A 70,399-nucleotide genomic window follows, 5' to 3' on the forward strand; every position below is an offset into this window, starting at 1 on the left:
TCCCATCCCATCCCATCCCATCCCATCCCATCCCATCCCATCCCATCCCATCCCATCCCATCCCATCCCATCCCAGGGATCCTGCAGCCAGCTGGAGCTCCTGGAGCTCACACCAGCAGGAAGTTTGGGTCATTAATCTGCACATTCACAGCCCAGTGTTTTGACCAAGAACTTTAACTCTGAACACAGGCTCTCTTCCATTCACACCTGCCTGCAGTAATTTCACACTCTGCTCTAGTAATCACTTTTCTTATAGTTACAAAGGATTTTCTCTGCTCCCTCAGCATGCAGACTGTTTTAGGCATCTCAGACCCTCAGGTTTTCCTTAATTTTTTCAGGCAGAAGTTGGCAGTGATTCCCATTCAGCCAAAGCCCCAGACACCCACCTGGTTCTGCTGGTGGAGGAGATGAGAATGAGCTCTCAGGGTTCCTCTCTGAGCCTTTTGTTCCACATTTCCTTTTCTTTCCTCAAGTGAAATCTTCTCCAAGAGCTCCCACAGCAGCAGGAAAACTGATTCAAGAGGCCATTTGTGTTTCCTGAGAGGTGCCACTGGATTTTGCTGTTCACCTTTGATAACAAACAGATCATGTCTGTCTAAGCAAAGCAAGGTCCAGTTTAACTGTAAAGCCAGTCTTTCAGAAGTTAAATCTGTCATGTGTGTTACAAATATATCAGCTTTTCCATTGTGTAGGGACACTGTTTTAAATCCTGAAAAATTTCCTCTGTTGCTGATAGACTTCAACTGTGCTGAATGCAGTTCTCTGTCAAAAATAAAAACCCTTTTCACCCTCTTAATTGCACCTGGGTTTTAATTTTTGCTTTGGTAGAAATGTAAATAAAATGAAGCACAACAACATTTCCCCAATGTGTCTACATATCTGGGATGAGTATTAGTTATGTCATTCCTCACAGATCCCTACTAGGTTCTCAAGGCCAGTCAAACCATTATTGAAGCTGATGGTTTCAGATATTTCAGGTGAGCTGGGAGGGTTAGGGATGAAAAACTGAGTTTGTTGAGCTGGAATGTGGGAACTCTTCCTCATCAGAGTCAGAGGATGGAGCCCCAGGGACCTGACTGTGACAGCTCAAAGCTCTGGGAAATGATCCTGTCCTGCCCAGCACGCTGTGGATCAGCCTCTGTATCCTTCTAAATGCAGTTTCCTCAGGAACTGAGGGGTTGTTTCCTTGATCCCTGAGAGGCAGAGGTGATTTGGTGGCTTGGTGGCCTCTGTCCCTGGCACACCTTGCTCCTGTGGCCATGGCTGATGTGTATCACCCCTATGGGGATGGGAAAAGCCAACCTCCCCTGGGCGAGCCCAGGCTGTGTGCTGGGAGGCTGCAGGTCACCATTGTGGGAAGTTGGAAAGGCAGCCAGGACAGGGCTTCCCATGCCGGGAGGAGCACCCAGGAGCATCCTAGAGACATGGCAGTGTAGGTACACAGTTTGTGGTAACTGGGAAAGGGGCTGCAGCTGAGCCTCATCCCAAGGGCTACAGCTGTGCTGGTCAGGTGAACAGCACTGAAGGTAACGAGCCATGGAGTGCCCAGGTGTACTGACCAACCACAAAGGGAAGGAATCTATGGGGCAGACAGGATCTATGGGGCAGAGGGAATCTGAGGCAGGATTTCAGGATCTATGAGGTACAGGGGATCTGCAGGGCAGGATCTATGGGGCAGAAGGAATCTATGAGGCAGGATTTCAAGACCTATGGGGAAGACAGGATCTATGGGGCACAGGGGATCTACAGGGCAGAATCTATGGGGCACACAGATGCAGTGCATGTATCATAAGGATTTAAAAGGTTGTGCTGAAGAACAAGAAAGGGCAGACTCTTGCAGCCTTCTGAGGTGACACGATGTCACTCTGTATGGGCTTGAAGCCTTCCGCTGTGGTACGGTGTTACTCTGTATGGGCGAATGCTTAAAGCCTTCTGAAACTGCACGGCGACACTCTGTGTATCGTGGGCATCTCAACTGTGCCGTATGCCGGGACACCGCAGGCAGCCCGGCGCCTCTGGCCGGAGCAGAGGAGCGCAGGGGCTGCTCCGGCTCGCTCGGGTCCCCGCGCGGTTCGGGTCCCGTGCTCGGGGCGGCCTCGGGCGCGGCGCAGGCGCTGCGGGCGGGGGCGGGCGGGCGCGGGGCTCCGCCCGGCGGGGCGGGCCGGGCGCGGGGCGCCTGCGCTGCCTTAGCGGTCCCTGCGCCGCCCGTCCCGGCCGGGTCGCTGTGGGTGCGGGGGGCGGCGGTGGCCCCGGTCCGAGCCCCCCACCCGCCGCTCCGCAGCCGGGACCGCGCCTCGCCTGCAGCTGCTGCCGCCCCTCCCGGGGGCTCCGGGTAAGCCGCTCCCGCCTTGTTCCTACGGGCGCCCCCCACCCAGCGCTCCGCATCCTCTCCCCGCCCTCCTCTTTCTCTCTTTCCCTTTTTCCCCGCGGGCCCTTCGCCTCTCCCGGGGAGCGGAGCCCGGAGCGCTCAGCGGGGCTGGGGGCGGCCGCGCTGTGGGCCCGGGGCCGGCGGGGCTCCCCTGCTCCTCCCGTGTTGGTGGCTCGGGCCCCCTTTGTCCGCTCCGGGGATGCTGCCGGGCCCCTCCGCCGCTCGGGCCACGCCGGTGTCACCTCCCCGCTGCGGGGGCGTCCAGCCCCGCTCCGTCCCGCTGCCCCCGGGAGGGTCGGCGGGCTCCGAGCGCCCATCCCCGTGGAAAGGGCCCCGAGCACCAACAGGTGGTTTGGCACCGATGCTTTCTCTTTTGTTCCCCTTCCCTTTTTATTTTCCCTGCACATCTTTCTGTCAGAGAATTTTCCTGGTTTGTTCTCTAGGAAGTGAAAACCGCCCGTGGGTTTTACAGCTCCCACTCAGTGCCACAGAGTGTCTGACCCCAATTCCGGGGGCAGCCCCCATTTCTGGGAGTGTAAGCACTCACCTCTTGGGGTGTAACCCCATATCCAAGGATACTCACAGAGCATGACCCCTTCCACTCGTGTCTGTCACTCTGAGCTGCTCTTGCATAAAGCCATGATTCCACCTCGCATAATTCCATAATTCCATCTCAAAAGCCACCCAGCTGGAGATGGTCACCAGCTCCTGTCCCTGAGGAACCTGTGAGGACAGCACACACGTAGCTGCTGTCTGGGAAGGAGGTGGTTTGCAGGGTCCTGCCTCGTAAAGATCTGCAAAAAGTGAACAGAAAGAGTCATTCGAGCGTGTTGGCAGCACCCAGGGTTATAAAAATGGGAAGTGTCTCACCTATTTTGTCTGCAATTTCTAGTAAAAGTAGCGAAACTCTGTTACCTTACTGCAGGTTACGTGGTATGCAGGAGAAGCAGGGTAAGGTGTAGTTGTACATGTGAAATCTTTGGGGTTTTTTAATGCATATCAGGAAATAGAGCTGGGGTGCCAGATACACTGAAGCTGCTACACACCAGTATTTATATATTGTATTCTCAGAAACAGAAAGGATATTAAAATACATATATCTTTCTTAGATATAAATATGTCAGATACACTGGGTTTGGGTTTTTGGCTATTTTTTAAACAACAACTTGCTCAAAGGCAGTTATCCTCTGGATTTGGCCAAATTTCTTAACTAGATGTTTTTCTAGTAAAATTGCTTAAGGACAACTAAATGTCCTCTTTGCTCATTCTTCAGTTGCTCTCTTATTGGGATAACTTTCAGGATTTAGATAAATTTCACAGCAGAAGAGCCAGTAAGCAACTGGTGGAGTTATTTCTGCAAGGGTTATGGGAAGAATAACTTCTGGATTAGATGTTTCAGTGTGATATTCCTGAATTTTGAGCATTCATTGAAGATAGAACGTGGTGGCAGCAATAAACATTTGCAGTGCTGGCTTAAATTGCGGTTTTTGAGGCTCAAAGTTTCTTAAGTTTCCTTCCCTTTAATTTCAGATCAAAAAATGTTCAAAACAGGAAGTTTGACTTGTACCTTTTATTTTGTAAGACTTTTCCCTGCTTAGCTTAAACTGGTGATCTTTGTTATTAAAATCTGAACTCTGTGATTAAGCACCACTTAATGGGTATGGATTCTTGTTTGAAGATTATTTGTCATTTATAATGTTTGATGTTCTTCCCTTCTCCTCTCCCACCAGCCATGGCCATGACAGGCCCTACACCGTGCTCATCCATGAGTAACCACACCAAGGAGAGAGTCACAATGACAAAGGTGACATTGGAGAACTTCTACAGCAACCTCATAGCTCAGCACGAGGAGCGAGAGATGAGGTAAAAATCCTTCTTGTTTCCCTTCCATGCTGGATAACAGCCAAAAGTTATATTGAATGGATTTTGTTTTCAAAGCAAAAATAATAAAATCTTCTGGTTTCTGTTGGAAGGGACCTTAAAGCTCATCCAGTTCCACTCCCTGCCATGGGCAGGGACACCTTCACTGTCCCAGGGTGCTCCAAGCCCCATCCAGCCTGGCCTTGAGCACAGCCAGGGATTCAGGGGCAGCCACAGCTGCTCTGGGCACCTGTGCCAGGGCCTCAGCACCCTCACAGCCAGGAATTCCTTTCAATATCTCATCCATCCCTGCCCTCTGGCAGTGGGAAGATATTTCCTCTTACCTGTTCTTCCAGGCTCTTGTCCCCAGTCCCTCTCCAGCTCTCCTGGATCCCATTTAGGCCCTGGCAGGGGCTCTGAGCTCTCCTTGGAGCCTTCTCTCCAGGCTGGGCATTCCCAGCTCTCCCAGCCTGGCTTCAGCCCTTGGAGCATCTCTGTGGCCTCCTCTGGACTCTCTCCAGCAGCTCCAGCTCCTTCCTGTGCTGGCCCCAGGGTTGGAGTTCCCTCTGCAGGTGGGGTCTCACCTGAGCAGGGCAGAGGGGCAGAGTCCCCCCTCAAATGCTGCCCACACTGGGGGATCAGCCCAGGGCTCAGTGGGGTCTGCCCTGGGGCATGTCCAGCTCTGCCTCACCAGCACCCCCAAATCCTCGTGCCAGGGCTGCTCCCAGTCCATTCTCTGGGTTTTGCTGGGATTGCCCTGAGCCATGTGCAGGAGGACAATGGTGGGAGCAAGGAGGGGCTGCTGTGAGGAGTCAGTGCTGGGACTGACCTGAACTTGGGCACCTCTTTAAGTCCAATCCAGCAATGCACTGCACTGAGCTGTGTGGCTTAACTTGGGCTGGAACCCTCTAATTTGCTGAATATCCTCAATTGTGGCACTTCTGCTGTTCTCCCAGCTTGCCATGGAGGCTGTAACCAGAATGTGGAAAATGGTTCAGGGTTGGTTTGGCTTTGCTGCTTAACAAACTCCCCAATGCCTGCTCACTGCAAGAGCTGCAGAAACGAGGAAGCAATTTAGAAATAAATACTAATGTGCAAAGATACTTGCTTCAAGGCTTCTGATGAGTAAAGAGAGACTGAGGTCCAGTTCAGGCAGAAAATATCACTGATTTAATTAGTTTCTTTGTCCTCACAAAGCTCTTGCCTTTAAAATTTATTTACTTACTATGAGCACTGTTATGTATTCCCAAAATCTCAGATTTTTTTCTGTTTAGTATTAAGACCTTGTCTGAACAAACAGACTGGACTTTATGAGTTAAATGTTTTTTGTAGCAATACATGTCTGTGGGTGTGTAATTTGGAGTTTAAATGGTGTTGACACTGTACCCTGAAGTGCAGATTGACCTATTAGGGATATTTGGGGGAATTTCAGCATGGCTTTGGCATCACCCAGTCCTGCTGAGCTGTTTAATTCTGTGTAATTCAGATTTTGCTACTGGAGTTGCCGGTTTGTGTGGGCTGGGGTCACTGGGCAGGGCTCACTGGTACCTGAGCATTTTCATTGTGCCTGATTGTGAAGTGATAACCCCAAATATTATCACATCACAGCAGCTGCAGAGAGCCCCAGGAGACAGGGGGAGGATCTTGCAAAGAATGACTTGCAGAAAGAAGGAATTTTTTAGTAATTTGTAATGTCCCAAACCATTCAGCCAGCTGTAAATATGACTGGCACTGGGAAAAAGCTCCAGAGGATAATCATTACAAATGTCCCCTGAAGTCATTCCCCTTCTAAAGTCTTCCTTCCTCCTTTCTTTTCTCCCAAATAATCCCTTTGTACTAAGACTGTAAATATTTCTGATTCTTTAAGGAGGAGAACATGTACAGACAAGTTTCCCCTTCCCAAATATTTTGAGTATTTCAGGGATTAGGAAATCCAAAATAACTTTTCTCATCTTGCATGTGAATAGTTTGAGATGCAGAGAAATTTTAAATGTGTTTGAATACCAGTTCTTCCTGGAATAAGTGAAATTTTGGTGTTTAAATGCTTCTTATGGCTCTGGCCTGAAGTGACTTGCCCAGGTGTCAGAGAGAGATAAGAACAGAACCCAGATCTCTCAATTTGTATTTGTGTACAGCAAAAATGTACACTTGAATAACCTGTGGAACTCAAGGCAGGTTTAGTTTAATAAAACCAGGGAGGACAGGATTGGAATTATAAAACTGCATAGTAGATTCTTCAAAATTAATTTCCTGTCTGAGTCTCTTGTACATCTTTACCCTCATAACTTGCTGGCACAAACCAGAGGTTGTGGATATGTGCACCTTGTTAAGAAACAAAGTTAATGATTCAACCTGGGGTTTTTTCTAATTTAATTTAAAAAGCAAGGTTAATGATTCAACCTTTATTTTTCTAATTTGTCTCTGCTCTAGACAAAAGAAACTGGAACAAATGATGGAAGAAGAAGGCCTAAAAGACGAAGAGGTAATGAATGTGGAAAAACTATCTTAATGGTTAAATACAAGAAATTTTCTTTTTCTAAATGGAGATCTGGGATCTTTCCTTGGAATTGTTGTGGTCCCTGTGGAAATCACCTGCAGAGCTCTCACTGGGGTCTCTTAAACTCTAGAAAAGGATCAGGAGGTCGGCACATGCACAGAAGGAGACGGAGTTCCTTCGCCTCAAGAGAACCAGGCTGGGACTGGAGGACTTTGAGTCTCTCAAAGTAATAGGCAGAGGAGCATTTGGAGAGGTGAGTCCAGAAAAAAATGACTGCTTGTGTTTTTAACTGGCTCTGGTGTTTGTTAAAGACTTGCTCAGTTTATACAAGCAAAAGGAACAACCACAGATTGACTTTAGCTGAACAGTCACGTGCAGCTGTTTTTTACCTAATAAATGCTGTTCAAGGCATCCTGTGCTTTAAAGGAAACAGGATGATGTTGAAAATGATCTGATGGACAGCTAAAAGCAGGTTTGCAGTGGGTTTTAAAGGGGAACTTCTGGGGCTGGACTTAGGGAGAGGTGGAGGGAGGGCCCTTGCAAAGTCTCTTGTGGTGGCCTTCAGAGAAGGGGCTTTGGACCACCTGCTTTAGGTGTATATTTTTTTCTGATTTAGAGATTGGGTAATTGAGAAGTGTTTTAAAGACTTTTCTATTTTTAGTCTCCTGTGAAGAGTGAGACAATACAAATGTTAGAATTTACACCATCACAATCAGAAGTTAACTATTTCTTAATTACAATATATTATAAGTGTTTCTTGGTCTATCAGTTTTTGCTGTCCTATGTTGTAAATGCTTTAAGGCTAGTTATCTAAAATTATTCTTGGTGGGCATTATATATATATATATATATATATATATATATATATATATATATAAAATATATACTATATATATTATATATAATATATATATTATATATATATATATATACTATATTATATATATGTAATATATACTATATATATTATGTATAATATAAAAATAATTAACATATATTTAATATATATTAAAATAAGATATTAACTAAATTAATATTTAATACATACTTAATATTATATATAAATATTTGTACAATAATATAAATACACTATACATATATATTATATAAATATACAAATATATAGTATATGTTATATTTATTTATATATATTTACAGTGTATTTCTTTTAAAACTTGTTTCTAATTCTATTTTTCTCTCAACAATGTTTATCCTATTCCATAATATTTCAGAGTTAATATTTCTTATCCTACTCCATAATATTTCTAAGTTAATATTTCTTACCTCAAAGTTTCCATACAAATATATACTATGTAACTTTCTATTAAACTTTAAGAATTCTCTACAAATCTATTTCCTACAGGTGTGAATCACTCATGGTCCTCTGTTAAAATAACTGCAGCTCTTAGCATTAACAGCACTTTCTGCCATTGCTGTGCACTGTCTAATGGTTCTGGTGTTTTACAACCTGAGATGATTTCATGAAATGGAAGCCAAGGGTTTGCTACCCAGCTTTGTGAAGAGCTGTGCTGGGTTTGATCAATGTGTGTGTGCCCCCAGGTGCGCCTGGTGCAGAAGAAGGACACAGGGCACGTTTATGCCATGAAGATCCTACGCAAAGCTGATATGCTTGAGAAGGAGCAGGTGAGGAACACCCCGAGCAGGAGCTGGGCCATGGATCACTCTGTGCTGTGTGCAGAGCAGGAATAGGCTTCTGTGCTTCAATAGTTAAAAATTCTGGGTTTTTTGTGTCTTTTCTTATAAAGGAAATAAGTCAGAAAAATCTCTGAATTCACAAGGACTTCTTTTCTAGTGGGCTCTTTCAACACAAAGTTCTGTGCGAATGATTCAGTGTTTTACTGCACTTCTGACTTGCAGGATCAGATATAAATATAAAGATATTTATATCAGAGATACAACTGCAAGAGCTTGGATCACTCTGTGGTGTGTGCAGAGCAGGAATAGGCTTCTGTGCTTCAGCAGCTGAAAATTCTGGGGGGTTTTGTGTCTTTTCTTATAAAGGAAATAAGTCAGAAAAATCTCTGAATTCACATGGACTTCTTTTCAACACTAAGTCCTGTGCAAATGATCCAATGCAGACTTCAAGGCCAGTGTTTTACTGCACTTCTGACTTACAGGATCTGATATAAATATAAAGATATTTATATCAGAGATACAACTGCAGGAACTGTACCATGGATCACTCTGTGTGCAGTGCAGGAATAGGCTTCTGTGCTTCAGTTTAAAAATTCTGGAGGGTTTTGTGTCTTTTCTTATAGAGGAAATAAGTAAAAAAAATCTCTGAATTCTCAAGGACTTCTTTTCAACACAAAGTCCTGTGCAAATGATCCAATGCAGACTTCAAGGCCAGTGTTTTACTGCACTTCTGAAGTGCAGGATCAGATATAAATATCAGATACAACTGCTGGAATTCAGACTCAGAGACATAAAGCAGCAGCATTTAATATATTTAAGGCTTTCCTTTGCTTTCCAGTACTTCTGGATATGTAATGATCTGGGACAGTCATGTCCCAGCATGACAGCACTGGGATGAAGCTCTTGTGTTTTCAAAAAGAGATCTAATGATTAGGTGTATTTGTAAAGAATTGAGATTTTTGTTTATAGGATTTATATAATGTACAGGTTTACTATATAGTTATATATAAAATATATATAGATGTATATATAATAGGTATAAAATATATGTATATAATTAACCACATGTTGAATATTCTGATAGTGTTTCTGCCTTTGTGCAGAAATTTGACTTTTGTCTTCTCAGAATTTGATGCTGTTCAGAATAATAATTGAATTGCCTGTGAAATATATGAATTTAATAAAACTTATCCAGTGCACTGTGTGTGTGCAGGTTGGCCACATCCGTGCAGAACGGGACATCCTGGTGGAGGCAGACAGCTTGTGGGTTGTGAAGATGTTCTACAGTTTCCAGGACAAGCTAAACCTCTACCTGATCATGGAGTTCCTGCCTGGAGGTAACTCTGGAATGCAAGGGCTGCTCTCCTTTTGTTTGGGGATTGGTAATTCCTTCATTAGAAATGCAGTCTGGGACTGGAGTGCACGTGGTGTTTGTACTGTACATCTGGAAGGGAACAAGATTTCTGCTTTTTAGGGTACTGAGGTGTTTGGGCAGGCTTGAGGTTTCCTGTTTGGGTCTTCAAGCTGCAGGTATTTAAACTTGGCTTTCATATACTTCTGTTTAAACCTGGCTTTAATATTCTCTAGTTCCTGCCCTTGCTTTGCCCTGGCTGTCTGTAGAGCAAGAGCATATCCAGGTTTGGCAATCTCTGCTGGTTTTAGCTGAAATAGCTTTTTTCTAGAAATGTCTTCAAACTCAGTGAGAGTGGAGCCTGTGTGTTCACCTCTGGGGGGTTTTCCAGGTGACATGATGACATTGTTGATGAAGAAGGACACTCTGACAGAGGAGGAGACACAGTTCTACATCGCTGAGACCGTGCTGGCCATTGACTCCATCCACCAGCTGGGATTCATCCATCGTGACATAAAACCAGACAATCTTCTCCTGGACAGCAAGGTATGGGCTGGCCATGAGCAAAGAGGCCTTGTGACTGCTCATATTGACCTGAAGGGGTGTGGACAGTTGTGGAAGAAGATGGTGCTTCTTTATTTAGCCCTGTTCCTTCCAGTTTTTGAGGGGCATATCTGCCAAATTGCCAGGGAGAATCCCCAAAAGCCAGGAAAGACCCCAGCTCCACTCAGACCTCGAGCTCTTCTGACAGCTGTTTAAACTATTTTTGGCTATTTCAGATGCAGTTTAAAGCACGTGGTTTCAGTTCCCTCTTAGGCAAAACTGTTTCCCTTTTCTCTCACATCTGTTCCACTCCCACTTGCCAGCTCTGGTGGTACCAAATGTGAAGGATGTGGCTGTTCCAGTAGCCAGGCTGAGAGTGGAGAACCTCCCTCAGGATCAGGGTGTACCCTGAGGGCTGCCCAGGCTACCTGGTTATTGTAGCATTTTGCAGAAAGCCCATTTGTTTCAGTTCCTCTTATTTCACACTCCAAGTGTGCCTAAAATGAAGATTTCTTGGAAAGAGTTTGCCAGCAGTAAATAATGAGTTTCCCACTACTGTGTGGAATTACTGCAGAATCCCAGGATGGTTTGGGTTGGAGGGGACCTTGAAACTCATCCTGTTCCACCCCCTGCCATGGCAGGGACATTTTCTGCTGTCCCAGGGTGCCCCAAGCCCATCCAACCCGGCCTTGGACACTTCCAGGGCTGGGGCAGCCACAGCTTCTCCAAGCAGTGTGCCAAATTCAGAATGTTCACCTCTAGACATGCCTACATTTAGGGCTTTGAAAAGGAGGTATATTTTATAGATACACCTCTAAAATTGCTTGTGGTCAGTGTGGTCACGTTATGCACCAGGACAGATTCAATCACTGAATTTAGGGTGATTTTTATCTCCTGGGGTCAATACACAGCCCAGGGACTGCAGCTGCCTCTGGAGATGTTTCCTTCCACCCTGAAGTGGTTGGGAACTTGCAGAGCAGAGGTTTCCTGAAGTAAATTGGCACTGGGCTTTCTCTGTGGAGTAGCAATGGGAGTATTGATGGTTTAATTCCCTGTACACATCCAGTGTTGGGTTTAAACAAGGAAAGCAAAGGACATTGAGGGGCTGGGGCATGTCCAGAGAAGGGAATGGAGCTGGGGAAGGGTCTGGAGCAGCTGAGAGACCTGAGGGGGCTCAGCCTGGAGAAAAGGAGGCTCAGGGGGGACCTTCTTGCTCTCCCTGACAGGAAGGTGCAGCCAGGTGGGGGTCAGGCTCTTTCTGTCTCAAAGAATGAGAGGAACTGGCCTTCAGTTGTGCTGGGGAGGTTCAGATTAGATACTGGATTTTTTTTTTTTTTCACTGCAGGAGTGGTCAGGCATTGGAATAAATTGCCCAGGGAGGTGATGGAGTCACAGTCTCTGGAAGTGTTCAAGAGGCATCTGGATGTGGCACTTGGGGACATCATTTAGAGATGTTGAGGGTGGTGTTGGGTTCTCTTCCAACCTTGCTGATGCTGTGATTTACTATGATAATGCCTTATATTGGGTGTTCTTGTTGTTTTGTTTTGTTTATTTGTAGGGCCACGTGAAACTCTCAGATTTTGGTCTGTGTACTGGACTGAAGAAAGCCCACAGGACAGAATTTTACAGGAACTTGAATCACAGTCTTCCCAGTGACTTCAGTAAGTTCTTTGGCTCCAGAGGGTACCTGGTTGGTTGCTCTTGGGTCCTGACCAAACTCATTTCAGTGTGAGGGTGTGGCTGCAGTGGGGATCTAATAATCAACTTCACATCTTGAGGTGGATTTTCATTTTCTGTAAAATCATTTCAGTTACTTTAAACCCATTTTCATTTCCAGAAGTTTGTCTCTGAATCAGACTCTGCTGTACCCTTTTGCATGTGTAATAGAATGAGAACTCAGTGAGTTGGTAGCTGCTGGATCTCATTACTGAAATGAATAAACCAGCACAGTCTCTGAGTATCCAGGATTATTCTGGAAGGGAAGACCTTGAATCATGGAGTTACATCAACCCTGAAAACATAGTTTGCTAATGAAAGGCTCAATTAGATATTGCCCATAGGTTTGGAAGTTGCAGAGAGGTTTAGGTTTGAGGTATTGACCCACATCTTAAATGAGATCTTTAGTGTAGTGGTAAAGATATTTTGGGGGTAAAAATATATTGGGTGAGCAGTAGGATTCAGTCACAGCTATTGAATCTCCTTCAGCTTTCCAGAACATGAATTCCAAGAGGAAAGCAGAGACTTGGAAGAGGAATCGCCGGCAGCTGGTGAGTAGGTTCCACCTGCTTGGAGATGTTCCTGCTGAGGTGTTGCACCCACATGGAACATGGATTTACCTGGAAGTTTTTAATGCATCTGAGGTCTGGACAATCCTGAAAGGAAAAGATTCAGGGATTTTTTTAAAAAGAGGAATGACTCTAGTTTGTCCTTCATCCATCTGCTGAACAGCTGGTGACATATGTGCAGAGATAGCACTGCCATAATTATTTACATGGATATCTGAAGTCTCCCAGCCAAAACTATCAGTTCTTGTCACTTCCAATCTCACAAAGGTCTCCAAGGTGACCCATTCCAGGACACTGATACCCCTCCCTGTTTTCCTGGTGCTATTTTAAGACTCTTTCACGTGAAAATGTTAATTTTGTCTCTACATATTTTGGAAGAAAGGCTTTAAACACCTTTGCTAAAGGATCTCAGAGATAATCTGGTGTCTTCTCAAAATAACCACTGTTGTATAAGTTCCCATGTCCATGTCAGGCAGTTCTCCCTGCAGAGGCATAACTGATGGTGTTTGTTCCAGGCTTTTTCTACAGTGGGAACTCCAGATTACATTGCTCCTGAGGTCTTCATGCAGACTGGGTACAACAAGCTGTGTGACTGGTGGTCCCTGGGGGTCATCATGTACGAGATGTTGATTGGTAAGGAACAGGCAGGGCAGGCTGGAGGTGGGAATGCTGGAGCAGCACATCAGCTGTATTCATATATTCATAGAATCCCAGACTGGTTTGGGTTGGAGGGGACCTTAAAGCTCATCCCTGTCACCATGGGCAGGGACACCTTCACTGTCCCAGGCTGCTCCAAGCCCTGTCCAACCTGGCCTTGGACAATTCCAGGGCTGGGGCAGCCACAGCTGCTCTGGGCAGCCAATTCCTGTGCTTGGGGTCAAATTCTCAGAGCATCCACTCCTTGCCTGGTCTCTGGTGTGTTCTGACTTCAGCAATTAATTTTGCTTGATCCAAGATGATATTTTTGTTTCTTTACAGGTTATCCACCATTCTGTTCTGAGACTCCTCAAGAGACATATAAGAAAGTGATGAACTGGAAGGAGACCTTGACATTTCCTCCAGAGGTTCCAATCTCTGATAAAGCCAAGGATCTTATTTTAAGGTGCCAACCCCATGGTTTGCCAGTTAATACAGCACTAATTTTCCTGTCTTGTCTTTGTATTCTGTGCCTCTCATGGCTTGTTTCACATGGGAAACCCTGATGCTACAAACTGATACACACATGCATCAAATGCTGAACTCCCTTGTCAAATACTTTTGTCTCTCAGGCCATTTAGTGGTTCCCTGACTCAACTGTGCTAAAAAGGAGTTCCCATGGAAGTGCTACTACTCTGGCAAAATGTTCCTGCTCCTTATTTTGCCTGCAGCCTTCTCATGGAAGGACACAAGTTCAGTCCTTTTGACAGAGTTGACTTCTTGCAACAGCAATGGTTTTGCCTTTGTATGCACTAGAGCATACAAATGTGTCCCAGTGCTTGCTGACTCATTTGTACTTCAGTATCTATTCTCAGGACAGAAATATAAATGTCTGGTTTTTTAGGCTTTATATGTTCTTCTCCTCTACTCTGGTCCTGAAATAGAAAGGTCACTTTATCCTGTTGTGAAGGAGTAGCACATCTTAACTGTGGCATTGGACATGACATTCCTGTACATAACTTTGTGTCTTGGTTTTGCTGTGGAAGTTCTTAGTCTGCTCCATTTAGATGTTAAGAAACTGCAGCAGTATCAGTTCAGAAAGCTGTTCCATTTCTGGATGGAATGCTTTCCTTTTCATTCTCCCTTCATTTTCATTCTTCCTTCCATCCCAGATTTTGCTGTGAATGGGAGCACAGAATTGGTGCATCTGGTGTGGAGGAAATAAAGAGTAACCCATTCTTTGAAGGGGTTGATTGGGAGCACATCAGGTAAGATGCTTTGCAGAAAAGCAACTGCTCTTCTCTAGGGGCTGCTCAGGCCAGCCCTGGTCTGCAGCAGGGAGCAGCTGACTGGCATTTATCACATCCAGCTGTGGTGAGAACATTTTGTTCTCTACCTGATGCTTGCTGAGGTTTAGGTACATTCAGTCATGATTCTGTTAAGAAATGAAAGGTGGCTGAACCCTGCTTTGCCTGCCTTTGAAATCTCAATGCTTCATCTGCTCTTCTTGGCAGAGAGAGACCTGCTGCGATTTCAATAGAAATTAAAAGCATTGATGATACCTCAAACTTTGATGAATTTCCAGAATCTGATATCCTTAAACCAACAGGTAAATGATTGTTTCATTCTCTGTGTAAACCTTCCTCTTCTGTAGAATAATCCTTCCTGTTAGTCAGATCTTACTAGATACTGATTAACTTTTAGCATGACCAAATCGCTTTGTGGTGCAGGGGTGCAAGCTGGATTTTGGAGGACATGCAAGCTTGTAAATGATGTGGGAGTTGCCTGAGAAAGGGCAGCTCTCAGAGGCAGCAGAGCTTCCAGAAAATTCAAATCTCAGCAGGGCCTGAGAGCCCAATGCTGCATGTTCCCCTCGGTGCTGATTGCTGCTGGCACTTGGAGCAGGGTGGGGAAGGGTGGGACTCAAGGGGATGCTTTGCTGTGAATCTCTGAAGGATCACAGCATAGCCACACATTTGTTCAGTGAGTTTAAAAACAGAATCCCAGGCTGGTTTGGGTTGGAAGGGACCTTAGAGCTCATCCCACTCCACCTCCCACCATGGGCAGGGACACCCTCACTGTCCCAGGCTGCTCCAAGCCTGTCCAACCTGGCCTGGAGCACTTCCAGGGATTGGGGCACCCACCACCTCTCTGGGCAACCTGTGCCAGTGTTTCACAGCTTACATTGTAAAAAATTTATTCTTTCTGTCATCTGAATCTGCCCTCTTCTAGCTTACAATGCTTGTGCCATGTCCTGTGTCCCAACAGTTCTTTCCTGGGGTTGAAGCACAAAGCTGCATCTGCATTTAGGAATTTTTTTTCCTTTAGAAACATTCATCCAGTGTTTTGTATGAAAAGAAACATTGCAACTCCAAAGGATAATTAATTCTATTTCTTCTGTGTCTTTCCAGTGGCAACAAGCAACCACCCAGAGACAGACTACAAGAACAAAGACTGGGTTTTTATCAATTACACCTACAAACGTTTTGAGGGCCTGACAGCCCGAGGAGCAATTCCATCCTATATGAAAGGAGGGAAGTAACACAGCTTTACCTGGGACTTCTGAGCCATGGAATTCTGTTGCTGTACTTTGGGTTTATACCCATAAAAGAACTTGTTGGTTTTTTTTAAAGAAAACTTGAGGGCTATCAACTCTTGGAGAAGAATTCAGGACCCTGTTTTGTTACACACCTGGTTGTTATTAAGGATTTTTTTTCCCTGCGCCATTGAAAAATTCCACATGTTTGCATCATCTCTGCTGCCAGCACCTTTTGCTGCTTCAGGAGCAAGAGTTTTTTTTATATTTTTTGCCAGACTGTCCAGTCCATTGGGAGATGAGAGCAAGCTTTCCCTTTGGCATTGCAAACCACGGGATTCTATAGGACTGCATCCAGTCCTGCATTAAGTGACAAACTCACTCTGCCAATTCTGCCAGCACTGTTTGCCCAGTCCAGTTGAGGACTCCAGGACAGAGGAAACAAAGCAATAATTGAAGCTTGAGACAGACAACTCTCCAGGAAACTGTCTAATAGAAGGACAAAACTCAGATTGCCTTAACCTTTCTTTGTAGTTTTTATAATGCTCCCTGGAAGCCTCTTCAATAGCATTTCTCAGCTCTGTCACTGTGGCCCCCAGTTCTGGTGCACTTTACTTTTGGTACTAAGTGACCCTCAAGCCATTTAATATTTTTTCTAAATTAAAAAATTTTGCAACACTTTTTCTTTCCTAAATAGAGGAGAAATGTGCCATTTCCTCCACTGAGCGCCGAGTTTTTCAGTATTTCAGGGTGGATCCATAAGCAATGCAGATAAACTACAGCTGGTCACATAAATGGGTCTGGAATTAGAGCAGAGGGAGGGAATTCCAGGAACCTGATCCTTGGTGGGCCAGTTGTGCACAGCTGGGCCAGCCCTGAGGCTCCCCGGGCTGGCTGCTGCTGTTTCTCAGCCTCCTGAGCTCTGCTGCATCTTCAGTGCTTTAAAGGCCAAAACCCAACTTCTGTGGCCTTTTTGCTGTTGGTTTGGAGCAGAACAGGATCAGGATGTTGCTGATGGAGCCTGCCTGGTGTTCCCTCACAGAGCTGCTCCTGGCTGTACCATCTGTACCCAGAATATTCCATGGATGGTGCTCATGGGGTCACTTTTGGGGCACTGGAACTCACCCTGTCCACTCATTGATTGCTGCCTACTCTGTTTATAGAAGTACACTCAGTTCTGATCAGGGTCTCTCCAGGAGAGCCCCAAAGTGCCTTTCCTTGCCTGGGCCTCTCTCAGAACAGGACAGCGTTTTGGGAGGGAGGATTCTGCCTCAGCTGAGCTTTTCCTGATTTGTTTTTCTAACCACCAGCTCCACGTTGTGCCCATTTGTAGTTAACTCTGCACTTGCAGGGGCAGGTGGCATTAACCCATGAGCCTGCATGGTTCCAGTCTGGAATTTACAATCAGATATTAAAAATACAATTCAGTGAGTTTTCTAAAAGTGTTTCTCAATTAAAATTGTCTTGGATTCCTGCAAACTTCTCTTGGTGCTGAACACTAACTCTGGAGTACAGACAAGACAAAGCTCCAGTGATGTCTCACAGGAAAAAAAAAAAAAAGGCTTCCAGGTTTGTTTATTCCTGATTTTTTTGATTAGAAAATGAAACAAAATGGATTTGTAGTGGAACTTTTTTTTTATATAGGTGCTTTTAGGGAATGTTTACCTAGATGTGTCTTGACTCGAGTGCCATCCCCAAGGCCTGGTGAGGGACTGCCAGTACTGTACAGAACTCATCAGGGTCCTCCCCTCACCACCCCTGTGCTTTTTGTACGTGTCCTACGAGTTCATGACTTGCCATAAGCAGTTGGATCCTGGCAAGCTGAAATGCAAAGCCAGCCTTAATGAGAAGTCCCAGGATCTCTGTGGTCAGAAGGGCTCCCTCGGATGGATAAGGGCTAATGGAAGGAATGACTTACAGGATCAGGCTTTCATCAACTCATCCCTGCATCACATTCTGCTCCCTTTTGACTTTGCATGAAGGACTGATACCAGCTTCTCAAACTGTTCCATGCTTATCCTGCAGTTTCTTCTAGCCATTTGAAAATGTTGCCTTATAAATCATTGGAATTAATGTAAGACCATTTTTTTTTTCAATTCTTAACAGCTTAGTTACTGCCTTAAAATAAAAACAAAAATCAAAATCCTTTGAAGCTGCTGTGGATTAGGAACAAATGATTTTGAGATAATAGCTGCATTCTTAGCCCTTTACTGAAAGGGACCAGCATTTTTATTTATAAATACCAAAGATGAAGAAGCTAAACAATTTTAAGTTGTGATAAGTTGCTGTGAAAAACCAACTCTCTAGTACTGTGTATTGTGCATTTTTAGTGCTGTGTTTGCAGTGGGACCCCTCAGGTGTGTCACTGGAGTCCCAGGTGAAGCTTTCAAAGGCACGAGGAGCAGTTGGGTACCTCATTCCTGTTGTCTTCCAGCAAAAGTTGGATGTGTTTGAATCCAGTCCTGCTGGACACACCTTTGCAGTGGGAGGTTCTGTATCCCAGGTGCACTGTAAGCCTGCATCCTGTTCCAGTTTTTTTACCAACATTAGGGAAAAAAGTGTCTCCTGCAGTATCTCCTTCCAGGATCCACATTTCACTGCTAACAGTAAGGATTTTGTATGCCTGTTACATCTCCCATGGTAGCCAAACGTTTTTACATTTTTTGTGTTTTGAGGTTCTTAATATCTTTTACCTCTTTTTTTTTTTTAAGCTACAGTTGCTGGATTTGTAGAAGTAATTCCAATCTGAATTTCCAATGGATGCTGCCAGTTCATCTCTGTATCATGCCTAGCACAAAGCTGCACTAAGTGTTTCTTATCACTGTGCCCTGACTCTGCCTTAACCTCGAAGTTGAAAAAGTGTTCTGTAAATATTTAAAAGCTGTTACAAAATTGCACTGTACAATTTGGCAGGTGTAGTCAACTTTTTATGGAGCGATCTCGTTGTGTTGTGTAAATAAAATCCTCTTAGTAAACGCACTCTTGTTGGTATGTTGTGTTTTACAAGCAGGAATCAGGGAATCCTGGAATGGTTTGGGTTGGAAGGGTTTAAAGCTCATCCATTCCAACACCCTGCCATGGGCAGGGACATCTTCACTATCCCAGGTTGCTCCAAGCCCCACCATGGCATTGGGCACTGCCAGGGATGGAGCAGCCCCAGCTGCTCTGGGCACCCTCCCAGGGAACAATTCCTTCCCAATATCCCATCCATCCCTGCACTCTGGCAGTGGGAAGCCATTCCCCTTGGCCAGGTCCTGATGAAAAGTCTCCACTTTTCCTGTAGCCTCTCCAGGTAGTGGAAGGTGCTGTGAGGTCTCCACCTTGCTCACACTGTTAGTGCCTTGCCAACCTTCATCAGGAGAAGCCTGAAGTACATCCAAGGCTGAAGATGGAAATCAAAGCCAGATCTGCTCCAAAGCTGTTTTCTTCTGAAGCCAAGTAGGTAAAAGTGAAGAACACTTTTCACAGCACTGAACAAAAGCACTGGGGGTTGTTAGAGATGCTGCACTTTGTGGGTCGAGGAGTGTTGTCTGTGCTGCCTTTAGAACATCACTGCAATGAGGTGTAGGGATGAAGTAAACTCAGCACAAATGGTGGGAACACCTCCCTGCAAACCAGGCTCTGATGCCAAACTACCCCTAAGCCTTTGGAATCACAACCCACACTTAATGAAGCAAAGAAACAAAACCTTATATCTCTCCATGCCCTGCCTATTCTACTTCACATTTAAACAATTTTTAAAGCAGCCAAACAAGTCACATATAATTTATACTTTAATACAGAAAAGAAACCATACATCTGGGGTCCATACACAGCACAGGAGCACTTCAGTACATCCAGAGTAAGACAAAAGTTGACCTTGTACTTGAAGTAGGTGACCGTGCAAGGAGGAAAAGCAAACACTTCTAAAATTTGATTCAGTGTTCCAATGGAACTCGCTCTACTAACAAAATTTAAAATCCAGAATGAATAATTACTTGGGAAAGCCAATAAACTACAGTGGGTAAGTGGTAAATCTGCATGGAAATCATGGGAGCTGGGCAATGTGCATCCCATGCTGAAGGTCCAGCTGATTGCACAGGGAACCACAAACTCCTGCAGGCACTGCCAGTCTGTAGCTCCCAAGAGGGCCTGGTGCAGTTTAATCAATGCTGAGCTGCCCCTGGGCTCAGGGACACACTGGGTGGGATTTGGTTTGCCTGGATATGATCCTGTACTGTCAGATCCCAAAGGTGCTGCTGAGGGGAATTCTCAGCACCTGATGCCTTGACACAGTCCTGAAACAACACCCACACTCAGTCCTTAGAGCAGAACGTGTGGAACCTCCAATCCAGCTCATCTGGGCAATACCAACACTCATTTACTTCAACCTGACACTGCTGGGGAAATAAATCCACACTGGAAAACAATCACAGAGCCTGGGGGCCATCACTGCTGGGCACTCAGGGCCTGGGGATGAGTTCCACCAGTGCTTCTGCTCTCCTGAGGAACAGCTCATCACCAAGGCAAGGACTGGGCTTGGCCTGGCCCCTGCTGGAGGTTCATAGTCCAGGTGTCTTCTTTTCTCTACCACTTAAATAACAATTCATCTGGAGCAACAATGGAGTGTCTGCACATCCCCCCAGCTCTGTGCAGGCACCAAAGGACACTTCTCACTACCAACCCAATGACACACAGGGAGGAGCTTTCAAAAGTAGTCAAGAGAAATTCAGGCATCTGAACACCTGGGACTCTTAGGAGGTCCTGAATTCTCCCCATAGGCACTTCTTTTTAGAAGAAATCTGTTTGCTGCACTTGGGAAAGAAGCTAAGAATGGAAATACTGAGAGAATGGAACTTCTGTCCATACTAATGGAAATTAAAATGTGCCTTGGCAGAGATTTGTTACTTGCAACTAAAAATTTCTGCTTGATCTCGTTATGTTACTTGCACTGAAAACCACAAACACCTTGGTAGCAACCAGCAGCAAATTTCACTGCTCAATTCACCATGCACGTGGCAGTCAGAAGGAGAACAATACAAATTTGCTTGATGTTGCAGCCTGGCAAAAAAGGATTAAACTTTCTAGGGCCGGATTGATACCTACATCTCAATTTTGCAAAGTCTGACCATGCAATGCAGGTTTCAACACCTTTGCCAGAGCAGCACTGACCTGCCCAGCTTTGTGAGGAGCTCTGTCCCTCTCCTTCTTGGATGGTTTCAGCTTTTCTTCGCACCAGCACCATGTTTTAAAACTCTGGTTTGGGTCCATAGAGCCTTTACACAGCCTCAGAAGGGATGGCTTTGGGAGGCAGCCCAGTTCTGAGTGCCCTCAGCTGAGCTGGGGCAGTGCAGAACTCACTGTGGGCTCATCAGGGGTTAAACCAGCACCCACAGGGAATTCCTACATGGAACTCCCACAGGGAACTCAGTGCTGCAGGAGCAGGATCAGTGAGACTCCAACCCACCTGAGCTAAACCAGCCTGGAGTGTGCCTGTTCTTAATTCCCAGAGCCTGACATAGATCAGGATAATAGAGCAGCAAAGGAGTTGTTCCCAGCTTATGTGCATTTTTCTCTTCTTAGGGCTGGTTTACTATTGGTATTTCTCACCTGTCTGACAGAAAAATGGCCCAGTCAGTTCCAAATGGGGAAGAAAAGCTGTTTTTTTAAAGCTGCTGCAGCAGCTCCTTGGACAGTCTACAGCAATTCTGACTAAGGTTGATGAGAACAAGGACTTTACTCAGGTAGTAAACTGGGAGCTCCTCCACTGGCTTTGTTTGTCTTAGCAGGGGGATGGAGGAGACAACACAAAGTCTTCAGTATGCACAGTCACCTCTAGAAAGCTTCTTACATCTATGTGGCTATTAACAGATTTATTTTATTGGTAAAATATCAGCTACAGTCTTTTTTGGGTTTTCCTTCAGCATGATCTACTCATTTTACTGAACTTAACAAAAAACATCTCTAAAAACAATGATTCCATCTCACAGAGAAGTACAGATGGGGAATTCCTGTGAATATGCTTCCTATGGAACTGCTTCCTCCTTCCTAGGGCAGCAGTACACCACGCTGGATCCAGGTGGCAGTGCAAACAGATTCCTCCATGCTCAGGCTTTGCTGTGCTACATTTCTGCTGGTTGATATAGAATATCATCTGTCCTGCTTTGATGTTCACTCCTCTGTAACTCCCAAAAACAAAGCTGTGCCTCATGGCAAAGGAAAGCTTTGTCTTGACAGGCCCAGAATTTTCTCTCTCATGTCCCACAAGACATTTCCACACTTGTGCTCTTCTTTCAGAAGTTTAGATAAAATATTCAGCACCCACAATCCGGAAGCCTTTGTAGTAGATACAACAGGTCATTTCCTTTTTGTCTGAGCAGATGTTGCTTTTGATTGCACAATTAAGACTATGGAGTGTGGCTCTTTATTAACATGCTTGAAATATGACAACGTAGTAAGAGCATGAACGAGGATAAAGCACCTGGCAGGAGTCTGTGTCCCATCAGCTGGGATGAAACTGTGGTGAGAACTTCCCACCTCCAGCAGGATTCTCCACCCTGAGCCACACTAATCTGGTAGATCATTAACAACCATTTGGGAGAAGGGGGCATTCAGCCTGTCCAGTTCATCCACCTGAGGGGGGTGATGCATGATAACCTCGTGGTCCTCTGAGACATCATCCCCCACCGTGACCAGGTTTGTCAGGGATTTGCTGCGAACGCACTGGAAATCCACGTGGCGGCTCTTGCCCTCCTCCTTCTCCCACGACATCTGGATGAAGGGACGCTGCACGTAGTTGTAGATCACCTCAGAGCGGCCACCAGGCCTCCTCTTCACCTTCTCCTTGCACGTGGGGTACCCTGGAAACACAGACAGCCACTCAGTTCCCTCTGTGATTCACAAAGGGACAGCAGGATTCCAGAACACCCAGGTAGGAGTGACTGTGGGGTCAGGGTGGGACACACGCACAACTCAGCTCAGATTCCACATTGAGCATCACTGGCTTGCAAAAGACTGTTCTCTTTTCCCCCTGAAAAGGAGCTCTGGAAGGCAGGGCATTCTTCAAGAAGGAAAACTTAAAGCTCCAGGAGCAGGTCATCCCCATGTGCCAAAAGATGAGGCAGTGAGGATGAGAAGGAAAAAGGGCCAGATAAATCAGGAGGACAATGAGGATGTACTGAGGTTATGTGGGGAGAAAATGAAGAGTCAAGGCTGAACAGGAGCCCAGGTGGGCAACAAGGCCATGGGCACCTGGGCTGTAGCAGCCATGGTCTGTCCAGCAGGCCCAGGGCAGTGACTGTCCCCCTATGCTGGCACTGCTGAGGCACCTTGAGTACTGTGCTCAGTTTTGGGCCCCTCACAAGACAGACTTTGAGGGGCTGGAGCATGTCCAGAGAAGGGAACAGAGCTGGGGAAGGTCTGGAGCATCAGGAGGGGCTCAGGGAGATGGAAAGGGGCTCAGCCTGGAGAAAAGAAGGCTCAGGGGGGACCTTGTGGCTCTGCACAGCTCCTGACAGGAGGGGACAGCTGGGGAGGTTGGGCTGTGCTCCCAGGGAACAGGGATAGAATGAGGGGAAACAGCCTCAAGCTGTGCTAGAAGGATTTAAATTGGGTATTACAGAAAATTTCTTCACCAGGGTTGTCCAGCCATGGCACAGGCTGTCCAGGGCAGTGGTGGAGTCACCATCCATTAAGGGATTTAAAGAACATCTGGATGTGGCTCTTAGGGATGTGGTGGGCTTAGCAGTGCTGGGTTAATGGTTGGACTCAATCATCTTAGAGGGTTTTCCCAACCTAAACAATTCCATGATGCCCTGACACGAGGGTGCAGCACTGTGTGTAGTCAGCCTGCAGGAGCTGCACAGCACCAGCCATTCTGTGAGCAAACACAGCTACTATAAAAACAAGTGTCCCAGGACAGAGCCCAGCATTCTCTGAGCTCCCTAAGGGAAAGCTTGGATCAGCAGGTGGAAACATTTGACTCCTGTTTCCTGTTTACTCATTCCTAAGGAGACAAGTCTTTCTCCTACATGTTATGTACCTTTCCTTTAACTTTTAAGCCCTTTGGCTAATTTCAGTGGAACATGGTAGAGGTAAAGGGAAAACATGCTGAGTTTTAACTGGATTTGTAAAAATCAATGTAAAACACAGAGTAAACAAAGAAATGCCTGGATTCCAGAAGAAATCAGGCTTTGCTGACTGTGGAGTCACCTGAACATGCATTTCCCCTGCTGAGCAGCATTTTACCTTCGATGCCAATGCGAATGTTCTTCAGGCCCCGTTCCTTCAACACAGCCTTTGCCACGTCCCTGTTCTCAATGTACTTGAAGAATCTGTACAGCTTGGAACTGTAAAGGACTTGAGAAATAAAAGGGGTGATTAGAATCAAAGAGGAACCTCCTCCCTGCTTCTGGCATGCCCTGCTGTGCCAAAAGCCAGGTGTGGATTCCAAGGATTATTTCAGGTGTCTGTTTTCCTCACTGGGATTAATTGCACTTCCTTTTGGGAGGGCAGAGATGCAAATCACAGTCTCAATAGACTGGGTGGTGATGGGAGTGTAAAGCAAAGAATATTCCCTCATTAAGGAGCCTGGAAAAGGCTAAGGGGAGGCAGAAACAGGAGGAAAAGTACAGTGAGTGCTGGGATCAGTTTTAACTAGCCAGGCATCCTGCCTCCAACAGCACCAGGGCTCCATGTGCCAGCATCTCCTTCTGGAGGAAGCCAGACTGGGAATGCGCCCTTTCCTTATGGCTGGGGGTGTGTGGAACAGAGTGCAGAGCCCTTACTTTGGGAATACTCCTCTCCCATGGGAGGTGGATGATCCTCATCCCAGTCCACGGTGTCGTCGTCGGTCAGCACGACGATGTGACACTCGCGCTCGCCCTTCCGCGCGCTGTCCACCATGATGGGCAGGATCAGCTCCTCCAGGTAGCTGTCAAACTGCTTGTGAGCCCCATCGTTGGACAGCTCGTGTAACAGAGCACCTGAGGAGACACAGAGCACAGCAGCTTTGCTGCAGCATGAAAATATCTCGGCTCTGCACTTCCCAGATTCATCCGAGAGCACAGCCAGATTCTTCTTCAGACAAAATGCTCAACATATGTTCAGACACATCAACAGCCTCCAGATCCAGAACTGGCGAAGTCAGAAGTGCAGACTGCATTTCAAATGGGATGCAAATTGCACTGCAGAACCATTCCATTCCCATTAAAAACCCACCAAGCTCCAATCAATACAGTGAAACAGTAATAGACTGAATAATTAATTCATTATGATACTTAACTTGAATTTCCAGCAACAACCTCTGCCCTTGAAAGTACATTTTGCTGCTTTCTCTGTGATCACTCACCAGAGAACAGGGCAGGAAATTCCACCCACAGCCTGTGTTATGATACCACACACCCCATTTCAGTAAAGTGCATTTCACAGACCTGCCTGTGTTAAAAGTACTTCTTTTTGCCAGCATGCCCACCAAAAAGCTGCTCCAAATCAAATCCCTTCATTACCAGGAATTCTACTGCTCTCCAGATTTGGTATCCTTGGTTCCTGCTCTGCCCATCAGCCTTTAGCTTAAATTATTCATGATTCTCTGGTACATTTTGGATAGGGGTTATAATCCTGCTTTTAGCCATCATTTTGTTGGCAGTAACAGCCTCTGTTAGAAAAAGAGACTAAAATGTTTATAATTTGCTTTTGGAGCAAAGTGCCTGTGTTCTGAAGGATTTGGTCACTTCACTTGGGATTGAAGCAGCCAAAAGGAAGCTGCTGAAATGCAACTTGAGCCCCAGTGAAATCCATGTGTTCATGCTTAAGCTCAAGATTAAGAAATACACTGAATCAGGATCAGAGTGCTCAACACCCTGCAGATGATCTCCTAAAAGCTGATTTCTCTCCATACTTACTTAAATCTTGACATTTGATTGTGTTGAAATCAAAGTTTATGCAGAGGTAATCACATGTGTCTCGAAGGTCTGGGATGGAAATCCCATCAGGGCAGTTGATGATTCCGGTTTTGTAATAATCCTGTGAATAAAAGGACAGATTTTGGAGAGAAAAACGATGAACATCTTGGACTATGATATTCCTAATTAGTTCTTTATTTTGCTTACTAATATTGGAGAGAGACTGAAACTATTTATAAAATAGCCCTGCTTGTCTGAGAATCTACATGTTTTTGGTCTGATAAATTATGAACTCCAGTTAAAAGTTTTCCATGGCACAGTTAAAAGTTCTCCATGGGTTTCATAACATCTCATATGCAATATGTATTTATATACAACCACAAAGTCAGGATACAGCTCAGGAATTACAACAGCAGGACACAGAAAAGGTAAAAGGCAACACAAGCAAATATCTGAAATGTGGACTTACACCAAAGCTATATTTTTTCTTTAGAAATCACAATGCAAAACATAAAACCAGAATGTTGCAGGGAGTGCCTGGAGATGGCTGAGCTGTGTGACAAGCAGACTGTTTGTTTCTTTTCTCCCCACCTGCAGAGCTGCCCTTACCAGCACGGTGCGGAACACGGCAGAGCTGATCCCTTCTGCGATCTCGTACTCGCCCTTCTCGTTTGGCCGGGTGAAATTGTATTCTCTGCCTGGCCCAAACATCCTGAAAGAGGTAAAGAACTGTGTGAGTGCACAGGGACACAGAAATGGATTTATTTCAGAGACAAACAGATGCACTGGGGTTAGAAAATTCTTTCCTGTGGGGGCAAGGAGGGCCTGGCAGAGGCTGCCCAGAGCAGCTGTGGCTGCCCCAGCCCTGGAAGTGTCCAAGGCCAGGCTGGATGGGGCTTGGGGTAACCTGGGCTAGTGGAAGGTGTCCCTGTCCATGGCAGGGGTGAAATGAACTCAGCTTCAAGGTCCCTTGCAGCTGAGGCCATGCCACGATTCTGTGATGAAGCCCAGCAGTGACACAGAGATACAGCAACTTAAATCTCCACTCCAATCTCTTCCTCAGTAAATAAGGACAAGACTTGGCTCAGAGAGGCCTCTGTTGCTATGGCTACTGCACTCTAAGGAACAAGCCAAAGGAACAGATCATTCAGTCCTGGGGCAGAAAATCCCCTGACAATAAAGCCCTTGCACTGACCTACACCAGATAAATCCACATGACTTTAAATGCCTTGTTTTACACAATAACCCATGCAAGGGTCAGTGACCCACCAGAACCCTTGGGCCAGAGAGGTGGAAGTGCTGGCAAAACATCACATGAGGATTTCTTGGTGCAGCAACAGGCTCCAACCTCTCAGAAGGAGCTGAGTAACTTCTCTATTGGGAGAGTATCAAGAGGTGGCAGCAGGAAGGGCAGGAGCATTATCACATTCCCCATTCAGGAGGGGGGTTATCAGCTGGGGACAGATGTACAGCTGACAGATGAGGCAAACACTTGGGGAGAAGGTAAAGGAAATCATCTTTGGTTAAAAGTGGGCATGTTTTGATGGACATGGACCAAAGGGAGACTTATCTAGAGAACCACCAACTCTCCATCTGGTCAGGTCTTCTGGGCCTCACTCACAGCCAAATTCTGACTGAGGTGTATATAGATGAGCTCACCAAACAAACATTACATGCTTATCCCATTAAAAAAAAATAAAATTATGTTGGAGATTTTTTCAGGGATGGCTTGGAAGGCAGCTGTGGGGGACAGGTTCTCACAGCCTGTTTCTGTAAACAGCAGAGGTTCTCAGGTTGTTTTTAATTACAAGTAAAGGTGACAAACATGAAGACCTTGAGAACCTTGCATATCAGAGTTCTCAGGCAGCTTTCTCATAACAAGTGGATGTTCTATCTTTGGCTGTTTTGGGAAAGCAAGAATAATTTTGAGAACCCAAATCTTGGTACTGGAAACATAAGGAGGGGTTGGTATGTTATCTCTGACCTATTGTGAGCTCAGATTTTGCAATATGCATGAACTTAATTAACACGGTTATAAAAAGTGATTGCTTGATGAATAAACCGGAGTTGATGCTGATCAATGCAAGGTGGGTCTTCTCCCTCCATTCTTCAATAAAATTAGATGGTCTTGAGGTACCCTGAAGGTAAGAGAAGTGACCCACCTTCCCAGCATGGTGTCAGGGTGAGCAGTGAAGATCTGGGGGTTCACTGCAAAGCGGGTGCCATCCACCACCAGGGTCACCTTCTCTGGAGCTACTGTCTGGGAACTGCTGCTTGAAGACAATGCACAGCATCCATGGCGTTCCTGGGCATTAAAATATTCCAGCTGTCTCTTATTTCCATCTGGGATATGGCAGTTGTGAGGCTCTTCAGGAGCAGACAGCATGCTACAGAGCTGGGGATTTACTGGGCAAGTGTTGTGTCGGCATTCAGAGTCCAAACCTGAGGGGCACAAACAAACATTGCAAGGGGAGGAGAATTTATTGAAAAACATCACTTCATAGTAACACTTCCTACTGAAATGAGAAAACTGAGTCATGCAATAATTAAGGATGCCATAAGTGTCAGGGTGATGTTCTATGACATAAAACTGGGCTGTTATTGAACTGCACCAGCAGCTGGATGCTTTGGTGAGCCTGGTGCTTAATGTTCCTTGTTAAAGCAAGATGGATTCAGCTGAAAAGGGCAGGAGCACAGGAATTAAACAAGGCAGAAAGGCAGACCCAGCCTGCTGGCAGGACTCCCACAGGAAGCTGAGCAGCAGCACACACCTCAGCAGGGTGGTGCAAGGCAGCAGTGCCCAGTGCCAGTCTGTGGTGGGCACACAGGACTGCCCAGATGCCTGCAGGGAATCTGCTCAGGGCCAGCTCCAGGCTGGCCAGGGCACTCCTGTGGGATGCTCTTGCCAAGATGCTGAACCCTGCTCTGAACCTCTGACCTTTGGAGCACCTGGCACAGGCAGGGCACATACTGCCCAGTGCAAACTGCCCTGTGATACTGGAACATTCTCCAAAACACAACACCCCTTAAAGCCCAAAAAATAATCTCCCTCAAAGACTCCAACGTTGGGGGCATTATCCTTACCCTCAGTCCTGGGAACTGCAGGGCTGTGACCTCCTAACACCACAGAGCTTTCTTCTGACTCATGGGCTGCTACAGTTCTGTTTTCCACAGGACAACTGGACTCCAGATTTCTCACCCAGTCTGTGCCCCCAGCACAGTTCCCATTCATGCTGGGCTTCCGTGCTGTGAGGAGCTGGTGGCGTTTCCTAAGAGAAGAGCTGAAGAGAGAACCCAGGTTGTTAGTTTTGGAAGAAACTCCCAAGCAACAAATTCAAATCTCTGTATCTGGTACCACAAACAAAGTCCCTCAGGCTCAAAAGGCATTTCTTCAGGTATTGAACTGTGTTTCAGAGGGTTATGGTGCTTGTTATGCCCCTACCCTCACATGGAAAGAGGGAAAAAAAGATTTTAACGTAACCAGGGGTCTATTAAATCTATTTATTTTATAGACCTTCACTTTTTTAAAGCTAAGTCTAAAGCCACTGATGTATTTAGATCACATGTGTGTTCCTGCAAATACCTTCCTGGCAACTCCTCCTTTAAAAATGTTTATATTCCTGACTCTCAGTCCTGGCCAAATGAGCTCTATAACATGTTTACAGCCTGAAATAGAACATTTTCCCAGTTAACAGCTCAGGCATTGCCTCTCAACCACTCTGAGGTTTGACCAGGAGGTTCCCTGCTCCCAATCATTGCTTGGTTTTGGTTCTTTCCTCCTGATTTATGCCATGCTGTCACACAGTGCTCCCCCCAGTATTTAACCCACCACGGTCCCACAACAAACACTGGGACAGTGCAGAGCAGCCATGGCTGGAGCAGCCCCACACAGGATGCTTTAACCACTGCCACATCTGGAATGCTCTTCCAGCACATGCAGAGACACAGCTGCCTTTTTTTTCAAAGTAAAATTCCTTCCTTGTACCTTTAACACCCACTTCACTCCTTTCTATCTCCCAACAGATCAGATCTCTTTGCTGTCTCTTTCCCTCACTCTCTCTGGCATTTGTTCTGCTCTGGACAAGAACCAGCTCTCCTTTCTTGCCTTCAAGTGTTTTCCTTTCACTCTCTCAAACATAAAGCACCAATTTCCTCATTAATGAATTTTTCCAATTTCCCCCCTGCAGAACAATTGTCCTGTGTGTTTCCTTTGGCTGAATGATGACTGCAGGGCCTGTGGGTGCCATCTCTGGCAGAGACAAAGCAGCTAAAACACAGCACTAATCAAACAGCAAAATGCCAAGTCAGAGTTGCTGAGTTTTCTGGCCAGCACCTGCTGAGGCTTTAATGAGCAGTTCAGTGGTGGGTTTCAAGTCCATTGCTACTGGCAGTCTGAATTAAGCATTTTATTCCTAATGAGAATTTTAAAAAGGAGTAACAATTCATTCCTTTTGTTCTGCAAACCTAATTCTAAGTCGCCAGCATTATTATATCTGTGTATTTTTAGAAAATCTGCTGCTTACACATCATGTGATGGTCATGCAAAGGAAGATTTTTGGCAACAACAATTCAATTTCTTTTTTTAAAGGCTCTGGCTGGGAGCACAGTGACACAAGGAGCCCCCAAGGGTCATCTCAGTTCCAGCAACCTGAACAGCCCCCAGAGCACTGCCAAAATACTCAGTGTGGGAAAACTCCCTCTTCCACAGCTTCCAGGCTGCTGTCCTGTCCTGGCTGCCTGGACCCTGGAGAAAACCCTCAGCAGAAACCCCTGGGAATGGACTCCTGGAATATCTTGAGTTGGAGGAGAACATCAGCATGAGAGTCCACCTCCCTGCTGCCTGCAGGGTCACCCACAACTGAACTGTGTGAGCAAGCACCCTCCAGGGAGAATCATGGAATATCCTGGGCTGGAAGGGACCCACAGGATCACTGAGTGCAGCTCCTGGCCCTGCACAGACAGCACAACCATCCCTGGAGCTCAGGCAGCTTTGGGGCTGTGCCCATTCCCTGGGGAGCCCGGTCAGTGCCCAGCACCCTCTGGGTGAAGAACCTTTACTCACATCTTAAGTGGGATGGACGTGGTCACACATGAACAAATCTTTTACCTGAACAAAAGTACACAAACTCCATGTGAACAACCTGAGCGACCCTGTGTTGTCACAGACATCTTTTTATGAAAATCCTTTCCTTAGGACTTTTTCTTCCTGAGAAGCTGAGAGGCCTCAGGGACAAAATGTAAACAATGGTTATCTGCTGCTGTGGAATGCAACAGGTGGATTTTTGATTGCTCCATCTTGGATGTTTATAATTAATCAATCACAGCCCAGCTAGCTTGGCTCTCTGCCCGAGACACAAACCTTTGTTATTCATTCCTTTCTATTCTATTCTTAGCTAGCCTTCTAAGAAAACCTTTTCTTCTATTCTCTTAGTATAGTTTTAATGTAATATATATCATAAAATAATAAATCAAGCCTTCTGAAACATGGGGTCAGATCTATGTCTCTTCCCACATCCAGAGTGTGAACCCTGTCACACTCTGCCCTCTTCTCTCGTGTGCCAGAGCAGCAAAGGGGGAGAGAACGTCCAGCAGTGGGACACAGGTGTGTGGAGGGAAATCTAAATATGAAAAGCCACATACTCTAAAACATCCTGGAGGGAAAAAAGCCCACCTCTATTATTGAAGTCGGAGGGAGAGACCCATCTTTCTTGATCAGCATCAACTCCGATTTATTAATCAATCAGGCACTTTTTATAACAGTGTTAATTAAGTTCATGCATATTGCAAAATCTGAGCTCACAATAGGTCAGAGATAACATACCAACCCCTCCTTATGTTTCCAATACCAAGATTTGGGTTCTCAAAATTATTCTTGCTTTCCCAAAACAGCCAAAGATAGAACATCCACTTGTTATGAGAAAGCTGCCTGAGAACTCTGGTATGCAAGGTTCTCAAGGCCTTCATGTTTGTCACTTTTACTTGTAATTAAAAACAACCTGAGAACCTCTGCTGTTTACAGAAACAGGCTGTGAGAACCTGTCCCCCACAGCTGCCTTCCAAGCCATCCCTGAAAAAATCTCCAACACTCTATCTCTTCCCCCCAAAAGCCTTTAAATCAATTCCAGAATTGGAACAAAAAGTCAACTATTCCCCTGTATCACAGCACTGTAATTATTGTGAGGAAATGGAATTTTTCAAGACTGTAAAGGTTAAAGTATTTATACCACTAATAATGTGATTTCAAACACATTCACTAAATTATGATATTGTATGTTTTGACCCTGAGATTAGCTCAGTTGGCTGGAGAATGATGCTGATAACACCAAGGTTGTACATTCAATCCCTGCATGGGCCATTCACTGAAGAGCTGGACTCAATGATCCTTGTGGCTCCCTTCCAACTCAAAACATCCTGCAATCTGTAATCTGAACTAAAATGCTTTAAAATTTGGTAACTGCACCGAAAGCCAAAACCTGTTTTTTAAAATGCAGTTTGATTTACTTGGGGAAAAGTATTTTGAGATGGGGAAAAGAATACCCTTGTTGAGCAGATATAAAATATATTACATATTATGTGTATATATATATATATATATATGATATATATACGATATATATATGCTATATATTATATATATTTTTATATATACATATTATATATATATGATATTATATATATATATACATATATATATATATATATATATATATATAGGATTTGTAATCATAACCCTAGCCCTAAGGGAAAGCCCTTAAAGGGAATAATTCTTGGGACCTGCTGGCTGCCAGGAGGAACCCCAGAATGTTCTGGGCTGGAGGGACCTTAAAGCATCTCAAGGGACACCTGTCACTGACCCAGGTGGCTCAGAGGAACAGACCCACACTGGGCTGTGCTCAGGAACTCTTTCCCCCCACAATTAACTTTCCTACACTGAAACAATATCCCTGACAAAGCTGATGCTGCCACACTCACCAGGGAACAGAATTTGCTCTGTGAGCTGACAAGAACTCCATTAAGAAAACAAGATAAGCATAAAATTTACTTCTTGGGCCTCTTTCTTCCAGGAGTGATGAATTGCTGCAGCTCTGCCAGAACCTCCCCTTGCGGTGCCTGAACAATCTCTTGACTATTTAATGCATCACTCAGCAGAGAGGAGAAATTAGGCAGGAAATCAGATCAATAACAGAGTATATGAAGGCAAAGAGCAGAGTTATTCAGGGACACTCAGACTCCATAACTCCCCCAGAGCTCTGCCTTACAAGCCCCATTTAAGTGATGTCAAACAGCACAAAACACCAACAGAGTGAATTTCACAACAACCAAACCGGGCTGGGTCAATGTTGAAACCTTTGTTCATCACCTCAAGCTCTGAATTAAATGCAGAGACCCTGCACACCCTTCAGCAGAGTCCTTAACTACAGCAGCTCAGAAATTATTTACAGAACCATCACCAGTTACTCAGGAACTACAATACACCAATTTTCCCTTGTCATTCCCCCTCTTCTGCTGCTTAAGCAGGATTGTCAGGGAAAAAATGTTCCAGCTGTTTGACATCTTTCTCCTCTTTCTTTTCTGTTCTCTTCAACAAAGTTGAGCACCAGCAAAACCTGCTGAAAACAGCTGCTCTTTGCAATGTGATGGCTCTCCCAAGCAGATCTGACTTTCTCCCCTTTCCTGGAAGTGGAACATCCAGTGCTGATCATCCAGCCCAGTCAGGCTGATGGCATTTCCCTGTCTCCTGGCAGGCCAAAATCCTGCACGTCGTGTGTCAGCAGAATTGAGGGAAATGAGTAAAGATCCTTTGGCACATCTGGCTGGTACAATAAATCCCCAAACTGGTCATTTAATGTGACAAATATATTACAAACACACCCAGAACCCAGTGGGGAAACAAGTACATAAAGACTTCAAGGCCAAACTCCTGCCTGACCAGCTTACAAATGTCCTGGTTTCCTTTCATGCCCAGGATCAAGGAGAACTACCCGTGGTGAGAATGAATGCCTATAAATAATAATTAACACCATTCAGCTTCAAAGCTTTTTACAAATACTAACTGCTCATTGCTCCTAAGAGCCCTGGGAAGCACTGCAGGGAAGTGTTTTATGAGAGAAAACAGGGCCACAGAGGCACAGGCCTAATCCTGAGGCTCAGAGCAGCAGGCCCTCTGCCTGCTCAGGTGTTTCTGACTTGGAGCACGTTCACTCCTTGTCCGATTTTCGGCTGTCTGGATGGCCTGGAAAGGCAGGAGTGGCCTTGGGGCAGCCGCGTATCAAAGGAACAGAAGAGGCTTCAGTTCTTCTTTCGGTCTTTATGTTTATTAATTGTTTATCTAAAAGATTTTCTCTCGGCCCGACAGAGCTCTGCTCAGCAGCCAGCCATGAGCACACTGTGTGCCCTCCGGGCGGTCACCTATCTTTATACCCATGGTTACGTGTACAATATTTATCATTTTTCCCCAATACCATTTACCTTATTGCCCAGTGCACTTTCAGTAATGACCAATCCCAAAGTGCCACCATCACCACAGAAGATGGAGGAGAAGAAGAAGAAGAAGAAGGACAGGACACGCCCCAATTCCTCCATCTTACTTCTCTAAACCCCCCTGTACAGAAATCCTAAACCCTGTGTCTCACCCTCTAATTAACTAATCCCTTCACCATTCACCCCGGTGAAACCCTCCTGTCCTCATACAGGTGTCGTCTCCTGTGTAGGATCAAAGTCCAGCCACCAGACACTTCTGGCAACATTCCAGGACTCCCGAGCCCCCCAAGGGGTCTGGTGCACTCATCTGAGGTGCTGGATCCACAACCTCAGTCTGCCTGACAGCAGCTCCCTGTGCACAGCACAAACACTGCCAGGTCAGCACCCTGCTTAGAGGGCTCCTTGCATGCACGTCTGCACCCTCTGGGAAGTGTCAATTGGCTGGTACCACAGTGAACAGGCACCCCGATGTGTTTCCTCACTTCTCTGGGATTTGTTTGCATGCTCAGATCCTGAAGGAGCAGCCACACAGAGGAGTTGAAGCCTCACACTGGACTTGTTGAGCTCAGGGCATCCTGAAGGAGCAGCCAAGGGAAGGAAGCTCACAGCGACTTGGAGCGGATTAGGAGAGCAAAAGTCAGGAAGGAAAGGAAGGAAGGGGACCAGGACACCAGGTGGTTCATCACAGGTTCCTCAGGTCCGGTCCAATTTACTGAAGAAAGCATCAAACACTTATACAGCAAATAATAAGCTTATGAATATTCTGTAAGCCAAGCAATCTATTGGTTAGACTATACCATGAACTCCTCCTCATTCCTTAGGGGTTCCATCTCTCTTTTCTCATTTCACTGTTTGTTATCCTACCACAGCCAGGCCCAAGGACACGCTATCTATGCAGGTGCAGAACTTGGAATTAGCCACGGTTCTGTACTTTTCCAGTCCTTGGCCAGCCAAACTCCCAACACTCCACGTCACATTCAGAACTAAAGATCAGCAAAAGAGCTCCTCCAATTTCAATTTTTTAAAAATGGAATCAGTATCAGAATCAAAAACCAAATTCCCATCTGGCTCTGGCTGTACATGGAGCTTGTGGCCACTCCTTCCTCTGGAACACAACAATGTCAGGAATGAGCTGTGCAACTGCACAAACATCTCTGCTCTCCAGCCCCTGTGCTGGTGGTCCCACTGAAATCATCTCTATTTGAACTTGTCTTTTGTTGAGGGAAAACCATGGAAGTCATATTTAAGTTGTTTTTAATCCCAAAGTGGAAAACACTTTAATTTTGCAATGCCCCATTGGTACAAACAATTCATGCTGGAAATGTTTTGCAGAGATAAAGAGGCTGATCCCTGCTCCTTGCAATCCTTAAGGAAGTGCTCTGGAATGTACAGAGGCTCTGACATCTTCAGTACATTATCCTTCCCCACCCTAAGGATCTAAAGCACATCCAAAGCCACTTCCCAATGCACGCAGCTCTCATGCCATTATTGGAAGAGCTGAATGGCTTCACCTGCACAGAGCACCATGAACAAGGTGTAAAGAAACTCAAACACTATAATGTGGCCAGCAGAGAAAACCCATTTAGATACAGCAGTCATTAAGCAAGAAAAAATAAAAGCATCACTACAAACGTGCTGGTTTCTGATTTTTATTTATTTATAATGGCTTCACCTGCACAGAGCACCACGAACAAGGTGAAAAGAAACTCAAATACTGCAAGGGTGGCCAGCAGAGAAAACCCATTTAGATACAGCACATTTATTAGGCAAGAAAAAGCAAAAGCATAACTACAAATGTGCTGGTTTCTAATTTTTATTTCTTTCTAATGGCTTCACCTGCACAGAGCACCATGAACAAGGTGTAAAGAAACTCAAATACTGCAAGGGTGGCCAGCAGAGAAAACCCATTTAGATACAGCACATTTATTAAGCAAGAAAAAATAAAAGCATCACTACAAATGTGCTGGTTTCTACTTTTTATTTACTGTGTTACATAAATACAATATTCTATTATATTTATAAAGATATACTCATTGGATTTTTTTAAAGAGACATTATGGAGTATCTTAGGTATGAAGAACTCCATAGAAACTTCAAAGAAAAATCATGAAAAGCCTAGCTGCCAAACCCATTGAGGAGTAAAGCCCTGACAGCTTGTGCAGGGTCTCACTGTGATTTGGCACGGCAAGAGAAAAGGTGGAAGAGAATCAGAACAGTAGAAATGAGTGGCTTTACTTCACCACTTGGTTTGCAAACAGTGAGGAAGCACCAGCAGTGAGTGAATCAGCTGGTGAACAATCCTCCCCTCTTCCCAAACCACAGCTTAACCATCACGACAGAAATAAAACTCCAAACAACTCATTTTTAAGGTGACAGCACTCCTTTAAGTCTCCAAAAACATTGCCATGTCCAATTATTCTCAGAAATATGAGCAAGCAGGAAACAGCGCACGCAGGGTGTGCCTGACCTAATTCCACAGCCCTGCTCTGAGAACAGGATGGATTTCTGATGGAGCTGCACGTCTTTCCACACTGCCTAAAGCCTGGCTTTCATTTGTGTCCTGCTTTAACCCCAGATGGCAACTGAGCCCCAGCCAGCCTCGTGCTCACTGCTCCCTGGTGGGATGGGGAGAGAACCGGAGGAGGAACTTGTGGGTTTAGAGCCAGACATTTCATGGGTAAAGGAAAAGAGAAAGTTGTGTGGAGATCTCACAGCACCTTGCAGGATCTGAAGGGGCTCCAAGGAAGCCAGAGAGGGACTGCTCATAATGAACTGGAGTGACAGGACAAGGGGAATGGCTGAGAGCAGGGATGGATGGGATACTGGCAAGGAATTGTTCCCTGGCCCTGGCACAGGTGCCCAGAGCAGCTGTGGCTGCCCCTGGATCCCTGGCAGTGCCCAAGGCCAGGCTGGATGGAACTTGGAGCACCCTGGGACAGTGGAAGGTGTCCCTGCCATGGTGGGGATGGAATATGATGAATTTTAAGGTTCCTTCTAACCCAAGCCAATCTGGCATTCTATGACTCTATAAAAGCTGTCCATGCAAATAAAGCATAAAGAGAATTCATTGCCCACTTTCCATGGGCAGGGAGGTGTTCAGCCATGAGCAGGAGAGCAGGGCTCCATCACCAGGGAAGAAAAACACCATCACTCCTAACATCCCCCCGTTCCTTCCTCCCCCAGCTCTGGATGCTTCTTATTCCACTTCCATAAGAGAGGAATATCCATCCCTGGGTCAGCTGGCCTGGCTGTGCCCCCAGCCCACTGGTGGGTGGGCAGCAAAAAAGGCCTTGGCCCTATGTGAGCCCTGCTCAGCAATAAATAAAACACCCCTGTGTTATCAACCTCTTTTTTCCAGCTAAATACCAAACCCCCATAAGCTACAAGGAAAAAACCTAAGTTTATATCAGATAAAACCAGCATAAATTCTTAAAAGGTCTCCTTAGAATATTCCAAAAGTTTCTCTAAACATAAAAGCAGAGAAACAAATTAGCAATGATTTGCTTTCTACTTTGGAGAGGAAAAGGGCAATCTCATGGGTTTAAGATACATAAGGAGAATGTTTCCTGTACATAAGGATTAGGGGAATCACTGTAAGGTACAAAGCACAGCAGGGAAAGCAGCACAGAGATAATGGATCTCCCCTGGGCTGGGTAACATTGGTTAAATAAAAAAGCAGCCATCAAACTTGATCTGAAAAATTGTAATATTGGCAACTAGGCAGCAATCCAACTTCTAAATTTCATAATAACTATTTGCTTCTGATCATCAGATGAAGACTTTCCCAGAGAAAGAGAAAAACCAAATGATTCTGCCTGTCAGCTCAGTTCACCTGCAATAAAAACTCCCCAGTGGCAGGGAGGCATTGCAGAGGGCAGTGCAGAGTGACAGAACTCATCCAGTAGAGAGAAAGGCAAAAAGTGGAAATGTTCTCTATTAAAAAATTACACCTGACCTGATGGCTCATTCTGTAACTAAGAAGGATCTTAAAGCCCCCTCAGTGCCACCCCCTGGCATGGCAGGGACACCTTCCACTGTCCCAGGTGGCTCCAAGCCCCATCCAGCCTGGGACGGAGGGATGCCAGGGATGGAGCAGCCCCAGCTGCTCTGGGCACCTGTGCCAGGGCCTGCCCACCCTCCCAGGGAACAATTCCTTCCCAATATCCCATCCATCCCTGCCCTCTGGCAGTGGGAAACCATTCCCTGTGTCCTGTCCCTCCAGGCTCTTGTCCCAAGCCCCTCTCCAGCTCTTTTAGTCCCTTTAGGCACTGGAAGGGGCTCTGAGCTCTCCCTGGAGCCTTCTCCCATCCAGGTTGGACATCCCCAGCTCTGCCAGCCAGGGAAAGCAGCACTGCCAGGCTGAGCCCCAAGCACTGCCCTGTGCACCTGAACCAAGGGAGATGCTCAGGGCAAGGTGAGACTTGGCAGGGCTGGGGTTGCCACTCCCTGGCAGCTGCAGATGCACCTGGAGCACATGGTCCTGTCCCAAGCCCCTCTCCAGCTCTCTTCAGGCTCTGGAAGGGGCTCTGAGCTCTCCCTGGAGCCTTCTCCTGCTCAGGTTGGACACCCCCAGCTGTGCCAGCCTGGCTCCTCAGGTCTCTCCCAACCAGGCTGAGCCTCAAGCACTGCCGTGTGCACCAGAACCAAGGGAGATGCTCAGGGCAAGGTGAGACTTGGCAGGGCTGGGGTTGCCACTCCCTGGCAGCTGCAGATGCACCTGGAGCACTGGAGAACAACATGGTCCTGTCCCTCCAGGCTCTTGTCCCAAGCCCCTCTTAGTCCCTTTAGGCACTGGAAGGGGCTCTGAGCTCTCCCTGGAGCCTTCTCCTGTCCAGGCTGGACATCCCCAGCTCTGCCAGCCTGGCTCCTCAGGTCTGTCACAGCCAGGGAAAGCAGCACTGCCAGGCTCAGCCCCAGGCACTGCCCTGTGCACCAGAACCAAGGGAGATGCTCAGGGCAAGGTGAGATTTGGCAGGAGTGGCATTGCCACTCCCTGGCACCTGTAGATGCACGTGGAGCACATGGTCCTGTCCTCCAGCTCTTGTCCCAAGCCCCTCTCCAGCTCTCTTTAGGCTCTGGAAGGGGCTCTGAGGTCTCCCTGGAGCCTTCTCCTGTTCAGGCTGGACATCCCCAGCTCTGCCAGCCTGGCTCCTCAGGTCTCTCCCAGCCAGGCTGAGCCCCAAGCACTGCCCTGTGCACCTGAACCAGGGGAGATGCTCAGGGCAAGGTGAGCCTTGGCAGGGCTGGGGTTGCCACTCCCTGGCAGCTGCAGATGCACCTGGAGCACTGGAGAACAACAGGGTCTGCACCAGAGAGAAACCATCCAACTGCAGCCTCCACATGCTCTTCACACACCTCCCACTGATCCCCATTTCATTCTCCCAGCACAAACACAAGCAGACAATAAAAGCTGATTTATAGGTTGAACCAGCACGGGCACATGACAAAAAGCTCTTCCCTTGTTATGAAATAACTCTATCAATATACAGAGGATTCATTTTCCATCTGGCTTCAAATGATAGATGGAAAATAATGTCCAGCAGGCCTGATGCAATGCAGGGCAGCCTGCAAATGTTGGCAGGAGACAGCAAGGAGGCTGATGAAATGCCTGATTGTTTCTCCCATTCTGTGCATAGTGCCACACTGTTAGCAAAGTTTACTGACTTACTCATTTAATTGAGGCTCAACAAAAATCCACTGTTTCTACAAATGCAATTCAAAACTACAGTTGGCAATATGGGTTTAAGGGTTTAACACTGCATTTGCACACTTTGATTTAAGAGCTGGGGGTCACCAGGTCCTTCTGTCACCACCAGGGCCCAGTTTATGCACTGAACTGACCCCTCACCAGTGCCCCACACTCACAGCAGCTTTTCTTTTGCCAATCTACACACCAAGACTGAAACCTGCAGAAAAATAATGGATATTTATTAACTGGATGTAACCTTTCACCGACTTTCCCAAAATAGGAAGGTCACACCGTGGCAGCCTCACCAACAGAAGAGATGAAATGCATCCAGCAATGTTCCACCAGGAGCAAAATCCCTCACCACAGCAACAACTTACTGCTCCTTCATTTTTGATTTATTTTTATTTACCTCTGAGGCCCAAGGTATTCAAATGAGAGAGCAAACCCAAGTGAACTGTAAAGAGTTATTTCCTCACAATTCTGGAATAAATAAAGACAGTCACCTGAACATTTATATTTGATCCTCATAAAAAGCTTCCTACCCCTATGGCAATGGCAGCTTTGCCAGTGCTATCTGATTAAATTCAGCACTTTTAATAAAGCTGGCCATGCCCATATAGAACACACACCTCCTTCCTTGGCAGAAGGTTGCAGATATGATCAGGGAAAAGGGAAAAAAACCTGTGGCAAAAGATGAGCTGTTGCAAATATAAGCAGGATATTTTTACCTAGAGACAGGAAAAAAATATTCCCTGCTAAAATAAACAATACTGAGCTAAATGAAGTTTTAAGGCAGGTGACACCTGTGAGTTACACCTTCTCTTCACCTGTGTTAAATTAAGCTACAAATACTTAGGTGAGAGCAACAGGAGTAGGTGCTCCAGACAACAGAGTTTGGTTGTGCTCTCTGTTCTTTTACATTTACTGCAAAAGTATTTACAAAGATTTTAGAAAATCCCACACATTTCAGCAAAGCATAAAAAAGCTGCCTTATCTCTTTGGATTTAAAAAACCTTTTATTTCTCAGCTTTTGTTCGTAGGCAGTTAAATCCAACTTGGTTCCAAATTCCCACAATTTCTATTTCTGCATTTGTACTATGAGAAGTCCAGTTTTTCATAAACAATACTGAGCTAAATGAAGTTTTAAGGCAGGTGACACCTGTGAGTTACACCTTCTCTTCACCTGTGTTAAATTAAGCTACAAATACTTAGGTGAGAGCAACAGGAGTAAGTGCTCCAGACAACAGAGTTTGGTTGTACTCTCTGTTCCACATTTGCTGCAAAAGTATTTACAAGGATTTCAGAAAATCCCACACATTTCAGCAAAGCATAAAAAGCAAGAGCTGCCTTTTAAAAAAACCTTTAATTTCTCAGCTTTTCTTAGGCAATTAAATCCAACTTGGTTCCAAATCTGCACTATTTCAATTCCTGCATTTATATTATGAGAAGTTCAATTTTTCAATTACAAACTACAGCAAACAGCATAAGGACAGGAGTATTTTTGAGGGAGTACTAACAGAAAATCTGCGTTAACAGAGAATCTGTCTACACATTTATACTATGAGAAGTCCAGTTTTTCATAAACAATACTGAGCTAAATGAAGTTTTAAGGCAGGTGACACCTGTGAGTTACACCTTCTCTCCACCTCTGTTAAATTAAGCTACAAATACTTAGGTGAGAGCCTGCAAAAGGAGTAAATGCTCCAGACTTTTTGAGGGAGTTCTAACAGAGAATCTGCCCTCTCATCTGTATTATGAAAATCCAGTTTTTCAATTATAAATGATAAACTGCATAAGGACAGGAGTATTTCTGAGGGAGTTCTAACAGAGAATCTGCCCTCATATTATGAGAAGTCCAGTTTTTCACTTATAAACTACAGTAAACAGCATAAGGACAAGAGTGTTTTTGAGGGAGCACTAACAGAGACTCTGTCTTCTCATTTGTATTATGAAAATTCAGTTTTTCAATTATAAACTACAATCTGCATAAGGAAAAGAGTATTTCTGAGGGAGTACTAACAGAGAATCTGCCCTCTTATTTATATTATGAGAAGCCAAATTTTTCAATTACAAACTACAGCAAACTGCATAAGGACAAGAGTATTTCTGAGGGAGCACTAACAGAGAATCTGTCTTCTCATTTGTATTATGAAAATTCAGGTTTTCAATTATAAACTACAATCTGCATAAGGACAGGAGTATTTCTGAGGGAGTTCTAACAGAGAATCTGTCCTCTCATTTGTACTATGAGAAGTCCAGTTTTTCACTTATAAATTACAATTTGCATAAGGAACAGAGTATTTCTGAGGGAGTTCTAACAGAGAACCTGTCCTCTCATTTGTACTGTGAGAAGTCCAGTTTTTCAATTATAAACTACAGCTAACTGCATAAGGATAAGAGTATTTCTGATGGAATTCTAACACAGAATCTGCCCTCTTATTTATATTATGAGAAGTCCAGTTTTTCAATTATAAACTACAGCAAACTGCATAAGGACAAGACTATTTCTGAGGGAGCACTAACAGAGAATGCCTTCTCATTTGTATTATGAAAATTCAGTTTTTCAATTTTAAACTACAAACTGCATAAGGACAAGAGTATTTCTGAGGGAGTTCTAACAGAGAATCTGTCCTCTCATTTGTACTATGAGAAGTCCAATTTTTCACTTATAAATTACAATCTGCATAAGGAAAAGAGTATTTTTGAGGGAGTACTAACAGAGAGCCTGTCCTCTCATTTGTACTATAAGAAGTCCAGTTTTTCAATTATAAACTACAATCTGCATAAGGACAGGAGTATTTCTGAGGGAGTTCTAACAGAGAATCTGTCCTCTCATTTGTACTATGAGAAGTCCAATTTTTCAATTACAAACTACAGCTAACTGCATAAGGACAAGACTATTTCTGAGGGAGCACTAACAGAGAAGAGAAGAGTATTTCTGAGGGAGTTCTAACAGAGAACCTGTCCTCTCATTTGTACTGTGAGAAGTCCAGTTTTTCAATTACAAACTACAGCAAACTGCATAAGGACAAGAGTATTTCTGAGGGAGTCCTAACAGAGAATCTGTCTTCTCATTTGTATTATGAAAATTCAGTTTTTCATTTATAAACTACAAACAGTATAAGGACAGGAGTATTTCTGAGGGAGTTCTAACAGAGAATCGCCCTCTCATCTGTATTATGAAAATTCAGTTTTTCAATTATAACTACAATTGCATAAGGAAAGAGTATTTTGAGGGAGTACTAACAGAGGAATCTGCCTCTTATTTTATATGAGAAGTCCAGTTTTTCACTTATAAACTACAGTAAACAGCATAAGGACAAGAGTGTTTTTGAAGGAGCACTAACAGAGAATCTGTCTTCTCATTTGTACTGTGAGAAGTCCAGTTTTTCAATTATAAACTACAGCAAACTGCATAAGGACAAGACTATTTCTGAGGGAGCACTAACAGAGAATCTGTCCTCTCATTTGTACTGTGAGAAGTCCAGTTTTTCAATTATAAACTACAATCTGCATAAGGACAAGAGTATTTCTGAGGGAGTTCCAGCAGGGAATCTGACCCACCAGAAGTTCTGATCCCCCCATTTCCCGGTGTAAGTCAGGACAAACCCCGTGCCCAGCACCCCTCACTTACTGCCGGCTCATCCGCGCTGGGCGCTCCCTGCAGAGCCCGAAATCCTCCGGGAGCCCAGGGAAGCACCGGGCACAGCAAAGCTGCGGAGTTTAAACTCCTCCAGCAGCGCCGGGCACTCCCCCAAAGCTGATTCATGTCAATATTTCAGGTTAAAAGTCCCTCCAGCTGATTCGTGGAAAGTTTGAATGTAATCGGTGTGGTAACAGCTTCAAGTCTCCTCTTTTCAGTAAAAGCTTCGTGAATATTTCTCCAAATTCTTCATGCAGTTTTTGCAGGAATTGTGGGGTAGAAAAGGCCATATTTTGAGGGAGTAAATAAAGGGAAATACCACCAAAAAATACACAAAATTGCAAAAGCAGAGAAGATGCCTATTTCAACACACATAATGAGGTGTTAGTGCTGATGGAAGGTGTCCATTTGGGTACTGGATAAAGTCACTCTTGAAAGAGGAAAGTTCTAAAATGGAATATTCCAGAACAGGCCTCTCTGGCTTGTTTTTACCTTGACAAGAGAGAGCCCAGCAATATTCTAGCCAGCTGGTTTTGTGTCTATCTCAAAGATAACGAGAAAAAGAAATTCCAGGAATTTTTAAAAGTTACTTATTTCAAGGAAATGGTCTTCAAAGCCTGTCCTTGTGAGGAATATTCACTTTTCTGCTAAATAATCCAAGAGAACCTCAAATTAAACTCTTATTAAACCCTTGATACCATTTGGTAAAGCACCCTCCTGCCACACATCCCTTGAACAGGCAGAGAGGAATTCACCACCAGAATTTTTGGTTATGTACATAAATATGTGCACATGGATTGCCAGGCCCAGGAGCCCCAGGACTTGGGCCCAAACAAATTTACAGAAACTGAGGATAAAATGAGTTATTAAAATGGGTAAAATGAGTTATTTTGAGGCATCAGTGCATTGCTGAAGAGCCTCAATAAGAAGCAGCACCTTCCCTCAGTGCTCCTGGGCCATGGCCAAGGCAATGCATTGTTTCTGTCACCTGGAAATGTTTCCCTCTGCCAGCTCAAATATCAAATCCATCGATTCTGTCTCTTACTGCTTTCCCCTAAGATACAGCACAGAGACTGCTCCCAACACAGTCTCACAAAACAACAGAGTTAAATATATCACAGATCATCAATAATATATAATTTTTAATGCAAAGAGAGTCTAAACAGGCAGGAAATATTTTCCTCCTGACTCATGCCAGTGATAAAGCACATGTGTCCTGGCAAGTCTGAATTAAAAATGCCTTTAGAGAGCTCTTAATTAAAAACAAACCAAGCAATACAACATAGAAAAAAAATTCAAGTTACTAATTTACTAACTTTTGTATAAAAACTTGTTATAAGTTTTGGTTTGGGGTCAAGATTTTGTTTCTTTAATCACAATTCTCCCATCTGTCCAGATACAAGTGCAATAGGCTGGGGGAATGTAAACAGCAAGAATCTTTAATCACCAAGAGATGTTGTCCCACACCAAGTGAGGCTGGTGGCCATCATCAGGAGAAAGAATAGATTTATATATTTTTATATATAATTTACATTATTTGTGTGTGTATAATTTATAAATTAGCTTTTATTATGACTCTATTTGTTTTACAGACAGCAGCTGTCCACTGTGGATCTCTCGAGATCAGCATTGCTGTATTATCCGTGTGAACTACACAAATTAAGTAACAATTAAAAATTCAGCAGACACAATACCCTAAACCAAAATGCCTCTCATCATTAACATTTTTGCTTGCTACAAAAACTTATCTGCCATTTCACCCATGACAAAAAGCACCTCCTTGTTTGGACTCTTATTTTAGAAAGGCTGCGAGCAGCTCAGAACTCCACCTTCCTGCTCTGGAAGGGATCCCAACCAGTCACTGCTCACTCATTCCCACCTCATCTGCTACAACTCCAACTGCCATTCATTTCTCACCAATTACACAGCAGCAGCTCAGAAATTAACAATAGGTGGCACATTTTAAAAAGTTGGATGCAGTCAGAGGAGCTTTCAAAACAATAACAGTGAAAAAACTCAAAGCAAACGCAAGAAACAAACGCAGGGATGCAATGGTAATTAAATTTGCAAGGAAATCTGGAGAAGGAGGTTCAGACTCCAGGTGCAGAAGCAGGATTGGCAAATTCAGGTGTCCCCCAGCACTGGAATCCTGCCCCAGGTGTGGGCTGGCTCAGGCTGGCACAGGTCCCTGCCAGGGGCATTGTGTGCCATCCCCATGGGGCACTGCCCTGTCTCACCACACAGGGGCTGGAAGCTTGTTCAGATAAAGCACAGCTGGATCCTCCTCTGGAAGGGCACAGATGCTCCTCTGAAGCACAAAGGGAACATCAGCAGTGCTGTCCTCAGAAAGAACAGAGTTCTCTGAATGAACACATGGTTTTAATGCTCATTAAGATACAACAATAAGAAAAAGCCAAACAAACATAAGGCTCCTTTCACGGGGCAGCTGCATTAGGAACTGCAAGTAATACTGAGTAATCCGAAACCAAAATAAACACGGGGGTTTTATTTAGCACAATTACAGCTCTTTGGAAAACACCTCCTGATTTTATTTTGAGGAAGGCAAGAGCAGGGGCTACAATTTCATCTAGGTGAGGCCAACCATTAGCACTGTGCCAATTCATGTCAGCAGAGAACCTGATACTTTATTTTCAAGAACTGAAAAACAGTTCATGATTTCAAACCAGCCATGGTTTACAAGGGGACATTGGCTTTGTTTACATGCCTGGATAAATATTTTACATGTCAAGCATAGTTATAACACTTTCTAAGAATATTTCATTACATTCTTTCTTCTATGACTAATAATTCTTCCACAAAAATATTTGGTTAGTGCAGCATTACAGCAGAATTAGTCAGGAACTGGAGCCATATTTTGAGGGAGTAAAAAAAGGGAAATACCACAAAAAAAAATACACAAAATTGCAAAAGCAGAGAAGATGCCTATTTCAACACACATAATGAGGTGTTCCTGATGGAGGGTGTCCATTTGGGTACTGGATAAGGTCACTCCTGAAAGGGGAAAGTTCTAAAATTGAATATTCCAGAAAAAGCCTCTCTGGCTTGTTTTTACCTTGACAAGCAGGGTAATATTCTAGCAAATATTCTAGCAATATTCTAGCCAAAACTGTAGCTGGTTTTGTGTCTATCTCATATCTACCTCAAAGATAACATGAAAAAGAAATTCCAGGAATTTTTAAAAGTTACTTATTTCAAGGAAATGGTCTTCAAAGCCTGTCCTTGTGAGGGATATTCACTTTTCTGCTGAATAATCCAAGAGAATCTCGAATTAATGAGCATCTTTCAGCAGCAGAGCTTATGTGTGATTTTAATAAATCCTTAAGGAGAAGATAGGTTTTCCTGCTAATTAAAGGGTCTGTAAATGTCCCAAGAGCAGCTCCCTCCAACCTGAGGGTTTCAGCTCAGTCCTGAGCACGCTGTGACATTTTAGAGCTCCAACTTGGCCTGCATGAAACTGTTGTAGTGTGTTGTTAAGTTTCTTGTGTTATTCCCCCAATTTATGTATTGTTCTCCCCTATTATGTGTAAAATGGGTTCGTTCCCCCAGTTTTTCCCGCCACTGCTAGCCTGTCAGCTAAGTTGCCATAGTAACCGCTATTCATAGTTGCCGATGTGTAATTGCTCCTCCCCTGGTTTCCCTTATAAGTGAAAGTTGTTTCCTCCCTGGGCCCAGTCAATCACCCCCTTTCTCCTCCCAGGTTTCGAGAACCTTCTCCTCTCTGGAGATGGTGGCTGGCTGGGGTCCCAGGACACCTCCTTTACCTTTTGATTATTGGTCTCCATGGAGTGTCAGTTCTGTGAAGTTCATCCCCTCACCTTTCCCGATTGGTTCCGCCTGTACCCACCCCCCTCCTTTATAATCCTGTTTCACCCCCTGTTGAAAAAACTTTTTCCCGGTTGGTTTCCCTGTGTTTGGATCCCGCAACACCTTCAATAAACCGATGTTTAACCCCCGGGAAATGGTCAGCTCCGTTCCTCCCCAATACCAGCGGTGTGAGCCAGTCCGCAGCCAGCACAGCCCGAGGCCATCAGACTGTTGTAGTGTGTTGTTAAGTTTCTTGTGTTATTCCCCCAATTTATGTATTGTTTCCCCCTATTAAGTGTAAAATGGTTTTGTCCCCCAGTTTTCCCGCCACAGCCCTGATGGCCGTTAGGTTACCATGGTTACCCCTGTGTCTGTCACCCAAGTTATATAATTTCTCCTGCCCCTTTTTCCCTTTTTAGTAAAACTTTTCTCCTCCCTGGGCTCAGTCAATCACCCCCCCACTCCTCCTGGTTTTCCAGAACTTTCGTTCCCCTGGAGGTGTTGGTTGGCTGGGGTCCTGGGGCCCCTCCCGTACCTTTTGATTATTGGTCTCCATGGAGTGTCAGTTCTGTGAAGTTCATCCCCTCACCTTTCCCGATTGGTTCCGCCTGTACCCACCCCCCTCCTTTATAATCCTGTTTTCACCCCCTATGGAAAAACTTTTTCCCGGTTGGTTTCCCCGTGTTTAGATCCCGCAACACCTTCAATAAACCGATGTTTAACCCCCGTGAAATGGTCAGCTCCGTTCCTCCCCTATACCAGCGGTGTGAGCCAGTCCGCAGCCAGCACAGCCCGAGGCCCTCAGACGCCGAAGGGTGCTGGCCAGGAATTGCAGAAAAGCGTCAGCCTTTCGCCCTCAGCTAGTCAGACTCTAAACTTCGGGCCACATATGCCCCCCTCTGCAGATGAAACGAGGTGGCTTTTGTTGGCTGAAGACACAGGACATGAATCTCCTCTTGCTGCTGAACCTGGAGCAGCTCTCCCATGAGCAGAGGGGAACATTTCCTCCAGCCCCGGCCTGGGCAGCACCAGGGGCTGGAATGCTCCTGTCAGGGCTCCAGCTGGTCAGAAGTAAAGCTTTAAAGCTCATGGCTCTCAGTCTGGTTCACAGGAGGTTTTGGTTTGAGTTGGTATTTTTACTTCAGCTGTGACAGCCTTCTAATTAAAGACAGCACTGCAGCACACAGGGTGAGAGGCTGGAGAACACTCTATTTTCTGCACTAAGAATTATTTCATCTCTCAGAAATGCAATCATTCTAGTATTACAGCGACCTGAGGAGGTCACTGGGTGAGAGAAGGACAAGAATCTTGTTTCTTGATCAGAAGGCTGGATTTATTGATATATGATATATAATACATTATAACTATACTAAAAAGAATAAGGAGGGAAGTTGCAGAGGCTGCTGTGCTAAGAATAGAATAGAAGGAATGAATAAAAAAGTTCTGTGTCCAGGGAATCTGTCCCTGAGCTGCTCCTGTGATTGGCCCTTAATTGGAAATGTGGAAGATGAGCCAATCACAGGGGCACCTGCCACATTTCACAGCAGCTGATAACAATTTGTTTACATTCCTCTTCTGGGGCTCTGCTTCCCAGAAGATGGACAAATGTGAAAGAAAGGATTTCTATGAAGAAATGTCTGAGACAATTCTAGTCTCCAAGTGGTGAAGTGGCATTTCCCATAGCTGTTCATAACACCTTTAAAATGCTCTTGGAATGACTTAACAGCACAAAGTCAAGACACACAGAGGTGCCACAGCAATGTCATGTTAACCAATTTTCTGAAAACAATTGCTTTTCAAAAGCAGCTTTAAAAAAGAGAGGCCCATGATCTTGGCAAAGAACATTTTGTAATAGGAACATTTGACAGACAGGATACCATTTAAATATAGCACAGTGCTAATGCACAAAGCTCTCCACAGCTTTATAATTATCAATAAACAAACCCAGTTTCCCCTTTTGCTCAGCCAGCACAAGGTAACAGAAATCATTAGACTGGTTTCACTTCAGTATCTTGTGCAGAGCAAGCCCAGCTGACCTCCTGTAACCCAGCTGTTTAGAGACAGCAGAACTGCACATCAACACAGCTGCTTGCATCAAATAAACTCATTCTGGTGCTTCTGAAGCCACCTTGTGAGGGGACTTCCAGTCCCAGAGCAGCAGGAGCAGTGACAGAGCTGTCACAGTGCCCCTCCCACCCAGCACAGCTCATTGCCAGCATTGTCTCCTGTTTCACATCAGCAATGGGGCTGCAGCATCTCTGCCCCTGCCCCAGCTCAGGGTGAGGCTGCAGCAAACTCATTGAGCTGTTGGATGTGAAGTGCTTGTACCTACAGACAGAGAAAGTGAATATGGGCTTTTCTTGGGGTTGTTTATTTTCTGGAAAGGTTTTGAGACAGTGATCACTCTCAGTGATTCTCAGGTTTTTGGTTGATAATTGCAGCCCTGAGATGTGCAGGGTGTCTCTGTTTCAGCCCACACGTCCGAAGAACGACTCAGAGCTTTTCAGTTTTTGGTCTTGAAGTTGTTTATTAATTCTTATCTATAAAATTTTCTTTCTGCCCAGCTCAGATCTGCTCAGCAGGGCAGCCACAGACACTCTGTGTTGTCCTTTTATACTACAAACTACATATAACATATTTACACTTAATTCCCAATACCCATCACCTATGTTAGACAGTGCACTTCTACTCTAAACCAATCCCAAAGTGCCAACATCACTGCAGAAAAGAAAATGGAGAGGAGAGGAGGAGAGAGGAGAGAGAAGAAGAAGAGGAGAAGAAGAAAGAGGAAGAAGAGGAAAAAGAGGAGGAAGAAGAGGAAGAAGAGGAAGAGGAGGAAGAGGAGGAAGAGGAGGAAGAGGAGAGGAGAAGAGGAGAAGAGGAGAAGAGGAGAAGAGGAGGAAGAGGAGGAAGAGGAGGAAGAGGAGGAAGAGGAGGAAGAAGAGGAAGAAGAAGAAGAAGAAGAAGAAGAAAGGCTGGACACACCCAAGTTCCTCCATCTTGTCCCCATAACCCCCATACCAAAAATCCTAAAATCTACATTTTCACCCTGTGATTATTTTATTATTGTACTGTTTAAAGTTCTGTGACTTTCAGGTCCTCATACAAAGCTGGCAATTTGCTCCAGGGGTCACAATCAAACCCCCAGGTGCTCTGGGTCTCTGAGCCCCATGATGGGGTCCTGGGGAACTCTGGACACCAGAGGGATGCACTGAGTTCTGACAAGTGATGAGGCTTCTGGAATTACCATCATATCTGCCACTCCAAGAACTCCACTGCACTGTTCATACCGTGATCTATCTTACAATTTACAACATGATATTTAGCTTCAAAATTTTTCACCTAGCTCCGATTCTTCCTAATCACTATACTCATCCTAATCATCACCAACAACTTATTTGTCCTATTCATTGGCTGAGAAGGAGTCAGAATCATATCCTTCCTACTAATCAGCTGATACATCACATCTGCCACTCCAAGAACTGTCTCAAAACCTTTCCAGAAAATGAACAACCCCAAGAAAAGCCCATATTCACTTTCTCTGTCTGTAGGTACAAGCACTTCACATCCAACAGCTCCAATGAGTTTGCTGCAGCCTCACCCTGAGCTGGGGCAGGGGCAGAGATGCTGCAGCCCCATTACTGATGTGAAACAGTGTCCGGTTTTCGGCTGTTTGAAGGGCCTGGAAAGGCAGGAGTGGCCTTGGGGCAGCCCGCGTATCAAAGGACGAGAAGAGGCTTCAGTTCTTCTTTCGGTCTCGGTGTTTATTAATTGTTTATCTAAAAGATTTTCTCTCGGCCCGACAGAGCTCTGCTCAGCAGCCAGCCATGAGCACACTGTGCTGTCCTCCGGACAGTCACCTATCTTTATACCCATGGTTACGTGTACAATATTTATCAATTTTCCCCAATCCTTTTTATTTTTATTGTCCGGTGCACTTTTAGTAATGACCAATCCCAAAGTGCCACCATCACCACAGAAGATGGAGGAGAAGAAGAAGAAGAAGAAGGACAGGACACGCCCCAATTCCTCCATCTTACTTCTCTAAACCCCCCTGTACAGAAATCCTAAACCCTGTGTCTCACCCTCTAATTAACCAATCCCTTCACCATTCACCCCGGTGAAACCCTCCTATCCTCATACAGGTGTCGTCTCCTGTGTAGGATCAAAGTCCAGCCACCAGACACTTCTGGAACATTCCAGGACTCCCGAGCCCCCCAAGGGTGGTCTCGGTGGCACCTCAGTCCTGAGGTGCTGAGATCCCACAAAACAGGAGACAATGCTGGCAATGAGAAAGCTCCTCTCCCACGTGCCCAAGAAATGCTCACAATCAATATTTCTCTCCATTAGTGCAGCGTCCCAATCGATGGATTGGACTGCCCTCCAAGGGAGCTCTGAAATCAGCACAGCTCTGAAATCAGCACAGCTGAGTGCAGAGATCCCAGCATGTAGAATAAAAGCTAAAACCTGCCTGTCCCCAGAGACTCCAACATTATCTGATTTACACATGCTTAGGATGCATCTCAGCAAAGCCTGGATATGGGCAAAGCCTTGTGGTCTTTGGGTGCTTTATAGTAAAGCTGAACCACTTCTCAAATATACCTGAATTATCTGATTTGCACACGACTGAATAATCTTATGATTTTTCATATTTGTAACTTGGTCAGTCTGAAAGGAAAAAGAAAAATGAGATCCTATAGAAAAAGGCCAGGTTATGCTCATATAAATGAAACTCCACAGATTCAAGAAATCAAATTTTAACTGCAATCAAAACCTTAGATTTTAATAATCTCTATTTCTTTTCCATTCCTTTGTTGGATTCCTTTCCCAGGACAGGCAGTAAAGTCCTTTTTTCCAAAACCCCTATCAGTTTCAAGGCCTTTGCTATGCACACATCCATCTCCTGAGGCTGTATCAGCCCCTGACACCTGACTAAGGCTCCTCAGCAAGCACAGGGAGTCTGCAAGTGCTGCTGGAACGTTTCTGTCAATGGATTAGGGAACCCATTCATAAGCACCAAGTGCCACAGCAGATAACATTCCAGGCAGACAGAAGCTTTTCTGTGGGTAGAGATTATGTAACACCATGATTTTTAATCCACTTGCCCAGAGGAAGAAGAAATGAGCTCACTTTCATGGAGGTTAAAGCCTCCTTACTCTATTTTTCTCCATTATTTGTTCCAGTCATGTTGAACTAGCAGATAATACTGAGCACATGAACTGAGAGATTCAGAAAATCCACTCTGCTCATCTCCAGTCCATCCAGAAACTCTGCTGCTGCTGCCATCACTTCCTCTCTTCCTGCCTTTTCCATACTCACATCTTTTGTGGACTTCTTACTCCAATTTATCTGAGTTACCAGAAAAACCTGAGAATTGCAGTTATAAAACAGGCACCAATTAGAAAAAAAAAATAAAATTAATGTGGATGGTTATTAAACTGAGCATATAGCTCAAAGTGGGGCAGATGCTTAATCCTGGCAGTTTGCAGCACATCCAGTGGCATCACGTGGACTCCCAGATTCATTTCAGGAAACGTGAGCAGCACAGCGAGCCACAGGGTGGGCTCCAGGACTCAGCAATGCTTTCTAGTCCAGGAATTACATTTATTGAAACCCCTCTTTTATTAAACATGGCTTTGTTGTTTACATCTCCCTCATTTGCTTTGCAAAGCTACACAACCAAAACTTTGCATCCAACCCAGGTGGCAGCAGCAATCATTCCCTGTTACACTGTCACACACCATTCTCATGCTGTCACAAGGGCCACTTCTCCTGTTTTTATGGCTGCCAAGCTCTGCCTCCTCCTGAAAACTTCCTGATTCACTGGACTAAAGTCTGACACCCTGTGGGATCTCAGCACCTCAGGACTGAGGTGCCACCGAGACCACCCTTGGGGGGCTCGGGAGTCCTGGAATGTTCCAGAAGTGTCTGGTGGCTGGACTTTGATCCTACACGGGAGACGACACCTGTATGAGGACAGGAGGGTTTCACCGGGGTGAATGGTGAAGGGATCAGTTAGTTAGAAAGTGAAAGACAGGGTTTAGGATTTCTGTACAGGGGGGTTTAGAGAAGTAAGATGGAGGAATTGGGGCGTGTCCTGTCCTTCTTCTTCTTCTTCTCCTCCATCTTCTGTGGTGATGGTGGCACTTTGGGATTGGTCATTACTGAAAGTGCACCGGGTAATAAGAATAAATGGTATTGGGGAAAAATGATAAATATTGTACACGTAACTATGGGTATAAAGATAGGTGACTGTCCAGAGGACAGCACAGTGTGCTCATGGCTGACTGCTGAGCAGACCTCTGTCGGGCCGAGAGAAAATCTTTTAGATAAACAATTCATAAACACTGAGACCGAGAAAAGAACTGAAGCCTCTTCTCGTCCTTTGATACGCGGGCTGCCCCAAGGCCACCCCGGGCCTTTCCAGGCCCTCCAAACAGCCGAAAACCGGACAACACCCCACACAGGTCAGGGACACAGCACTGTTTTATGGGAGCTGGTTGGGAAATGCTTTCATTTCCCACTTCTTGGAAATGCTGCTGCAACTGAAAGCAGCTCTGACTAATACACTAATCCAGACTATTTGTCCACAATTGCAGAGCCAGACCTGACACTGAGCTGTACTCTCATTTCTCTATCTTTAGTCCATTTCCATCACCTCTTTTTTATTATTTCTTTTGGCTACTTCTGTATTGAATCTCAGGCAGCTTTTTAATCTTGCAGTAAAGAGCTGAGTAATTCTCAGGCACTCTGACAGTGGGATACACATGACTGTTACATTTTATGGTTCACAAGGGTATTTCTGGATTTGTGTGTTCAGTAGCAAACCCAAAGCAATGGCTGAACATTCCTGCTCCCAGGAGCCATCCATGGATTAACACAATTTTTAACAGCTGCACACACAACACATTTGAGATTGTTCTGAGGGCAATAAGAAAAAAAACCAATCATAAATTGTAGAAGAAATTACTGAATGTTGAGCTTCAGCAGCTACAGCCCATGTTCAGTGCTGCTTGCAAGACTAACAGACATTGATTTTCCTTCTGTATTTCAGCCTGTGCTCATGGACCAGCTGCCCTTCAAAAGTCCTTAGAGCTCTTTTGTGCTCCCAAAAGTGGATCCAAAGCCCACAGGGGCCAGTGCAGAGGCTGGAGGACACATTGTGACTGCAAACTAGAACTGGAGCAAGAGACAGGAGGAGAAATGGTTGTGAAAAGTGATGGAATAACAGAGGGAAGGAAGGCAGGTTCCAGGATTTCAGCTACTTCAGCACCTGTAATTATTGTAACACTCCCAAAACATCCCCTCCCCACTACCTGGGTTACAAATCCCAGCTTCTCTGCACTGCCATGGCTCAGAACAGTGAACAATGCACATGGCAAAGCCATCCAAAAGCCAGAGACCCAAAATTGTACCAGCCTTGGCAAAGATGGTCCAGCAGTGCTACCCCACTGTCACGCTGGAATTGGAGGGGATGTTGGGATGAGAAACCTGAAATCAGAGTGGCTTTCATCAGCAGCCTGGCCAGGTCTCCCCAAAAACCAGATATTGCAATCAAACTGTTTCTACAAAAATGTTAATGACACCAAATTGGTAATTTCTAAAATTTACTTAGCTCTAGTTATGCTATTTATGAATAAATGAACAAAAAATGTTGATGGCTTCTCATCCTTTTACATTTCCCCCCACAGAATATGTGTTTATTGTGCTGCTTGTCTGGATGTGGGTTAAATTAGCCAGTAATGCACTGATCCTCTGGCTAAATTCACTTTTTATTAAGAAACTCATTTAAAAATCGGATCTTTTAGACAACTCAAGTGACCTTTATCAGCAGGCACCAACTCAGCACTTTTCTCATAAAGAAAGAGCTCATTATCCCCACACTCCTCTGGGATGCCCAAGCAGAACACAGAAGTTGCAGAGTCCATCCCAAGCTGAAGCTTTCAGAAGACTCACTGTGCATTAATTAGGAAGGATTTGACTTTCTAGGAGGAGGAAGGATTCTCGACAGTGGCTTTGGCAAGCACAGGCACCACAGAGAGAGCTCACAGGTGCTATTTCAGGAGTGCTGCAAGGCTCCTTCCCCCACATTTGGCTGCTGAGTTGGCCTTTCACTGTGCAGTGACTTCCCAAACAGACTCTGCAGCTCTGTGATGCAATTATTAATCCAGTCCCACTGCCTGGCCAATGTCCCTTGGTGATGACAGCTTTTGGCAAAGGGGGACAAAGGTGTTGTTAACTACAGCACTGGAGCCTTGCAGCAAAAAAAATGAAATGTTATTTACTTTTCTCTACACCCAAATGTTCTGCTTATGGGTTTTCAGGTGTTTAAATAGAATGAACAGCAAGACTTTAAGCAATATTATACTTTGATTCTCGTGAATGTGCTGCTACACAGTGAACTGAACACTTGGCTGCCTGTCCTGGGCACATGGAATGAGTTCAAGCTGAGGTCGAGTGACAAACACACCCTGGCACGGCCCAAACTCAGGGCTGAAAGTATCAACTGATAAATGAGATGATGATTCTTGCTTCTCATGACCTGTAAGGACAGACTGAGTCACCAGACAAAAAATGTTACAATATCCTGAACAGAAAACTCCCAGCAAGTGGTTATGAAACCTCTTGGATTCTGAGCATGCCAGAACATGAAGGTGCTTCAAAGAGACTGAGGTAACATCAGATTTATGATCAAATCAGCTGAAGTAAGAGAGTTTCTCAAGCCTGATGGTTAAAAATACTTTGGGGATGCAAATATTGATGACTGGTGTGCAGAGCTCAGGTAAGGACACCTCTGGAGCACAGGAAAACAAAGTGTAACTTTGATTTTTTACTGGACACATCCAACAACTCCAGATGGATCTTAGATACACATTTCTGTTAGCACAGCAGTGATGAGGCTTCTGGAATTACTCTTATCTGCCACTCCCAAACTGCCTCAAAACCTTTCCAGGAAATAAACTACCCCAAGAAAACCCCATATTCACTCTCTCTGTCTGCAGGTCCATGCACTTCACATCCAACAGCTCAGATGACTTTGCTACTTGGCTCTCACCACTGTTAAGAAGGATAGAAATAATCAGTTTGGTTCTTTCACCTCCAACTCTTCCAGCTGCCCCTGCAGCTTCACTGAGCTCACTGAACTCCACTCATTTATAGAGAACTACAAAACAGAAAGCTCCCCCAAAATAAAATGATGTCATGAACTCCTACCAGAAAGTTCATTCTTTTCAAGCCCAAATCAAACATAAAATTCATCCCCTTTAATTCTGGCAGCACAAGACAGCATCAAAAGATATCAAAAAGCATTTCATGTGCTGCAAATTAATCTGTTTTGAAACAAACACAAACAAATCAGCACATGCCTATTCCCATGACTGCAGAACTTACTTTAACCTGTCTTTAATTGCTTTAAGATAAGGTGAAGTGAGTCTAGACAGAGTCTTCTGCACAGGCTTCCCTTGGTTTACATAAGCTGCTGCATTTCAGCCTTAAGATCAGAACATGGATGTTATTATGGAAAATAAAGACAATTGTTGTACAGGCTGCTCTGCAGAAGAGCATTTGTTAGTGATGGAAATACAGAGTTATGCTATAAACAGAGTATTTATTTATTTTAGCAGAAGGTGGCTGCTTCCCTAAACAGAATAACAATAAAGGCACATGGAAATCCAGTCTGGAGAGTAAGAACTCTCACAAGCAGCTTTGCCTACACACCAACCCACAGCTCCTGACCCAAATAATTCAATGTTTTGATGCTCAAATTACTGAAAACACTTCTGAGCACTGAGCCCTGAGGTATTTACAACCCTCCAAGCCAGGTGACTGTGAGCAGTGCAGCCCCTGCACAGGGGAAACAAGGACACACCTGAGCAGGGAAAGCTCAGGGCTCCTGTTGATCCCAGACACAACTTCCCTGCCATGAGCTGTGTGTGACTGCTGCTAATGCCACAGGAAGGGCTGGGCTCAGCTGGGATAAGGCTCTCACAGGTGAACTTTCTGCCTTAAAGCCAGAGTCTACAGCTACAACACGATTTGGGTGCAGCAAAACAATTCAGAACACTTTCCCTACAGAGAGTCTCAATCTCCCAGGTTTACAGAATCCCAGGATGGTTTGGGTGGGAAGAGACCTTAAAGCTCATCCTGTTTCAGCTCCTGGCATGGACAGGGACATCTTCCACTACCCCAGGTTGTTCCAAGCCCCATCCAGCCTGGCCTTGGACACTTCCAGGGATGGGACAGCCACAGCTTCTCCAGGCACCCTGTGCCAGGGCCTCAGCACCCTCACAGGGAAGAATTTTTCCCCAATATCCCATCTAAATCTACTGTCAGGGTGAAGCCCTTCCCCCTTGTCCTGCCACTCCAGGCCCTTGTAAACAGTTTCTCTCCATCTTTCTGCAGGCTCCCTTCAGGTCCTGGAAGGCCACACTACAGTCACCCCAAACCTTCTCTTTTCCAGCTTGAACAACCCCAGATCTCAGCCTTTCCTCACAGCAGAGCTGCTCCATCCCTCTGATCGCCTCAGTGTCTCCTCCAACAGCTTCATGTCCTTCCTGTGCTGGACCCCAGGGCTGGGGCAGCTCTGCAGGTGGGGTCTCACCTGAGCAGGGCAGAAGGGGAGAACTCCCCATCCCCTGGTGCCCACACTGGGGGATCAGCACAGGGTTCTGGGTCCAAGCAACTCATGCCCAAGTCCTTCTCCCAGGGCTGTTCTCCAACCCTTCATCCCCAGCCTGGATTGACACTGGAGGTTGACCTGACCATGATGCAGCACCTGGACCTTGGTCTTATTAAACCTCATACCCAAGACTTTGCATTATTACCATTCCTTCCCTGAAGAGCCTCAGGTCACTGAGATGGCAGAGCAGAGACAGGCAGGATCACAGCTGACACAAAAATGTGCCTGTGAGCAGAGGTGGGCTGAGGTCTTACCCACTCACCCATTTAGGGGAAAATCCCTTAGAAGTTCCTGCTCCTTCCAAAGCACAGCAGGGCCAGAAAGGAGGGATGAAAAGGAAGGTTAACTCAAGCCTAAAAACACTTTTAAGAACAACACTGCACCAGCCTAGAGGCCCAGAAGACGTGTAGGAGGGTGGTGTGTGACCCCAGCACCCCAAGGGGAGGCTGGTTCCATTCTGGGGGTGGTGGGCACAGCACAGGGCACTGGGCACAGCCCCAGCCTCGCACAAAGCCCAGGAAAATGCGAACACCTCAGGAACACGAGGATGCAGTGCTAACCTAGGGATAACAGCCCCAGCCTCCCACCAAACACAGAGTGCAGGAGAGCCCCAAAGACCCCCTTTGTAAGCAAACACTACAAAGGTGGCAGCACCCCCATCCTCACAGATGGCCCCAGTCAGTACACACAATGCTCTGTCCCCAAACAGCAGAGCAGCCCCCAAAGCCCTCCCAAAGCACATTCACAACAACAGAGTCTGCTGTGACCCCCAGACACCCCCTCAGCCCCCTCCAGCATATCCTGTGACCCCCAGACACCTCCTCAGCCCCACAGCCCCCTCCAGCATATCCTGTGACCCCCAGACACCCCCTCAGCCCCACAGCCCCTGTGATAGCCACACACCCCCCAGATCCCTCATCCACGTCCCCTGTGATCCCCAGACACCCCCTTCAAAGCCCATTCACAACAACAGAGCTCCCCGTGACCCTCAGCGAGCCCCTCAGCCCTCTCCCCCATGTCTCCTGTGACCCCCGGGCCCCTCTCGGCCCCGCGCTCTCCTCTGTGCCCTCCGGGCCAGGAAAGCGCCACCCCCATAACCCCTTTTCCGGACACAGAGCGCACTGCGGGCGCCCCCAGGCCCGTAACCGCCCTCAGAGCATGAAGAGCACGGAGAAAACCCCCCGAAGGTCAAAGAAGAGCGGGAAGGAGCCCCCAAAGCCCCGCGGGGTCCGCGGCCGCCCCCCCGCCCCTCGAGGCCTCACTCACCGCGTCCCCGCCGCGGCCGCTCCCTCAGGCGGGCGGTGGGCGGGGCCCCGCCTCTGAGCCCCGCCCGCCGCCCATGCCGCCACCTGATTGGATCAGCTTCGTGATTGGCTTCCCTAATTGACCAATGGAAAACGAGAGAGCAGGAGGGGGCGGGGCGCGAGGGGGCGGTGCCCGCGGGGAGCGGAGCCCGCCCAGTCCAGCCCAGTTCCCTCCCAGTTCTCTCCCAGTTCCCTCCCACAGCGCCTTTTTGTCCCTGAAAGAGCCTCCCAGTTCCATCCACTGCCCTCTTAGTCTATCCCAGTTCCCTCCCACAGCCCATTTCTGTCCCTAAAAGCGCCTCCCTGTCCCATCCACCCGCCTCCAAGTCTATCTCAGACCCCCCCCCAATACATCCCCGTATATCCCAGTCTACGCCTGTGCCCCCCGCTGGTTCCAGAGCCCTTCGAGTGCCCCTTTTGTTTCCAAAAGTGCTCTTGTCTCTCCCAGTCTATCCCAGTGCCTTAACAGTCCACTCCCAGTGCCCTTTTTGCCCCTAAAAGTGCCTCGCAGTCCTTCCCAGTCCTGTCCAATCCCTCCCAAATCCCATTCAATCCCCTCCAAATCTATCCCAGTCACTCCTGGTGTATCCCAGTGCCTTCCAAATCTATTCCAGTCACTCCCAGTCCATCCCAGTCGCCTCCCAGTCCTGTCCAATCCCTCCCAAATCCCATTCAATCCCCTCCAAATCTATCCCAGTCACTCCCAGTGTATCCCAGTGCCTTCCAAATCTATTCCAGTCACTCCCAGTCCATCCCAGTGCCCTGCAAATCTAGCCCAGTCACTCCCAGTCCATCCCAGTCGATCCCATTATCCCTCAGTCGCTCCCAGTCGCCTCCCAGTGCCCATTTTGTTCCTAAAAGTGTACTTTTTGTCCCTCCCAGTCCCTTCAAAGCCCATCCCAGTTACCCGTGTAACCCCACAGCGTGTGTGCCCACACATCCCCGGCTGTGCTCGGGGCCGGTGGGCACCTCCCGGTGTGCTCCCATCTCCCGGTGTGCTCCCATCTCCCGCTGCTCCGGGACCGCTGCGCCGTTTTCCCCCTTTCCCCCTGGGGGAGAGAAAGGACGAACCCCGCTCCTGGAGCTGCTCCCGGCGTGTCCCGGGATCGCTCCGTCCTCCCGGAGGAAGAGGAGGAGGAGGAGGAGGAGGAGGAGGAGATGCGTGTCCGCCCGCGGGGCCCCGGGAGCGTGAGGTTCCCCGGTTCTGTCCCGGTACCGGGTGGAGCGGGGCGAGCCGCGGGGCCTCGGGAGCAGGAGGTTCCCCGCTATCGGTACCGGGCGGAGCACAGCCCCGTGAGCAGGAGGTTCCCCGGTGCTGTCCCGGTACCGGTACGGAGCAGAGCCCCGGTGCAGGAGGTTCCTCGGTATCGGTACCGAGCGGATCGGGGCTCAGGGAGCAGGAGGTTCCCCGGTGCTGTCCCGGTACCGGTACGGAGCAGAGCCCGTGAGCAGGAGGTTCCCCGGTACCGGTACCGAGGGGATCGGGGCTCAGGGGAGCAGGAGGATCCCCGGTGCTGTCCCGGTACCGGTACGGAGCAGAGCCCCGGGAGCAGGAGGTTCCCCGGTGCCGGTACCGGGCGGGACGAGCCGAGCCGCGGTTCCCCGGCGGGGGCGGGGGGAGCAGGACCCGGCCCCGGGCGCTGCCCCCGTTGCTCTCCGGCCTCCCGGGGCTCCCGCTCGTTTCGATTTCGTTTTTGGCCGGGATCGCGGCGCGGGGACGGGCGCGGAGCGCGGCGGGCTCCGCTCGCACCGGGCCGGCCATGCAGGTAGGAGCCGGCCCCGGTCCCTGTCCTCCCTCCTCCCGGCCCCTCTCGGGATTTCTCCTCCTCTCTTCGGGCTCGTTGTGATGCTTGAATCCTCACTCGTTGTTCTGTTTATGCTGGGTGTGATGTTCTGTGCCTTCAGACTGGCAGACCAACAAAAAGCTAATAATGTAGAGGTAAATCGTGTTGGATGCTGCGAAAAAGTTGATATATGATGGAGAACATAATTTTGAAAATGAGGGTGAAGATAAAGCAATGTTTGTGGAGCACAGAAAACAGTTGAGACTGTTGATTTGCCAGGTTTCAGCAGAATTACTGTTGGCATCTGTCCACAGAGGTTTAACACTGCACTCCAGAACTGGCAGAGTACACAATTTATAGAAGTGGCAATAAGGCTGCTGTATATGTTGGCCCATGGTGCTCATTTCTCACAAATTTGCCCTAAACCAGGATAAAATTTGCTGGAAGTTCATGTCCTGGGGGGTGAGCCCCTACCCCACCTCCAAACGACCTCATGGAGCAGCCAGGAGCCTCTGTTCCCCCATTGGGTTCTGAGCAAAAAGCTCCCCTCACACATCTGGGGGTTCCTTTCCACCCTGCTTTTTCTCACTTTCCCACTCAAACACCCCCAAGGACAGTATTTCTTCTTGAAGCAAAAAAAAAAAAAACCATCTCAGAAAAGTCTGAAAGCAGCTAAGCAGGGATAAAAGCAAGAACATAAAATTAGTATAACACAATAAAAATTCAGAATGTATCTCAAGGCCTATAAATATTTAGGAGCAAGAAAAATACCAGATTTGTTCTGGTTTTACTGTAAATCTTGTTTGTAAGAGAGTCACAACAATGGGAGAAAATTAAAATAACTTTTAGAGAGTTCTAGACAAAATACACTGCTGATTTCTTTCACTTTTATTTTCCCCATAGCTTGTTGCTTAGAGTGAATCTGAAAGACAGTTTGTGTTGCTGCCAAGCCTGCTCAGAGTTTATTCTGGAGTCTCACTGTTCTCCTCATGCAGTGTCATGTAGCTGCCTGCATTTTAAATCCAATCCAGTGACCACCAAACTGTCCTTTTTCAGAAGGAAAATTCTGAAATGTTCAGAATTTCAGAATTCAGGATTCAGAAATCCTCCCATCAGCCTGGTGTAACTCCCAGGGAAGCATTTTCCCCTGGACTGATGCACTGTATTGCTCCTTATTTTGGGAGCCTCTTGTCCTGATTTTGGGAGCTTCAGCTTTGCCTTTAAGATGTGTCCAGCTTCCATCTCCTCACCCCTCATTTTCAGAGGGCTCAACTTCTCTGCCTGCACGCACAGTCAGGGAGTGGCTGCTCTAAATCACCTGCAAAAGCCTGAAGTGCTCAGAGTTGGTAACTGCTTCAGAAAATACCATTTGACAGCAAAATTGTTAATTTTCCAGTGAGCGAAGCTGAGAAATAGCTGGGATCCACATTAATAGGTTTTTAAGGGGAAACATTATCTGCCTGGCTGCCAGCAATATTTCAAGATCTGGATGTGGCTGGAAGCAGGATCTGAGCTCCCTTCTGGCTCACATGCCCTGGCTGAGAGGGAAAATAATTCCTGAGGGGGCCAGAACTCCACAGAGAGTGAGCAAGAGGAGCTTGCATCCCCCTAAACCACGGGATGGCCATTCCCACTTATGCCCAAATGATCCCTGGGGACAGAGTGGGAGATCTCTCTCCATATGATGTTTTCAAGACAAAATCAACTACTACTTGGTTTATTTTCTAAAGGACTGAAGTGCTCTCCTAAAACCTTGAGCATCCATCGAGCATCAGAGGGTCCTGCAGGAGCACAGGCACTGCAGGCTCTGCCAGCCTCAGCTCCATCTCCCATTTCCCTGCAGCCATGGGGAGTGGGGATGGATAATCCCCATCCAGAGCCTGAATGAGGGCAGGTTCCTCTGCTAAAGAGCTGGAGAGAGGGATCTCTTGGCAACCAGGGACTGGAAAAGTGTGAGGAAGAACTGTAGACAACACATCACATCTGTGGTTGCTGAAAGTCGGGTCAGAGAAAGAATCAGATAAACTTTCCCAAGCACTACTCTGGGTGGTTTGAGAAAGGTCAGAGGAAGAATTAAAACAATCCTTAATCTTTACAACTAGTGTTTTAAACATATTATTTACTTATAAAATATTTACAAGAAGGGTGCTATTCCTAATTAACCAATAGCATAAAGAGTATTAATTAAAGACCAATCAAGTCCAACTTTATCATCGCTATCTATAAAAGAATAAATAGTGTCTAATAAAATTTACATTTACCTTCTAAAAAACCTAAGAGGTTTTGTCACTTCATTCATCCTTAATACAAAAACATCACGTCACATCACATCACACTGCTATGAGAAACCAGTTAGGAAATACTGGAGCAGGTGGTGTGTCTTGGTTTGGAAAGCCAGGTGTCTGCTAAGGAAGGCAGGAGCCTCCTCTGAAATAGAAAATGTAAACCTTCCCCTCTGGATTGCTATAGATTTTAAGGGGCTCTCAGGCAAAAATATGGGAGCAAGAATAACAGTTCTTTACTAGGGAAGAAAATAAAAAGATAAAATAAACAATGCAGTGAACTAAACCAACACTGACAGAGTCAGAACCCAACCTGACACCCTGTGGGTCAGGCTGTTGGCAGCAGCCCCATTGGAATTGTGGCTCAGCCCTCCTGCAGTGTCAGGGCTGGTTCTGCTGGAGCAGGGATCCTGGAGAAAGGTGCAGTCTCTGCCTCTGAAGATCCAGGGGAAGAAGAGGCAGCTGCTGTTCCTCTGGGCAATCCAGTGGAGAAGCTGTGCTGGTGTTCCAGAATCTCCAGATTATATCCGGGTAGGAATGCTTGGCTCCTCCCTCTGGGCTCACATCTCCCAATGGGATGCTGTAGTTCTTATCAGCCATGCAGGGACATTCAATGGCTGTTATCAGCAGATGTCCCCTCAGAGGGAGGAGTGATTGTGGAAGAGATAAGGAAAGCTGCCCACTGAACAGAAGACAGCTGCCATACAGATGGCAGATAGAACACAATTTGCTTGGCAGTCCAGGACATGGAGGCACCACCAAAGCAGGACCAGATTTTCTCCCCACTGATGTGTCTGATCTCTTCCCCAGGGCAAAGTGGCCATCAGCTCCTCCAGCCCCGTGGTGGCCGTGTCAGTACCACCCTCATCCCAGGCCAGACCCTCACCCATCAACACTGGGCAGATCTTCAGACTTCCAGGAAGGCTGAGTGAGTAGAGGTTAAGCAAGTCAGTGCTGTTCAAAAAGGGGTTGCCATGGGGTGGGACAGGGTGGGCACAGCCATGGTGTCACAGACATCTTTTATGAAAAATCCTTTCCTTAGGATTTTTCCTCCTGAGAAGCTGAGAGGCCTCAGGAACAAAATGTAAACAATGATTATCTGCTGCTGTGGAATGCAACAAGTAGATCTTTGATTGGCCTGTGTTAGATGTTTCTAATTAATGTCCAATCACAGTCAGCTGGCTCAGACAGAGAGTCCAAGACACAAGCCTTTGTTATCATCCCTTCTAATTCTATTCTTAGCCAGCCTTCTGATGAAATCCCTTCTTCTATTCTTTTAGTATAGTTTTCATATAATATATATCATAAAATAATAAATCAGCCTTCTGAAACATGGAGTCAGATCCTCATCTCTTCCCTCAACCTGAGATCCGTGTGAACACCATCACAGTGTCCCACCCAGGGACCATTCCGTGCTGGCAAGGGGGACAAAGCTTCCTCAGGGCTCATTTTCTCTCTTTGTGGTGTTTTTGACCCGCGAGCGCTTAATGCAGAGGGAAAGTTTGGTGATGGAGAAGAAGCCCCACCTGCCACTCAGCAGTTTGAGAACAGAGGTGTTTTCCTGGTTTCAGGAATCCAGCCCTCCCTGTGGAGCAAGGACGATGTGATCCACTGGCTGCGATGGGCTGAGAGGGAATATTCCCTGCGGCCCACTGAGCAGAGCAGGTTCGAAATGAACGGCAAAGCCTTGTGCATCCTCACCAAGGAGGACTTCAGGCACCGAGCTCCCAGCTCAGGTGAGACCCAGGGGCTTGTGAGCACCATCCCAGCACAAGGTGGGGATCCAGGCACTCTTGTGGCTGCATCAAAGCCAGTGAAGTCCAGGGAGTGCAGCACTGGGCAGTAGGAGCTCAGGTCTCTGCTTGTTCATTGTCTTTCCATCATGCAAAGTACACGTGGTGCACATTCCAGGAAGCCACAGAAACTTTAAAAATCTTACAGTGGTCAAGTTAATGGGTAACTTAAAAAACAGATAAAGTTTATTTTTCTATTTAATTTTCTCTAATGTGTTGCTAGCACTGTAGGTGTTTGATCCTGTTGTTTACTCTGTAAGGCTCATTGTTACTTAATACTTTGAGTGAAGGATATCCATGGGCTATTAAGTTTGAAATGAACAGCAAACCTTGTGCATCTTCACCAAGGAGGATTTCAGACACTGAGTGCAGCTCAGGTTGGACCCAGGGGTTTGTGAGCACCATCCCAGCACAGGGAGTGCTCTGCTGACAGGGCTCAGTGGGTACGAGCAGAGCTGGTTTTGAGCTGGAGATGAGGACAGCTCTTCCTTTCTCTGGTTCATCTGAACTGCAAATACTTTGGTGTGATGGAGAGAGATGGGGAGACTAACTTGGTGATCAGAATCCCATTTTATTATGGGATACAAACACTTATGTACTATTTCAGGGAGACTAGTAATGTGTCCTGCAATGATTAGGTTAAAATCACATACACAAACTTATGCAAATAACAACATCTCCTGCTTGCAGAGTTTAATGGGATTTTCTTTTTCTGGTAACCTGTTTGATTTAATCTTCTTGCAATCCAGGTCTAATTTTCAAAATTCCATTTGTTTTTGCCAAGGCATCCTGTTATCAAATCTCTTTTGTTAACCAGGTCCAAAGTCCATCACCTGTCTTGTGTCCCCCAAAATTCCAACACTTTGGGATGGGGAATAACCCACACTCAGTAGTTCAGAATCTCAGCAACATAATTCAAACCATTATTCAAAGGCATCTGAGCAGAGTTTCCCTCCCTGCAGGGGACGTGCTGTATGAAATCCTCCAGTTCATTAAAACAAAGAGAAGAGCTCTGGTGTGCAGCCCCTTGCTGAACTCACCCTTCAGGAAAGCCAGGAGCACAGAGGAAGGTATGATGGGGGAAAAATACCCTGGGAGGGCAGCAGTGTGCAGCAGGCAGAACCTGCCTGGTTGCACACACCTGGGGCTTGGAGCTCAGCCTGCTGAAACCATCCCACACCCCCTGAGAGAGGCACCCAGGCCCAGCAGAGCCCGGGCCAGCTGGGGAGTTTGTAGTGATGCAGCAGCTCAGAGCTGTGGGGTCTGTGGCAAACTGGCAATGCTGTGAATTCCCTCAGAAACCTGCCTGCAGATTGAGATTTGGGTCAGGGAGGGTCAAAGCCAGGCAGAGGCACAGCCCTGCTGGAAATCAGTCCTGAAGCATGGAAAGGGCTGAGGAGCTGGGGCTGAGCTTGCACAGAGATGCTGGGTCAGGGGATGGGGTGGGGAGAGGGCTCAGGTGAGGTTGGTGGGGGCCAGTGAGGCTTCTTCGTGCCCTTGAGGGGGCCAGGTAGGAGTTAGGGTGGGTTGGATTGGTGTCAGAAGGTGGATGTGTGTGGAGATGGATCTGGGGGCACTTTCCTGGGCTCTTTACTGGTTCCTATGCAATGTAAATAACATATTGCATCCCCACAACAATTTACCAGGAGGTTCCTCTGCTCTGGGGCATTTTCCTCTGCCAGTTTTTCTTCTTCATCTGACCCTTACCCTACCTGACATCTCCTTTAACCCCCCTGGACTTTGTGCTGCTCCTTAGGAAAATCCCAGGTTTTCCTCAGCATCCTCCTCCTCTGTGGGCTGATCCCACCTGAAAACCACCCTGGGCTGTCCCTCCCCTCCTGTTCCAAGGCTGTGCAAGGTCTGGGACCCTAATGAGCCACAGGATGATTATTAGGGGTTTATTTTATTAGGGTTTTTATTTTGCAGGTGCAGACTGCAGTGCTGAGGCTGCCCCAGCTGTTTCCTCGTGGCTGGGCTGTGCAGAGCAGCCCCTGTTCCACAGCCACAGGCAGCCACTGAACCTCTCCCACCACAGCTCAGAGAGTCCAGGTGCCATCTGCTCCTTCCCTGCTACCCTGTCGGCCCCAGTGGATGGGAAAATTGCAGGTAATTATGAATTTATTGCCTTGTTCCTTGGGGAAATGAGATGGTGCTTTGTCCTGTCTGCCCATCTGTCTCCTTCCCCTCATTCCGTGCTTTTCCACCTCAGTTTCCCCACCTGAAAAATTGTAATTGCTCTGAGATCTCACAGTAAAAGTGCTGTGCCTGAGCTCTGTGCTCTTCTCATATTTATTGTGTTGCCCTGATTTTTAAAGTTTTTCTAAGCCTTCTGATGTTTACAAACTTTCTCACACACTTTACGTAAATAACTGATTGTTTTGCATTCTTTTATGGAGGAAGAAAAATTTAATAAACTGTTGGTTTGTCCAGTGTCATTGGAGAGGTGGCACTGTCACTTTTAGAAACCTATAAATGTTAGAGTCAGCAATTAAAAACTGTTTTCACCTTGGAAGAGCTGCGTGTCCGTGGCATGTTATTTAGTGACAATTGTCATAGTGACAGTGACTGTAGTGACAATTGTCATCTCAGAATCTCTGCGGGTCACAGGGACCCCGAGATACATTAGAAAGTCTCTTTTCCCAGCCTGGCAGTTGAAGGAGTCAGAGCTCTTCCATTCTCCTTCTCAAGGTTGTTTATTATTTCTGATCTATAAAATTCTTTCTCTGACCCACCAAGGTCTGTCTTGCAGGTCAGGTTGAGGCACACTGGCGTTGTCTTTTTATACTAAAAACTATGTGTACATTATTTACAGTAACTTCCCAATACCTATCACCTATGATAGACAGTGAGCTTCTACTCTAAACCAATCTAAAAGTGCCAGCATCACAGCAGAAGATGGAGGCCAAGAAGAAGAAGAAGGAGAAAGGCTGGACATGCCCACATGCTTCCATCTTGCCCCCTGAACCCCCATTCTAAAACACTCCAAAAATCTATTTTTCACCTTGATGTCACTATAGGACATGAAACAACACGAGCTCACACACTGCTGCTCTCAAGGTGAAGAAAAGAGAAGTTTATTTTCTGACTCTAACATTTATAGTTTTCTAAAAGAGACAGTGGATTGGAGGGTGAAAGTGCCATCTCTCCAATGACACTGGACAAACCAACAGTCCATCAAATTTCTCTTCTATAAAAGAATGCAAATCAATAAGTTATTTATAGAAAATGTGTGAGAAAGTTTGCTATAAGAATGTGAACATCAGAAGGCTTTGAAATTCTTAAAAAATCAGGGCAACACCCTGTGACCAACTATTATTCTACTTAAACTCTCTTGGCTTGTAGTTCTTCATATAAAGCTTGGTAATTGTTTTTTCCAAGGGCTAAACCAAAGGCACAGGGGTCTTGGGCTCTGTGCCAGGGTCTCAGAGCCCCTTGGGCAGGGGCTGGAGCCCTCCAGGGCAGCCAGAGGGATTTCCTGGGTCTCAGGTTTTTGGTTAATTGCTGCCCTGAGATGTGCAGGTTGTCTCTGTTTTGGCCCGCACATCCAAAGAACGAGTCAGAGCTCTTCAGTTTTCGGTCTTGAAGTTGTTTATTAATTCTTATCTATAAAATTTTCTTTCTGCCCAGCCCAGATCTGCTCAGCAGGGCAGCCACAGGCACTCTGTGTTGTCCTTTTATACTACAAACTACGTATAACATATTTACACTTAATTCCCAATACCTATCACCTATGTTAGACAGTGCACTTCTGCTCTAAACCAATCCCAAAGTGCCAACATCACTGCAGAAAATGGAGAACAGGAAGAAGAAGAAAGGCTGGACATGCCCAAGTTCCTCCATCTTGTCCCCATAACCCCCATACCAAAAATCGTAAAATCTACATTTTCACCCTGTGATAATTTTATTATTGTACTGTTTAAAGTTCTGTGACTTTCAGGTCCTCATACAAAGCTGATAATTTGCTCCAGGGGGAGCAAATCAAATCCCCAGGTGCTCTGGGTCTCTGAGCCTCCTGGTGGGGTCCTGGCAGCTCTGGACACCCAGAGGGATGCACTGAGTTCCGACACCTGGGTTCTGACATTGCTGCTCTAAAGGTGCAATGGTGCTGCTGGGGCAGGCTGGCAGGGTGGCAGCTCTGTGCCCAGCAGCTGCCCCTGCTCAGACTGCAGGCTGCTCTGGGAGTACGTGTACCAGCTGCTGGCCGACCGCCGCTACGAGCCCTACATCAGGTGGGAGGACCGGGAGGCCAAGGTGTTCCGCATCGTCAACCCCAACGGGCTGGCCCAGCTCTGGGGCAACCACAAGGTGAGCGCAGCTGAGAGGGAGTTTGGCATCCCTGAGAAGGAATTTGGCACCCCTGCATGTCCCTTTCATGAGCTGTTCCCTAGAGATCATGGCCCAGGGCTGGGGAGGGGGACATGGGAGGGTCCAGGGTTAATGTCAGGATCTTTAGCAGGTCAGAGTGACCCTGAGAAAAGTTGGAAAGTCTCTTTTCCCAGCCCAGCGATTGAAGAAGGAGTCAGAACTCTCAGTTCTCGGTCTCAAGGTTGTTTATTGTATCTTATCTACAAATTTTTTTCTCCTGACCAGATTCATCCAGCAGGACAGTTCCAGGCACTCTGCCTGCCCCCAGGGCAGTGTTATCTCTTTATACTAAAAACTACCTGTACAATATTTACAATTACTTTTCCAATACCTATCACCTATGTTAGTCAGTGAGCTTCTACTCTAAACCAATCTAAAAGTGCCACCATCACAGCAGAAGATGGAGGCCAAGAAGAAGAAGGAGAAAGGCTGGACACGCCCAGATCCCTCCATCTTGCCCCCTGAACCTCCATTCTAAAAAACCCCAAAAATCTACTTTTTCACCCTGTGATAAGTTCACTACCATTCTATCTAATTTGTTGTGGCTAGCAGATCTTCATCTAAGGTTGGTAATTTGCTCCATGGGTCATAATCAAACCCAGAGGTGTTTTGGGCTGTGTGCCAGAGGGATGTCCTGGGTCCTGACAGGTTAGTGGGAGATGCCAGCCTGGTGGTTAAATGGGACTTTCTCACCTCTTGGAAAGGAAACCATGAAGCCAGTCTGGGGTAGGGACTCACACTACAGACCCACAGTGCCCCAAACCTCCTCAAATGTTCCATGTGTGGCCCTGCTGCACACAGAACCAGAGCAAGACTTGTTGCTCTGGGTTTTTTGCTCAACACCCCACAATCCTTCTCTCCTTCCAGAACCGGATGAACATGACCTATGAGAAGATGTCACGAGCTCTCAGACACTACTACAAACTCAACATCATCAAGAAG

General features: G+C 46.1%; 3 protein-coding genes across 4 annotated transcripts in view; 2 read left to right on the forward strand and 1 right to left on the reverse strand.

The window, feature by feature from the left end:
- Window positions 1-2,195: 2,195 nt before the first annotated feature.
- On the forward strand, window positions 2,196-16,422 carry STK38 (serine/threonine kinase 38). Its single transcript, XM_064732842.1, has 14 exons — window positions 2,196-2,332; window positions 4,099-4,231; window positions 6,659-6,710; window positions 6,856-6,978; window positions 8,286-8,369; window positions 9,595-9,718; window positions 10,124-10,278; window positions 11,834-11,936; window positions 12,481-12,542; window positions 13,076-13,193; window positions 13,539-13,662; window positions 14,369-14,464; window positions 14,711-14,805; window positions 15,608-16,422. The coding sequence occupies exons 2-14, from the start codon at window positions 4,101-4,103 to the stop codon at window positions 15,736-15,738; spliced, it is 1,398 nt and encodes a 465-aa protein (XP_064588912.1). The 5' UTR covers window positions 2,196-2,332; window positions 4,099-4,100; the 3' UTR covers window positions 15,739-16,422.
- A 3,065-nt stretch (window positions 16,423-19,487) lies between these two features.
- On the reverse strand, window positions 19,488-59,244 carry KCTD20 (potassium channel tetramerization domain containing 20). 2 transcript variants are annotated; one of them, XM_064732841.1, is made up of 8 exons: window positions 59,196-59,244; window positions 28,698-28,894; window positions 27,776-28,055; window positions 26,223-26,325; window positions 25,614-25,734; window positions 24,498-24,695; window positions 23,959-24,069; window positions 19,488-22,571 (listed from the first exon to the last, which is right to left on the reverse strand). In XM_064732841.1, the coding sequence occupies exons 2-8, from the start codon at window positions 28,843-28,845 to the stop codon at window positions 22,279-22,281; spliced, it is 1,254 nt and encodes a 417-aa protein (XP_064588911.1). In that variant the 5' UTR covers window positions 28,846-28,894; window positions 59,196-59,244; the 3' UTR covers window positions 19,488-22,278. The 2 variants fall into 2 exon arrangements, with proteins under 2 accessions (XP_064588911.1, XP_064588910.1); XM_064732840.1 differs by lacking the exon at window positions 59,196-59,244 and adding an exon at window positions 43,418-43,536 and having other exon boundaries at window positions 21,566-22,571.
- Window positions 59,245-60,760: 1,516 nt separating this feature from the next.
- The window catches only part of ETV7 (ETS variant transcription factor 7), an 11,001-nt gene continuing 1,362 nt past the window's right edge, over window positions 60,761-70,399 (forward strand). The window contains exons 1-7 of the mRNA XM_064733058.1: window positions 60,761-60,999; window positions 64,110-64,227; window positions 64,871-65,035; window positions 66,055-66,162; window positions 67,019-67,198; window positions 69,255-69,397; window positions 70,325-70,399. The exon at window positions 70,325-70,399 is cut by the window's right edge and continues 26 nt beyond it. Of these exons, the coding sequence (XP_064589128.1) occupies window positions 60,994-60,999; window positions 64,110-64,227; window positions 64,871-65,035; window positions 66,055-66,162; window positions 67,019-67,198; window positions 69,255-69,397; window positions 70,325-70,399 (795 nt within the window). The 5' untranslated portion in view covers window positions 60,761-60,993. The remainder of the gene's footprint in view (window positions 61,000-64,109; window positions 64,228-64,870; window positions 65,036-66,054; window positions 66,163-67,018; window positions 67,199-69,254; window positions 69,398-70,324) is intronic.

Source organism: Zonotrichia leucophrys, chromosome 26, assembly GCF_028769735.1.
Source record: "Zonotrichia leucophrys gambelii isolate GWCS_2022_RI chromosome 26, RI_Zleu_2.0, whole genome shotgun sequence".
Lineage (NCBI taxonomy): Eukaryota > Metazoa > Chordata > Aves > Passeriformes > Passerellidae > Zonotrichia > Zonotrichia leucophrys.

Bases quoted from the DNA above. Each gene is read 5' to 3' on its own strand.
- KCTD20 (XM_064732840.1), bottom strand. The intron at 25,735-26,222 runs GTAAGGGCAGCT...TTTTATTCACAG, and splicing joins CCGTGTTCCGCACCGTGCTG to GATTATTACAAAACCGGAAT. The intron at 24,696-25,613 runs GTAAGTATGGAG...GTGTCTCCTCAG, and splicing joins AATCAAATGTCAAGATTTAA to GTGCTCTGTTACACGAGCTG.
- STK38 (XM_064732842.1), top strand. From the start codon at position 4,101: ATGGCCATGACAGGCCCTACACCGTGCTCATCCATGAGTAACCACACC. The intron at 8,370-9,594 runs GTGAGGAACACC...GTGTGTGTGCAG, and splicing joins ATATGCTTGAGAAGGAGCAG to GTTGGCCACATCCGTGCAGA. The intron at 11,937-12,480 runs GTAAGTTCTTTG...AATCTCCTTCAG, and splicing joins CAGTCTTCCCAGTGACTTCA to CTTTCCAGAACATGAATTCC.